Below are 72,089 nucleotides of genomic sequence, written 5' to 3' on the forward strand. Positions count from 1 at the left end.
ATGGGCAAGCCCCCTCCTGTCGCAATGGTGTGGGGCGTCAGAAGCTATTACCCCGTGACCAATTCGAAGGGGCTGAAGTTCGACACAGAGCTTTTTGGTTGTTAAGTTATAGCAGGACTGAGGTAAAAATTCCAACTTAATATGTCAAATCGGGCTACCAGTTTCCGAATTCGACCAAAAAAAGGTCATGACTTTCTGTATTGAAGACGATTAATTTTTGTTATTATATACAAGTGTAAATTTTTAATTACGATTTTTTTGAAACTAATTGTACGCTCTTGATGTAATGGAGAAGTCGCATTTTCCCTGTATAGCACGAGCGGATCCAGTTGAATAACTACGGGTTCCATAAATTCAGTAATTTTTTGTCTGGAATTTGTATTTGTATTGAAAAATTTATTAAATGTATAAAAATATATTTTAACTTAGAACCAAGTCCGTTCATCCTGTTAGAATTGTACATTAACTTAAAATTTTTATAGAAACCCATAAATCTAAAATTCTGGATCCGCCACGATCTGCTCTATAGTAATCTTCCATTGACCAATCTGAACAGTTTTGGATTAGGAGGAAATTAGGTTTATATCCACCTCCACTGTTTTCTGTACGTGTTGATATAAGTAGTAACCTATCTTTCAATTCAAAAATTCCATTGAATTTTACCACAATAGCTATGATAAATAGAATACCTATCATAATAAAACACACATTTCACACTAATGTTTATTAGCACAACCAACAATATTACACAAAGATAGCAGCCAGTCCACTGATTTTCACAGATGAAAAGTGGAACCATTTTACAATATTCTAGCATGTACACGCAATCTGGCTAGACTGCATGCACAACTAGCCATAGATTTAGAACTTTTATTTATTTAAAGCATGCAATATAATAGTATAATATTATTGCATGCAACGTACCAACTTATTGCATCCCATATTAATATATAGGTGCAGAGGGAAGTGAATTGAAAGGGCCACAGATGTATTTACTAGTTATAACATCCCATCTACATTTGTTGCAAACCCAACCATCATTGCAGTCTTCATCGTAGTTGCATCGTCTCGCACAAGTAACACCATTTAGATCATGAGGGTACAGTAATTGCATTCCTCTTAATTCTTCACCAATTTCTCTCACGGCGTTTACTTGAGGCCAAGTCATCAGATGAGCTGCATGCATGCAAAACATAAAGTATAATTAATGTCATACTCCTATATGTTAGATCTAACTTGTACTTTCAATATAGAAACGATCAAACGAAATGAGGGAAGGAGATAGTCATTAACCAGTAGCCATGAGAGTGACCAAAAGCAAAATCAATTTTGGTGAAGAAGAGACAGCCATTGTTTCAACTTTTTATTTTTTCTGAGAGGAAGGATACTTGTTTATTCTCAAACTTGCTCACTTAAATTTCTCTGCAAAGGGACGCTATTTATAGACAGACTTGACTCGCCTTTCTATACATATTTTAAACTATTTCGTTTCTTTATTCATAAATGTGTATGGTCCATATTTTATCCTCCCAGATCATAGTGATGTAGACTTCTTATATATTTCATAATAAAAGAAAATTCATCTATATGTGACAGCCTGCAATTACAAATGGACTTAAGTTATACCCTCTTTGTTCTAGATTATGTGAATCTTCTCGCTTTCAAGAGTCAGTTTGATTAATCTTTAAAGCTAAATTAGATTAGATTAATTCGATATTTCAAAGTTAAAATATAGCTAGATACTTAAAAATTATATGAAAAGCACTTTAAGTTACAATTTTTCTCATGTCAATTTGATGAAAAACGAATTTCAAATGTTGGTCTATGCTTACATGGTTTAAATCTCGAAATAGAAAAGGTTCATATAAACCAGAAAGGATGCATTAAAACTGCAATGATTCTTTTACATTATCACACTAGTTTAAGTTGTCAATTAAGTACTATTTCTATTAGATTAGTTACTATTTTTATTGGATTGTCAATTAATGCTCATCACGAATATTTACCTTTTATTACTTTATAAATTATTTATCTGATTATGTAAATAATTTTTTACACCATCAATATATATATAACTCAAATTCATTCTGTATTAGTTATTTTTCTCTGCTTCCCATGACTAAAAGCCTTTGACCCATCAAAAAAGTGCCATTGATATTCAAAGGTAAATGTTATAGAGCGGTGGTTGGACCGGTCATGTTGTATGGGACAGAGTATTGGCCGGTTAAGAACGCTCATATCCAGAAGATGGAAGTAGCAGAAATGAGGATGTTGAGGTGGATGTGCGGGCATAATAGGATGGATAAGATTAGGAATGAAGATATTTAGGAAAAAGGTGGGTGTGGCTCCTATGAATGACAAGATGCGGGAAGCGAGACTGATCAAATGGTTGGGGAAAGTGCGGAGGAGGAGCCTTGATGCTCCGGTGAGGAGGTGCGAGCGGTTGGCCTTTGCGGGTACGAGAAGAGGTAGAGTGCGGCTTAAGAAGTATTGCGGAGAGGTGATCAAGCTGGACATGGCGTGGCTGCAAATTTTCGGGGACATGTCCCTTGATAGGAAGGTGTGGAGGTCGAGCATTAGGGTTATAGATTAGGAGGTGTTGAGTTCGAGGGTGAGGCTAGTTTGATAGGGTTGGTCCTAAACTGCTAGTGGTTAATGTTGTGCACACTATCCTTCCGTTTTTCATAGCATCATGCCTTATTTCTGGTTTTGTTATTGCATTTCAATAATTTTCTAATTCTTATGATACTGTTATTATTTCTTTGGTTTGTGTTTGATGGTACTGTTATTGTATGTATTATTTTCTTCATAAAATCTGCCTCAGGATTCACTTTCCAGACAATTTTCCAACCTTTCTAAAAGAAAAACAACTTTTGTAGTTTATGAGTAAAAGTAAATATATTTCTCTTTCTGTGTAAACTAGAATAAACTTGTTTTCTTAATTCCCTTGTAATATTTAAAATATAAAAGCTCCAAGGGGGCTCGATTTTATTAAATAAGCCACCAAACTTAATTAATGATAGGACACCTAAAAGTTCGAATTTCTGAAAGAAAAATAGACAGAAGAGATAAGATTTATTTGTCTGCTTTCAGCAATAATTGTCAGAAACAGATAAATAATTACAAAGAAACAATATATGAGAAGACCTCATGATAAATCAGATCTTTAAAGTAATTAACAAAACGATGTTGAAACGTTTAATTAGAGCATTTATTTTGCGAGTAATAGTCAAGCATTAGCTATGTTTTATTTATAAATAATACCAAATTAAGAATAGGTCAAAGTTACATTACATACATAGAAAATAATGTTAATTGATTAAGGATGAACTAATTTGTAATACAAAAAGACAGGAGATATCTTATTACTAATTCTCATGACTTAATATGAATTGATATGAGTTGCTGCAGGAATATACATTAAATGCGAAAAGAACAAGTTGTATGGTAACAAGGATATTTTGGTATTTTATGTGTATCAAGATCATGCGCGAATGTTCTCTTTTATGTTTAGATTTTTTTTTTTTTTATCAAACACTGTCAGGAAAATTAGACGAATTAAAAAAATACGAAATACCCAACCCTAAAACCTAAACCCTATACAAACCCATCGAGTTTCTTGACGCATAATTCCCCTATTTGTATTTTTTTTTGTAACAATTCTTTTAAATATTTAGCATTAATGTAAAATCTTGCGATTTTTAAACTTATTTTTGTAAAACATCTTTGGTGAAAAATTCGTTTACAATTAAAATACGATTTTCAATAGTCGTCATCACTAAACAAATACAGTTAACTGGAACGTGGAAGAATGATATCCAGTTCTCAATAATTATTGATGGCAATCCCTAAAACAATAAAATTTTAAGTAGAAGCTGGGAATCAAACAACAAATTATTCCTTTTTATTTCCTCTAGACCGGGTTATCGGGTTGATATAAACACATAAGGGCCTAGTTGTATTAGGCAGGCCATGCACTATTCAGTTATATTTTCTCATGTTCTCTTTGTTACTATCTGATGAGAAAAATCTAGAAGTCCTAAGCGGCCATTAACAAATCCCTCCATTTTACTCGATTCTTCTACGGTTGACATACTTCATAGAATTCACTAAAAGGAAAACACTTTCTATCATAAGTTTCTTCATTAATTGCTACGGCTCTAACCTAAAATTTTTAATTCACGGTGAAAAGTAAATTCAGAGAGAACTAGCTTAGTTAAATTGCTTAGGAAATAGGTCATTGCTCACCGCCCAAAGAAATGATGACATTCGGAATGGATCGGTTATGATACATGTGTCGCGGTAAATATTCATTTGTATCACGTGTTTATATCAAACTAAATAATTTAATTTTAATAGTAAAAAATTCAAGTAAAAATATACATATATCTTGCATTTATTATTTTGATGTATTTATTCGGTCGATCAAGTTTTTACAGTTATATCACTTTCAACTAACTTCCACTTGGAAGTAAAGAGGAAACCTCAACGTGGATGTACACAATACGCACATGCCTACTTTTAGATTTACGCAAATCCAATATACTCCCTCTGTTTACATTGTCTTAGTTTGAATTGGCAAAAACTTTATTAATTGAAAAAAAGAATCAAGTCGGTATTACTTTCTCTCTCTAGAATGAGAGTTCCTCTCAGCTAAAGCTGAAAATGGGTAGGAAATCGAAGGCAGGAGGGAGAGGGCAAAGCAATCAGATGACCAGTTCAAATCAAAATCATGGAGGAAAAGGTATTCCTAGGACTGAGGACTCGAAGAAACAGAGGAATTTAAATGCAATTACAGGTATAATACCATTGGAGATGGAGCGATTAACAGTGACTACACCAGTAGTTACACCGATGAGGACACAAATTGAAATCATACAAGGGAATGGTGCAAGTAAACGATCCTGGGCGGATAAGGTGGAGGAAGAAGCAATAGTAAATGAGACACAAACACAAGAGTAGAGATCGTGGAGCAGAATAGTAGTTATTGTTCCATTAGATGAAGGTGAGGATCTGAAAAGAGAATCACCAAAAAATAGCAATGTGAAAATTACGGCAGAAGATATTCATGAGGAGGTAGAATTCTGGAAAACTGGAGTAGTATGCTATGTTTTGGGTTCAAATCCACCGCAAAGTGTTATGGAAGGATATTTTAACAGAATTTGGGGGAAATGGGGAATAGACTTAGTAGCACAAGTTCAAAGAGGTGTGTTTCTAGTCAGATTTCATACGGCTGAAAGTAGAATGAAAGTGGTAGAGAAAGGAGTCCAGATGTTCGATAGAAAGTCAGTTATTGTAAAGCCATGGCAGCAGAATATTGAATTGAAGAAGGAGATCATGGATAATATACCAGTGTGGATCAGACTTCCAGGTTTAAATGTGAAGCATTGGGGAAAACAAGTGTTGGCTAAGATAGCTGGAATGGTAGGGAATCCATTGAAGGCAGACAAGGCTACTACTATGAAGGAGAGAATGACCTATGCTAGAGTATTGGTAGAAGTACCAATCAATATGGCATTCCCTGATACAGTGATGTTTGAAAATGAACATGGTCAGATTGTAGAACAAGAGGTTGAATTTGAATGGAAATCGATGTTGTGCACAAAATGCAAAAACTATGGGCGTGAATTGAAGGAATGTAGAAAACATATTAGAGAGGAGCTGAGCAGTAAAGTACAGAAACAAAGAGAAGAAACAAAACATGGTGATAGAAAGGGTAGAAATGGAGAACAAACAGGCAACAACTGTGAGCACGTGATTTTTGCTCTATGAGAACTACTCCCAAAAATTTAAAATAAAAATGGTTTTGTGTGGTTCGTGATTTATTTGTATTTTTGTCTGTGCATGTTTATTTCTACTTTAATTAAGAAAAATACAAAAATATGTGTTGCATGTGCATTTAGGATTTAATTTTACAATTTAGGAATTAATTAAACAAACAAGTTTGTTTTACAAAATGGAAAAATCACAAAAAATATGTACCTTGCATTCTTGCATTTAATGTCTGAATTGTGTGATTTTATCTTTATTTGATGTTTAATTTCGTGTGATAGCTATTATTAAGAGTTAATGTTTTAGTTAAATTGTCAATTTTATAATTTAATTAGGATTTTTAGTTGAAAAGGAATTAAAAGAAAAAGAAGAAAAAGAAGAAAATAGTGAAAATTGGGCCAATTTCAATGCAAAAATCAGGCTCAAATCACCCATGAACCAGGTCCAGTTGGCCTGGCCAAAGACGTCTTAAAACGACGTCGTTTGGTCACTCTTAATCAAGGTTGTTGGATTAAATCGATCCAACAGCTGAGATTCAATCTCCCTTACCCATTCCCTGGCCCGACCCGTTCCCCAGTTCAAACCGACCTCCCCCCCCCCACTTAAACCAAACGACGTCGTATGGGTTAATTTCTTTGATCCTGGCCATTGATCTTAATTGATCTAACGGCCGGGATTAAATTCCCCACATGGTATATATTCCTAAATCTTACCCTGCCCCTTAAACCAAACCCCCCCTCACCTCTTCGTCTCTGAGCTTCAAAGACCAAACAGATCCCCGCCTCTTGCCATCGTGCACCGCCCACCGGAAATCGCCTCAGGGCAGTTCCGGTGGTCCAAACGACCCCATCTTTTCACCACTGATTTCCTTCGACCTCCCCATTCTGAATCCCTAACTCTTATCCCTCGAATCACAGCCGTGTGCTTCGAATATTAGATCGAAAATCAGGCCAGAACCCTATCTCGTCCAATAGCCTCCAATTTCACACCATAGCTTCCCCAAGACTTCCTCGTTCCAGTCCCACGCTCAGTTTGCTTTGAATCACCCCCGAGCTCCTCGAATCTTAAATCAAAGGAATCGACCCAAACCCTAATCCGTTCAAATTCCACCAAATTCACACCCTGTGATCTCCTGGACCTCTTCACCATGAATCCCTGATCGACTCTTTTCAAATCATCGTGGGGTAGCTCGGATTCCAGATCGAAGTTAGGTAGGCCAGGTTCCATGAATTTTAATCCAGAGACTGACTTTAGCCATGCTGTTTTCCTTCGAAAACACATGGTTAAAGTCCGTCTCGGCTTGAAAATGGGAAGAGCCTCGAGTTTTTTATCAAATTGTGATTCGGGTAAGTCTTTTACATCCAATTTGATTGTTCACTCTTGCAGTTCTGTTTGTTTACTTTGTCCTTTCCCCTTCTGTAAATTGCCATGAATTTCCCGTTTAAATCATGGTCAATAGTCTAAGGTCCGAACTTGGGTCAGTTTGCGAGTTGAATTTGTCAAGAACTAGTTTAATTTGTGTCTGTTTAGTTTGTTCAAGTTCAGGCTACCAATTATGTTGTCATTGTGATCCCTTAATCAGTAATGTTAGCCTGTGCAATAGACCTAATGCTTAGGAAATGGTTCATGATTGTTTGAGCCTAGACTCGTGTTATTAATCAGGTTTCATTTCATGACACTTGCTTTGCCTCATCTCTAATTGCAGTCACATGTTGATAGTAGTTGGGTTTAGCCAATTGTTGTGAATTAAAACTTATTCTATAGTGTGTGATTCCCTTTGTTTGCAATTCATGCTGTTGGTTACTTATCTAGTTGGTTATCAGGGAGTCTATTGGTTTTTCAAAATTTGAAGTTTTGTAATCTGTCCAGTTGAGTTAGTAGTCAGTTGTTAGGAATTTGATAGTTTGAATTGGTTATAGCTGTTTGGGGTTGTTACCAATTAAAGGGATTGGGTAGGACAGTAATTTCAGGGGCTTTAGGAGGGTAATTTGGGAATTGAAAAGTTTAAAAATGCCTAGTTTAAGTGGGCTGGCAGTAGGGTACTAAAGTACCATTAAACTAATGTAATTATTTAGTGTTAATGGGGAACAAAACATAATGGTGGGGGAAGGTTTAAAGGAAATGGATTAAGAAATAGGTGTCCATACCTATTTGAATTTAAATAAAGAAAAGACAAGAGTAGTGGGGAACAAATGAATTAAATGGAGGGAAAACATAATATAGTGGGGTTTGAGAGATGATAGGCAGAATTAGTTTAAAAATTCTGCCTAAAGTGCTTTTGAGAGTGGAGGGGGCAGGCCTACTTTGGGGGTTATATATAGAGTCATTTTTAGACAGAAGGGGAGTGGGTTTTTACACAGAGAGAGGGGCTGGTTTTTTGGAGCAGAAAATCAGTTCTCTTTAGGCTTTATTAGTCTGGTCTGGCTGTTTCTTTTGGGCAGACCTTAAGAGGAGAACATTCTGAAAACCTTGAGGGTATTGAACATTCTAAAAAACTAGAAGAGTCTTAAGAGTAATCCTAGTTCAACTAGTACTATTCCATTGAGACTGAAAAGAGCTCCAGCTTGACTGTGGAGTTGTATTTTCGAGTTTTCTCTTGATTACTGAATTCTAGGGGTGTTTCTGCTTGTGTTTTGACTGATATTTGTTGTTGTCAAGCTGTTTGGGGTCAGTTACTAGTTGTTTGTGTTGTTGTTGGTATTGCTGGGAATTTTAACTGGTTTTTCCTGAGTCGCTGTTGGTTATCTTTTGGTGCATTGCTGTTGTGAACTGCTGTTGTATTGCTGGTCGCATTCTGCTGCTGCTGATTTCTTCTTCTTCCTTTGCTTCTTATATTTCAAACATCCAGGTACATATCCTGGAACCTTCAAGCTTGTGGACATAAAATGAAATGTTGCTTGAGATGATTTCTGACTTCTCATGTCTTGTTTTAGTTCAAAAGTGTAGTGTAATTATGTTTATTTAAATTTCATATCACTTGTATAATTGGACTGTTTGAGGTCGTGTAGGATTGTTAACTCATTTGATTTGTGAGAAGAATTGAAACACCAGTTTTAATCTGGTTTACTCCTTAATTCGTGTTGTAGTTAAATCTGATATTGGGCTTATGATAGTTTAGCATGAGAGGTTTGTGATAGTTAGTAGTAAAAATCTGATTCTCAATTGTTAATGATATGGCTTGTAGTTAATTTTGAAATAATGGTAGACATGTAAGATTTTAACATTCTAGGTCATTTCAGTATATTAATCATAAGGACGGCATGAAAGTAATACCATTTGCCATGGTTATATAAAGTTGAACTACTTACTTTGTAAAAATCAAGTAATTGCTGATAGTCGCTATTAGGTTGGTGAACAGCCATGCCCGTCCGCGTACTTAGGTTCTGATTTTAAACGGACGGTGTTCATGACCCAATTATAATAGCTCTTAAACCATATAATTAACTAGGATTCCTCCTTTTATTTCAGAAACAAACTAAGTAGAACACTATAGATTACTTTAGGTTTGCCCTTTAAAGATAGTAAAATGAGATGAGCCTCGCTGAATAAACACATAAATGGTGGGGCCCTCGTTAAATGAATATATTAAATACTTAGACTTCGGGACGTTTAGCGAATTTCACGGCCTCGTCCAAAATAACAATGCATTAGTCTCTTTAGGTGCGTATCTTAATAACATTACCTCCCTAAACTCGGGTGTGCATTTATGTGACCCAAATCCAAATCTCAACGAAGTCGAAATGTGTCGCTAATCACGGGTACATTAATCGTGACGTGGTTCGAGATGCATTTCCACGACGTTGCAAATTTCTTTTAAAAATATGAGACGAGCCTCGGCAAACAAAAATACACAAGCTGCGGGGCCCTCTATACGTGTTAGTAAAATTACTTAGACTTCGGGATGGGCCGTTTAGCAAAATTTCACGGCCCTACCCAAAATAATGATACGCTAGTCGCTTTAGGCGCGTATTTAATAAATGTTATCTTCTTAAACTCGGGTGCACATTTATGTGACCCAAATCCAAATCTCAACAGAGTTGAAATGTGTCAATAAACACGGGTGCATTGATGTGACGTGGTTCGAGATATATTTTCACGATGTTGCAATTCTCGATAAATAATAATAATAATAATAATAAAAGTGGTACACAGTTAAAATTTGCACACTGGTTCAACATGTATTAAAACCAGATAAATAAGCCAAATATGACAGTTGAACGATCGTGCTAGAACCACGGAACTCGGGAATGCCTAACACCTTCTCCCGGGTTAACAGAATTCCTTACTCGGATTTCTGGTTCGCGGACTATAATACAGAGTCAATCTTTTCCTCTATTCGGGATTCAACCGGTGACTTGGGACACCATAAATCTCCCAAGTGGTGACTCTGAATTAAATAATAAATCTCGTTTCGATTGTCCTTTAATTGGAAAAACTCTCTCTGCGCCTTAGCGGGCGCAGGTGAAAAAGGAGTTGTGACAGCTCCGGCGACTCTGTTGGGGATCATAACGAACCTAGAATCTCTGGTTCAGGGTTTAGAATTCGAGCTTAGATAAATTGTTATATTTGGATTTATCTGATTTTTGTTACATGTTTGGGCCTAATGTGCTAAATGCTGGTTTTACCACTTTGATATTATCTGAACTGTATATAAACTGTGCTGAAACCCTTCTCTTCTTACCTTCGGGGATGTGCTTGCTGGTTGAGACTCCCTATTCTGTTAGTGTCATACCTGAAATAAGAAAGAGGTCGGACAAGTTACTAAGCCGGATGGCCTTTTGGTTCCCGGTACGTAGCCCCCTCCTCGACTCGAGTTGTCCGCTCGGGTACACAGTCTAGAATAGATACCCAGGGTATGAACCTAGAATAACTCAGCTACATGCCGGATCCCTAGTAGGAACGTTTGTTTGCATCACGTGCATTTGACTTTGGAGGCTCAACATAGGGGTTGGGTCTGTCTAGGACAGGTGTACCAAAAAATGAAAATGACCATCCTGATGCATCTTACTTGCTTCTACTTGTGCATTTACTTGCTTCGGACTTGCATGCTGACCGACTTTTTAAGGAAAACGAAATAGCGGTATGAGGGTTAAGGAGAGTTAATCGTCTGTTTTTGAAAAAAACCAATGTCCAAATAGTGTCGAAACTCTGCTGAATTTTTGAGAAAGTGGGAAAAAAAAGAAAAAAAATATAGTTTTATTTGCCAATGAAAAGAGTCTGGTTTTAAAAAGAAGTTTATTTTATCAACCCGAACTACGCTGGTTTGATTCTCATAGGGTTCGGGATACGTAGGCAACCCTCATCAGGTCCGACCTCCTCTTTTACAAAAATAACCAAAAATGTCAATTTTTTATTGTCAACATAAATAAGTCGGGTGATGTCGTTTTTGGCAAAAATAGCCGAATGTTCCCGAAAGGGACGCCATAAGGTTGACTTTACATAAACGGCCACTTTTAGTCATTTTTGGATTTTTGATCAGTTGACTCACCCAGCTTTAAAATCTTCATTCCCGAAGTACTGAAAAGCCGTGTGCGGAGCCGGATCTTCCTTTTAATCTATGAGAAATTAAAAATAGTCAATTTGTTTAGTCAAATAAATTTTATTTCTTAGTCACCTTAATAAATGTGCAGGATGAGCACGATGCAAAATGAACCTTTTTCAATAATGACTAAAATCCCTTTCAAGTTGCGGCTATGGTGGGATGATTTGGGTGGTGAAGGGCAAGATGAGGTCAAGAAATATCTAAAAGGTCTTACGGGTTTATTGGAAATCCAGCCTCGAGGGGATATATTATAAGAGCTTTGGTCACCTGCTGGGATCCGGCACACAATGTCTTCCACTTCTCCGATTTCGAACTCACTCCGACTTTGGAGGAAATAGCCGGGTACATCGGAAATGCTGAAGTTCCGTTGAGGCAAAAATACCTGGTTGCTCCAAGAGCTGTCACTGTGCATCGGTTTTTAGATTCGTTAAAGATACCCAGGACGGTCCATAACCCAGATTTGGCCGTAGGTTTTTGTAATTCGCGCTTCATATACAACAGATATGGTCATGTCGGAGGATTCAACAACCCGGGTAACAAGTTATGCAGAAAAAGTAACCGCGAGAAATGGGACGAGCATAGACGAGTGTCTTTTATGATAACCTTTTTGGGCCTTTTGGTATTTCCAAGGAAAGACGGAAACATTGATCTGAAAATAGCCGGGGTCGTCAGTACCTTGCTCATTCAAGATGAAAGCACTCTTGTGCCTATGATAGTATCTGATATCTTCCGAGCTCTCACAGCCTGCAAAGCCAGAGGGAACTTTTTCGAGGGATGTAACTTGTTGCTACAAATATGGATAACTGAGCATCTCTGCCACCGTTCCCAGCTCTTGAGTTATGGTTCCTCGAAGAAAACTTGCATAGAAGAGTTCTACACCAGAATCAAGGGGGTCGGTCTACCCGAGGGAGTTACGGCGTGGACATCATTCTTTCGAACCCTCACCGCTAGCCAAATCCAGTGGACACTAGGATGGTTGCCTGTGGATGAAATCATATATATGTCAGCCATTGGACCCCATTTTCTTTTGATGGGACTCCGGAGTATTCAGCCCTATGCCCCGTATCGAGTCTTGAGACAGTTGGGGAGATGCCAAATAGTTTCGAAAGATGAAGATCTTAGTGGCCAAGTAGTCGAGATCGGGCCCAACGGACAGTTTCCTGAAGCAGCAGTCCGACAAATTTGGAGCGAGTGTCAATACTTAACACCCAATACATGTGTACGCGATCGGTCCAAGGGTGAAGTTTCGACGGGATACCTTGCTTGGTTTGGGAAAGAAATCGAGTTTGGGAGACCGGCCAAAAAGCCCCATCTCCAGGAGTTCGTCCAGGCGTCGCAAGAACAGTGGGATTGGTTGGCTAAAGAAGAGAGTTACAGGACAGAAATAGGCAGGCTGAGGCAACAGATTAGAGACCTGGAATTTGAAAATAGTCTGCAAGTTGATACCGACTGGGAAGAAAAGAGCAAATTGGCCCAAGAAAACGAAGCGCTGAAAGCCCAAATCCGACAGATGAGGAGAGATACTGACAAATAACAAAGGAGTCGGTCGGATGAGCGGTTAATAAAAGGGTTAAAAAAAGGAAATCGGTGAGTGCCGGGATGATTTGAAGAAATCTGAGGATACCATAGCACAACTCCAGGCACAATGGGAAAAAGAACGAAAGAGCGCACACAGTACTTATAGTAGGTAAGGAAAGATTATGAAAAGACCATTGTCAGTCTAAAAAGGAAGGTGACCACCCTAGAGAGCAAAGCGGCTCAACAAGCCAAGGCTTTTGAAACCGAGAGTAAACACTGCTGTAATCTAATGACCTCGATGGAAGATGAAATACAGCAGTTACGAAAACAACATCTGCATGATTCTTGGGTTTTGAAGGCTAGAGGGGATTAGATAGAACGCCTACTCCTAGAGAAAGACCGAACCAGGAACAAGATTCTGACTATTGCTCGTGCTATCACCAAGAAATGTCGGGAGTGTGAAAAGATGACCCGTACTACCTTCTTCTCGGCGGTGATGATATTTGTGAAGAAAATCATGCATGAATTGGAGCAGCTGGAAAGGAACCTTACACCTAAACCTGCGACAAGGCCGAATGACGCCCTGCGGGCACCCAAATTTAAAACCTTAATGTGTTCATAGTTTGAATCTGCATTTTCTTTCTCTTAGAGTCTGTTGTCTATTAGAGTCTGTCTTTATTTCGCATCAGAGTATGTCAGTAGTTATTGAGTTCGTACTTGGTTTGGTTTCGAGTCTGTTATTTTCCTTTCTAAGAAGCGTCTAGTTTGTAATAGAATGTTTATTAATGAAAAATCGAAAATTTCCAAAAATTATCTTTTTGCTTTTCGCACTTATAGGGCAGAACTACGCCCGGTCTGATTCATGCGAGGATATGATACGTAGGCAATCCACATAAGATTCGACCACCACTAAAAAGAAAAAGAGAAAAGGCAAAGTGAAGGAAGGAAAAGAAAGAAATAAAAAGAGAGATAAAGAAAGTTTCAGAAACACTTAAACGAGGCGCAAACAAAGTAAGCCGGAATAACGCATGCAGTCAAAGCAAAGACATGTTAGAAATGGTTAAACTGCCTAGGAACATTGCATCCCCCAACGTGAAATTGCAATATGTGTTAAAACTCTAACGCTAACAAGTTTGTTGTTTATCCAGAAATTTCGAACCAGTTAGTTTGTTAGAACGTTCTGGCAGATTACCATTACCAAACAAGATCCAAAGGGTCCGTACTAAAAAGCATGACTAGTTCAGACCAAAGTGTCGAGGATGAAAGGACGGAGAATCAAATGTTGAAAGAGGAAATGGATAAGATGAGACAGGAGATGAAAGAAATGCAGTTGGCCTTAGCCAGGGTGCAAAAAGTGCCTAACCCTCCCGTTATTCCCACTCTCCCACCAGGACACACGTCGGAATACCCTCCCCCCGGCCCTTCGACAAGCTTCCCCAATCACCAATACTATCAGGGAAGAAATGCCTATGATCCCCAAGCTTCACAACCCAATCAGAACCCTCCCCCACCAAATGTTCCTATTTTCGTGGCAACTCCACCAGCCACGCTGCAAAGATCATCCAGCGAGCCGTTGTTTCAAGCTCACGATAACCAATATTACCCCCTGAACCAACCTTCAAAGCACCCGAGCCTCATACTTATAATACTCACTTCGAGATTCCGGTAGAGACTAAAAAGCCGGCTAAGAGCCTAGAGCAAGACGAAGTGCTTTGAAAGTTTAAAAGCCTGGAGTAGTCCTTCAGGAATATCCATGGGTTAGGCAACCAAGTCAGTGTGGCCTACAAAGATCTGTGCCCATTCCCAGACATTCAATTGTCGGCAGGGTTCAAGATGCCAAAGTTTGATCTATACGAGGGGCACGGTGATCCAATGGCACATCTGCGAGGGTTTTGCAGCAAGATGAGAGGAGCAGGTGATAAAGATGAGTTGCTAATAGCTTACTTTGGTCAAAGTCTAAGTGGGTCTGCACTGGAATGGTACACAAGACAGGATCCGAGTAGGTGGTACACCTGGGACGATTTAGCACAAGCATTTGCAGGTCACTTTTAGTACAACCTTGAGATCGTCTCTGACCGTCTCACATTGCTGAAACTTGAGAAGAAGCCGGGAGAGAGCTTTAGAGAATTTGGGTTCCGGTGGAGAGAACAGGCAGCAAGAGTTGATCCTCTGATGAGAGAGGGGAAATGGTGGACTACTTTCTGCAGACTCTAGAGCCAACTTACTTTGGTCACCTGGTGACGTCAGTTGGAAAATCTTTCAATTAAGTAGTAAAAATGGGAGGTATGATTGAAGAGGGACTTAAGTCCAACAAAATCCTGAGCTATTCAGCGATTAAAGCAACCACTCAGGCCATCCATAGCGGCACGGGAGGTGCGCTCGGAAAGAAGAAAAGGGAAGATGTCGCAATAATTGAGGCAGGTACTTGGTCCAGATCCAGAGGTCCCCTCTCACTACCAACCTAGACCCCATCACTCAAATTACCCACACATTCCATACGGCCCTCCACAGCCCTACTACCCACCACAAGAGCCACATTTCTCTGTCCATCATGCCAAAACTTACACCTATCCTCCGGTTCGCCCGCAATGGCGTGCACTGGCTCCCCAAAATACATATCCACCTCCACAAAATATATATCCACCTCCACAAAACACATATCCACCACCAAGGGCCTACAGGAATCCTTCGGGACCAGGTTTCCGTGGGAATCAGACTTTCAGGAATGAAAAGGTGCAGAGGCAGAGAACATTCACTCCGCTGGGAGAAACCTATACTATTCTGTTCCACAAATTGAGGCAGTTAGGCCTATTGAGTCCTGTGGAGTCCAAATTGCCAAATCCCCTTCCCAAAAATCTGGACCACTCAGTAAGATGTGAATATCGTTCGGGGGCTCCTGGGCATGATACTGAGAAGTGTTGGAAGTTGAAGACTGCCGTACAAGATCTTATTGACACAAATAGGATCGAGGTCCAGAAGCCAGAGGCACCTAACATTAACCAGAACCCGTTGTCGGCACACCATGAAGCCCACATGATCGAACTAGTGCACGAAGGAGGGAAGCTCAAGAAGCCCTTGCAAACGGTAATGATGATCCATGCCAGTCCGAAAGAAAAGTCGATCAGTGGAGAGGCGGTAGTACAGTCGGAAAGGGAAGAAGGCAAGCCAGTGGTGGTGATGGGGAAGAGTTCGTCTGATGTGGCCAAGAATCCAGAGCCGTCAAAATAACGGTGCAAGGGATATCGAGCAAGCCAATAGCCGTGAAGGGGGCATGCATATGACCAGTTGTTATCAGGCCAGTAATGCAGTTGCCGATAATCAGCGAGAAAGTTGTGCCATGGAGCTACAGTCAGGTAATGGTAATGCATAAGGGGAAGGAAGTTGTGGAAGAAATATGTGAGGCACAGGAGTTAACTCGTTCGGGAAGGTGTTTTGCCCCCGCAGAGTTAAGAAGGGCCAATCCAGCAGTGACAAAGAATCCAGTTACCAAGGAAGAGGCGGAAGAATTTTTAAAGAAAATGAAGGCGCAAGATTACTCCATTGTGGAGCAGTTGAGGAAGACCCCGGCACAGATCTCATTGTTATCGTTGTTGATCCATTCAGCTGAGCATCGCCAGGTATTGATGAAAATTCTGAATGAAGCTCATGTTCCGGATAAGATCTCTGTGAATCATCTGGAGAAAATAGCAAACAAGATTTTTGAGGTCAACATGGTCACTTTTTCAGACAACGAGTTGCCCATTGAGGGTACAGAACATAATAGAGCCCTTTATCTGACCGTGAAGTGCGAAGACTCGGTAGTCACTCGAGTACTGATCGATAATGGGTTCAGTGCCAATATCTGTCCTTTGGCCACATTGAACAAACTGAAGGTCGATGGTGATAGGATTCACAAGAACAGCATCTATGTTCGAGGGTTTGATGGTAGTGGTACAGACAGAGTGGGTGACCTCATACTTGAATTAACAATTGGTCCAGTCGAGTTCACCATGGAGTTTCAAGTGTTAGACGTGGCAGTGTCATATAATCTTCTGTTGGGGCGACCCTGGATCCACGCCGCCAAAGCAGTGCCTTCTACATTACATCAGATGGTCAAATTCGAGTGGGATAGGCAAGAGATCATAGTACATGGGGAAGACAATGCAAGCACCGTAAGTGATGTCATCGTGCCCTTCATAGAGACGGATGATGATAAGGGACCGTGGGTTTACCAGGTTTTCGATATGATTTCAGTGGATAAAATTTCTGAAGGGGAGGACCTTCCACTTCCTAGGATCGCAGTTGCAACTGTCATGGTAGCCTCGGAGATGTTGAAGAACGGGTTTGTGCCAGGCAAAGGTTTAGGGGCTGACCTTCAGGGTATTGTTCAGCCAGTTTCTTTGCCCAAAAATCTGGATACCTTTGGGTTGGGGTTCAAGCCTACAGTGGGAGATGTGAGATGGGCCCGCAAGTTGAAGAAAAGAGTCTGGGTCCTTCCCAAGCCAATCCCGCGCCTATCTAGATCATTTGTCAGAGTAGGTATCAGAAAGTTGTCGGTTCCAAAAGTTCTCGGACCACTGATTGGGCCAGATGGAGATTTGAATGAGGGCTTTGAAAGGCTGTTCGCCGATGTCAACATTATAGAAGCTGGAGAAGGGTCCAGTAGGTTAGATGTACAATTTGCGGGGCCTAGGGCAAATATCAACAATTGGATGGCTACTCCCCTTCCTACCCGGAGGGAGTCTTGGTAGTGGGCTCTGATTTTTCTTTCTTATTTTTTGAATTATTCCAGGGTTGTAATCCAGTTTTGTTTTGTATTTGGCAAAGTGTGAAACTCTGTTATCCCGTATTTTAATAAAGTGAAAGCGTTTTTCTTCTTATTTTGTTCTAATTTTGTTTTCTTCTTTTCTCTTTCTGAACAGTTTTCTTTATATTGGTTCTAATGACATGACATGCACAACGGATCTTCAACCTAGTCTTAAAAATCAATCTGATTTCGAACTAATCGTACAAGAGGTCGATTATGATGATGAATCGGAATACGATGAGGGCGAAGCCTTCGAAGAGATAAACAGAGAGTTAAGCTAGTTTGAAGAGAAACCCAAGCCCAACTTAAATGACACAGAAGCCATCAACTTAGGGGATGCAGATGATATCAGGGAAACTACAATAAGCATCCACATTGCACCGAATATCAGGGAAGAACTAATCAAAGCACTTATTGAGTTCAAAGACATTTTTGCATGGTCGTATGATGACATGCCGGGGTTAAGCACGGATTTAGTGGTTCAAAAATTGCCCATTAACCCGGCATGCCCTCCCGTCAAGCAGAAATTGAGAAAGTTCAAAACAGACATGAGTGTGAAGATTAAAGAGGAAGCAACCAAGCAGCTGCAAGCAAAGGTTATTCGGGTCACTCGATATCCTGATTGGTTGGCTAATGTGGTGCCAGTACCGAAGAAAGATGGGAAGATCAGGGTGTGTGTGGATTACCGCAATCTGAACAGGGCAAGCCCAAAAGATAACTTTCCATTACCCAACATCCATATCTTGATTGATAATTGTGCCGGACGTGAGATCGGATTTTTTGTGGATCGCTATGCTGGGTATCATCAGATTCTGATGGATGAAGAAAATGCGGAAAACGGCTTTCATTATGCCGTGGGGGACTTATTGCTACCGGGTAATGCTATTTGGTTTGAAGAATGCTGGAGCAACGTACATGAGAGAAATGACTACTGTGTTTCATGACACGATACACAAAGAGATTGAGGTATACATGGACGATGTGATCATAAAATCCAAGCATCGGGAGGACCACGTAGTAGACCTAAGGAAGTGTTTCCAAAGACTTCGAAGGTACGATATTAAGCTCAACCCGGCCAAATGTGCACTTGGTGTTCCATCTGGAAAGCTGTTGGGATTCATCATCAGTCAGCGAGGCATTGAGTTGGACCCGTCAAAAATCAAATCCATCCAAGATTTGCCACCGCCGAAGAACAAGACAGAAGTAATGAGTCTGTTGGGAAGGTTGAATTATATTAGCAGGTTTATTGCACAACTCACAGCAACTTGTGAGCCCATTTTTCGGCTACTGAATAAAGATGTTGCGGTAGAATAGACGACAGAATGTCAGGAAGCATTTGACCAAATCAAAGGATATTTATCAAATCCACCTGTGTTGGTTCCACCTGAGCCGGGAAGACCGTTAATTCTTTATCTAATGGTCCTGGAGAATTCGTTTGGTTGTGTACTGGGGAAACACGACATTACAGGAAGGAAGGAGCAAGCCATCTATTATCTCAGCAAGAAGTTTACAGTATATGAGGTTAAGTACACTCAACTTGAGAAGACATGTTGCGCCCTAACTTGGGTGGCCCAAAAGTTGAAGCATTATCTGTCATCCTATACTACTTACCTCATTTCACGCCTGAACCCATTGAAGTACATTTTCCAGAAGCCTATGCCCACAGGGAGATTGTCAAAATGGCAAATATTGCTCACGGAGTTCGACATCGTCTATGTGACGAGGACGGCTATGAAATCCCAAGCATTGGCCGATCACTTGGATAAGAATCTTGTTGATGAAGAATACGAGCCATTGAGGACGTATTTTCCTGATGAAGAAGTGATGCATGTAGATGAGTTGGAATTATCTGAGGAACCAGGTTGGAAGCTCTTCTTTGATGGAGCCGCAAATGCGAAAGGAGTTGGAATAGGAGCGGTACTTATTTCTGAAATAGGACATCATTATCCTGTTACGGCTCAACTGCATTTCTATTGTACCAACAACATGGCTGAGTATGAGGCATGCATTTTGGGTCTACGGCTAGCTGCAGACATGGATATCCAGGACGTCTTGGTCTTGGGAAACTCGGACCTCCTAGTGCATCAAATTCAGGGTGAATGGGAAACAAGGGATTTGAAACTCATACCATATCGACAATGCTTGCTTGATCTGAGTAAACGATTTCGATTAGTGAAGTTCAGACACATCCCAAGAGTTCATAATGAGGTTGCCGATGCTTTGGCCACTTTAGCATCGATGTTGCACCACTCAGACAAAATTAATGTTGACCCATTGCATATCCAGGTTCGTGATCAGCATGCTTATTGCAACATAATAGAGGAAGAAATGGATGGCGAGCCATGGTTTTATGATGTCAAGGAATACCTCAGGATGGGGATATACCCGGAGCAGGCCATCGGAGATCAAAAGAGAGCCATTCGGCGACTAGCAAATGGATTTTTCCTCAGTGGAGGAGTGTTGTACAAAAGAACACCAGATTTGGGATTGCTGAGATGTATAGATACTAGTCAAGCCACGACAGTTATGACAGAGGTACATGCTGGAGTTTGCGGGCCACATATAAGCGGATATGTATTGGCAAAGAAGATTCTCCGAGCAGGGTACTATTGGCTTACTATGGAGCGTGATTGTATCAGTTTCGTGCGGAAATGCCATCAGTGTCAGATACACGGAGATCTGATTCATTCTCCGCCGACTGAATTGCATACAATGTCAGCACCATGGCCATTTGTTGCCTGGGGCATGGATGTCATTGGACCTATTGAGTCGGCAGCTACCAACGGTCATAGGTTCATTCTGGTGACCATCGATTATTTCACTAAGTGGGTTGAAGCTAATACTTTCAAGTCGGTAACCAAGAAGGCAGTGGTAGATTTTGTTCATTCCCATATCATCTGTAGATTTGAGATCCCAAAAGTGATCATCACGGATAATGGTTCTAATCTTAACAATTTGATGAAAGAGGTATGTCAGCAGTTTAAGATTACACATCGCAATTCCACCCCATATCGTCCCAAGGCGAATGGAGCAGTTGAGGCAGCCAACAAAAACATAAAGAAGATACTTCGGAAGATGGTAGAAGGTTCAAGACAATGGCATGAAAAGATACCATTTGCATTGTTGGGTTACCGCACTACTGTTCGTACTTCAGTAGGTGCAACTCCTTATTTGTTGGTATACGGAACTAAAGCAGTGATACCGGTAGAGGTTGAAATCCCGTCCCTCCGGATTGTCGCTGAGGCTGGGATTGATGACGATTAATGGGTTAAAGCCCGGTTGGAGCAGTTGAGCTTGATTGATGAAAAGAGATTGGCAGCAGTATGTCATGGCTAGTTGTATCAAAAGAGAATGGCAAGAGCCTACAACAAGAAGGTGTGCCCCAGAAAATTTGAAGTGGGGCAGCAGGTGTTGAAACGAATCCTGCCACATCAGGCCGAAGCAAAAGGCAAGTTCGCCCCGAATTGGCAAGGGTCATTCATTGTAACCAGAGTGTTGTCCAATGGCGCTCTGTGTTTAACATATATCGAAGGGAAATGCGTCGACATGGCTATCAATTCTGACGCAGTTAAGAGATATTATGTATGATTTCTTTTGATTGTAATTGTTGTTTTTTTGTACTTGGCATTTATCGGAGAATGAAATGACGGAGGCAATTCTTTCTTCTATCCAAACACTTTAACCTTTGCTTCCCCTTTTGAGCCTTATTTATTCTTTCATACCCCTCTTTTGGAATCAGTAATGAAAAGGAAAGAAAAAGAGAAGAGAAAAATAATGATAATAAAGACAAAAGAAACGTCACAAGAAAAACAAAGGAGTTGGGAACTACGTTTGACCTGATTCCTCAAAGAAGGATACGTAGGCGCCTCACGGCTCGGTCATAGTATAACAAAAATAAAAAATCCCCAAGCAAGAAAAACTGGGGCAGAAGTTTGTGTTGTAATTTTGGGAAGAAAGTTCGATTCCAAGAGTTGTAATGTTTTACCCATCAAAATAATTTTGGAACCCTTTTGATATCCCTTTTGTTTTAGCCATACACAGAAACCCATATTGATGTCCAAAAAAAAAACCCGATCAGTATCCGAGAAGTGACAAGTCATGCAAACGGAAGTCGGGAATAACACTCTGATCCCCAGCAGAGAAGAGGATCATAAACTGGAAATGAATTGATAGCCGAAAGAATCCCAAGCAGAGAGAGTCATATCGGTAACACTCTAATCCCCAGCTGAAAAAAATAAAATAAAATGAGAGAGTCTTATCGGTGAAAACCTCCACAGGCACCATAAGGCGACGGAAGTTGAGAAAAATAAAATGAGAGAGTCTTATCGGTGAAAACCTCCACAGGAACCATAAGGGGAGGGAAGTTGAGAAATAGAATGAGAGAGTCTTATCGGTGAAAACCTTCACAGGCACCATAAGGCGACGGGAGTTAAGAGAAATGAGAGTGTCTTATTAGTGAAAACCCCTCGAAGGGCACTATGAGGCGACAAGACAAGATTGGCGGAAAGGATCCGCGTTTGGCAAAGAGTTGAGTGCCTGTTTATCCCCAGCAAGATGAGGCCGTCCGAAAGATTGATAGATACAAATAGTGTGGGTTGATTAATCCGGAATGCACGACCTGATCGTTGGGATCGGTTATATCATTCAGATAAGTTTTTTTCTTTCTTTTTCCCCAGCATTTGTTTAGAAAGACTTCTTCTTTTTCTATCTTTTGAAATTATCATTTTTTCATTTCTTGGTTTAAAGACTTTACCTCCCAAGCAGTTTGTTTTTGAAAAGGATTTTCAGAGCTTATTACCAGTTGCCCAGATTGTGCAAAAACACAATGTGAATAGGACAGGCCAAAGATAAGGCAAAAAAATGAAAAGAAGTTTGTCGCAAGACCAAATGATGAATGGGTCTAGATTCCAAGAGGACAGAATTTCCAGGGGAAGTGGGAGAAAAATAGAGGAAAAACAACAGTTGAAAAGTTATGGATCAAATTCCAAGAGGATCCCCAACATATTTGCGAGATGTAGGAACAACTCCAACAGATTATCGACCAAGTTCCGCGATGGTCAAAAACACAAAATGGGTAAGGAAGGGAGAAGAAAAACCATCCCCGGCAGGAATATCATCCCCAGCAAGTTTTGTAATAAAACGCAAAGCAGGGAAAGGAAAAAGGGGAAAAACCATCCCCAGCAGGAGTGGCACGAACATTCGCCACGTTTTAAACTAACAAAATTTTTCTTTGATTTGAAGCAAGGACAGGAAATGTTATGGATGATGAAAAGACGTCATGATAACAAGAAAGATTGTCAAACTGGAACAGAAAGTTTTCTTTCATTTTGAAAATTTTCTGGAAGTCCGGTACCCACTTGGGGAAGAAGCAAGATAACACAAGTTTTGGGGAAAATGGTATCCCCAGCAGTCTTAGGAAGAAGGCCAAACAAGTCTTAAGGGAAGCAGTTCTAGTGGAAGGAAAACACCAGGTTTAAGGGAAGTAGTCTTTGAAGAAGGAAAATAACCTATTTTGAATAAAACACCGGTGTTATCCCCAGCAGTTTTTAGAGGAATGAAACACCAGTTTTGAGGGAAGCAGTTTTGAAAGAAGATGATTCAAGTCAAAGGAGTCAGGAGCCCGCCTGTAGAACGGAGGTTCACATATTTTAAGTTAAAGGAGCCAGGAGCCCGCCTAAAGAACGGAGGTGTTAAAATTTTAAGGTTCGTTGAAGTCAGGAGCCCGCCTGGAGAATGTAGGTGTTATATTTTTTGAGTTGTGGTCAAAATCAGGAGTCTGCCTGAAAAAATGGAGGTGTTACAATTTTAAGAAGTTGCTGAAGTCAGGAGCTCGCCTGAAGAATGGAGGTGTTACATTTTAAGAAGTTGTTGACGTCAGGAGCCCGCTTGAAAAATGGAGGTGTTATAATTTTAAGAAGTCGTTGAAGTTAGGAGCCCGCCTGAAAAACGGAGATATTATCTTTAAATTGTTTATCGAAGTCAGGAGCCCGCCTGGAGAATGGAGGTATTACGTTTTGAGTCGTAGTTGAGGTCAGGAGCCCACCTGTAGAATGAAGGTTGTTATATTTTAAAGTTAAAGGAGTCAGGAGCCCGCCTGTAGAATGGAGGTTGTCATATTTTAAGTTGAAGGAGTCAGGAGCCCGCTTGTAGAATGGAGGTGTTTATTTTAAAAGTTGATGTTGAAGTCAGGAGCCCGCCTGTAAAACGGAAGTTGTTATAATTTTAAGTTAAAGGAGTCAGGAGCCCGCCTGTAGAATGGAGGTTGTTAATTTTAAGTCGAAGAAGTCAGGAGCCCGCCTGTAGAATGGAGGTTGTTATATTTTAAAGTTAAAGGGGTCAGTAGCCCGCCTGTAGAACGGAGGTTGTCATATTTTAAGTTGAAGGAGTCAGGAGCCCTCCTGTAGAATGGAGGTGTTTATTTTAAAAGTTGTTGTTGAAGTCAGGAGCCCGCCTGTAAAATGGAGGTTGTTATAATTTTAAGTTAAAGGAGTCAGGAGCCCGCCTGTAGAATGGATGTTTTTATATTTTAAAGTTAAAGGAGTCAGAAGCCCGCCTGTAGAACGGAGGTTGTCATATTTTAAGTTGAAGGAGTCAGGAGCCCGCCTGTAGAAAGGAGGTGTTTATTTTAAAAGTTGTGGTTGAAGTCAGGAGCCCGCCTGTTAGAACGGAGGTTGTCATATTTGAAGTTGAAGAAGTCAGGAGCCCGCCTGCAGAACAGAGGAATAAATTTTAAGGTCAAATCAGAGGTCAGTAATGTGGAGGGTTACAACAAAATACCCCCAGCATGATTCCCATCGCAGAAGTCAGAAAAAAGACTACAAGAACAAGTCGGAGATAGATAAGATTTTGTAATTCCTAGTTTAAGTCTAGCTTCTTGTTTTCTTTTAGCACGGTGTAATAAGGAGGTCGAAAAGCAGTAGTAACAGCATGCAACAGCAGTAACAGCAACATTGCAGTCCCGTGGTAGTCCCAGCTACCAAAACTTCCCGAACTACATTAACCTGATTCCCTTCTAACCCGGGATATGTAGGAAACCTTTGAAGCAAAGGTTCGGTTGAATCTTTTCAAAAATGCTTCACACGGAGTATTCCGACGGGCAAAAATCGCTCGTATCTGCTCACTTTATCTTTGCACGAAAACTCTTTGTGTTTTCGGACAAAGAGGGCAGCTGTGAGCACGTGATTTTTGCTCTATGAGAACTACTCCCAAAAATTCAAAATTTAATGGTTTTGTGCGGTTCGTGATTTATTTGTATTTTTGTCTGTGCATGTTTATTTCTACTTTAATTAAGAAAAATACAAAAATATGTGTTGCATGTGCATTTAGGATTTAATTTTACAATTTAGGAATTAATTAAACAAACAAGTTTGTTTTACAAAATGGAGAAATCACAAAAAATATGTACCTTGCATTCTTGCATTTAATGTCTGAATTGTGTGATTTTATCTTTATTTGATATTTAATTTCGTGTGATAGCTATTATTAAGAGTTAATGTTTTAGTTAAATTGTCAATTTTATAATTTAATTAGGATTTTTAGTTGAAAAGGAATTAAAAGAAAATGAAAGAAAAAGAAGAAAAGAGTGAAAATTGGGCCAATTTCAATGCAAAAATCAGGCCCAAATCACCTATGAACCAGGTCCAGTTGGCCTAGCCAGAGACGTCTTAAAACGACGTCGTTTGGTCACTCTTAATCAAGGTCATTGGATTAAATCGATCCAACGGCTGAGATTCAATCTCCCTTACCCATTCCCTGGCCCGACCCGTTCCCCGGTTCAAACCGACCCCCCTTAAACCAAACGACGTCGTATGGGTTAATTTCTTTGATCCTGGCCGTTGATCTTAATTGATCTAACGGCCGGGATTAAATTCCCCACATGGTATATATTCCTAAATCCTACCCCGCCCCCTAAACCAAACCCCCCACCTCTTCGTCTCTAAGCTTCAGAGACCAAATAGATCCCCCGCCTCTTGCCATCATGCACCGCCCACCGAAAATTGCCTCACGGCGGTTCCGGTGGTCCAAACGACCCTATCTTTTCACCACTGATTCCCCTCGACCTCCCCATTCCGAATCCCTAACTCTTATCCCTCGAATCCTAACTGTGTGCTTCGAATATTAGATCGAAAATCAGGCTGGAACCCTATCTCGTCCAATAGCCTCCAATTTCACACCACAGCTTCCCCAAGACTTCCTCGTTCTAGTCCCACGCTCAGTTTACTTTGAATCACCCCCGAGCTCCTCGAATCTTAAATACAAGGAATCGACCCAAACCCTAATCCGTTCAAATGCTACCAAATTCATACCTTGTGATCTCCTGGACCTCCTTACCATGAATCCCTGATCGACTCTTTTCAAATCATCGTGGGGTAGCTCGGATTCCAGATCGAAGTTAGGCAGGCCAGGTTCCATGAATTTTGAGCCAGCGACTGACTTTAGCCATGCTGTTTTCTTTCGAAAACACATGGTTAAAGTCCGTCTCGGATTGAAAATGGGAAGAGCCTCGAGTTTTTTTATCGAATTGTAATTCGGGTAAGTCTTTTACATCCAATTTGATTGTTCACTCTTGCAGTTCCGTTTGTTTACTTTGTCCTTTCCCCTTCTATAAATTGCCATGAATTTCCCGTTTAAATCATGGTCAGTAGTCTAAGGTCCAAACTTGGGTCAGTTTGCGAGTTGAATTTGTCAAGAACTGGTTTAATTTGTGTCTGTTTAGTTTGTTCAAGTTCAGGCTACCAATTATGTTGTCATTGTGATCCCTTAATCAGTAATGTTAGCCTGTGCAATAGACCTAATGCTTAGGAAATGGTTCATGATTGTCTGAGCCTAGACTCGTGTTATTAATAAGGTTTCATTTCATGACACTTGCTTTGCCTCATCTCTAATTGCAGTCACATGTTGATTGTAGTTGGGTTTAGCCAATTGTTGTGAATTAAAACTTATTCTATAGTGTGTGATTCCCTTTGTTTGCAATTCATGCTGTTGATTACTTGTCTAGTTGGTTATCAGGGAGTCTATTGGTTTTTCAAAATCTGAAGTTTTGTAATCTGTCCAGTTGAGTTAGTAGTCAGTTGTTAGGAATTTGATAGTTTGAATTGGTTATAGCTGTTTGGGGTTGTTACCAATTAAAGGGATTGGGTAGGACAGTAATTTCAGGGGCTTTAGGAGGGTAATTTGGGAATTGAAAAGTTTAAAAATGGCTAGTTTAAGTGGGCTGATAGTAGGGTACTAAAGTATCATTAAACTAATGCAATTGTTTAGTGTTAATGGGGAACAAAACACAATGGTGGGGGGAAGGTTTAAAGGAAATGGATTAAGAAATAGGTGTCCATACCTATTTGAATTTAAATAAAGAAAAGACAAGAGTAGTGGGGAACAAATGAATTAAATGGAGGGAAAACATAATATAGTGGGGTTTGAGAAACGAAGAAAAGAACTAAGTAGAACACTATAGATTACTTTAGGTCTTAAACCATATAATTATAGCTCTTAAACGATATAATTAACTAGGACTCCTCCTTTTATTTCAGAAACGAACTAAGTAGAACACTATAGATTACTTTAGGTTTGCCCTTTAAAGATAGTAAAATGAGATGAGCCTCGCTGAATAAACACATAAATGGTGGGGCCCTCGTTAAATGAATATATTAAATACTTAGACTCTGAGACGAGACGTTTAGCGAATTTCACGGCCTCGTCCAAAATAACAACGCATTAGTCTCTTTAGGTGCGTATCTTAATAACATTACCTCCCTAAACTCGGGTGTGCATTTATGTGACCCAAATCCAAATCTCAACGAAGTCGAAATGTGTCCCTAATCACGAGTACATTAATCGTGACATGGTTCGAGATGCATTTCCATGACGTTGCAAATTCCTTTTAAAAATATGAGACGAGCCTCGACAAACAAAAATACACAAGCTGCGGGGCCCTTTATACGTGTTGGTAAAATTACTTAGACTTCGGGATAAGCTGTTTAGCAAAATTTCACGGCCCTACCCAAAATAATGATACGCTAGTCGCTTTAGGCGCGTATTTAATAAATGTTATCTTCTTAAACTCGGGTGCACATTTATGTGACCCAAATCCAAATCTCAACAGAGTTGGAATGTGTCAATAACCACGGGTGCATTGATGTGACGTGGTTCGAGATATATTTTCACGATGTTGCAATTCTCGGTAAAAAATAATAATAATAAAAGCGGTACACAGTTAAAATTTGCACATTGGTTCAACATGTATTAAAACCAGATAAATAAGCCGAATATGACAGTTGAGCGATCGTGCTAGAACCACGGAACTCGCAAATGCCTAACACCTTCTCCCGGGTTAACAGAATTCCTTACTCGGATTTCTGGTTCGTGGACTGTAATACAGAGTCAATCTTTTCCTCGATTCGAGATTCAACCGGTGAATTGGGACACCATAAATCTCCCAAGTGGCGACTCTGAATTAAATAATAAATCCCGTTTTGATTGTCCTTTAATTGGAAAAACTCCCTCTGCGCCTTTGTGGGCGCAAGTGAAAAAGGAGTTGTGACAACAACAATAAGGAAGAAGGGAAATAAATCACTGAAGAAAAGTTTCAACAAAGAGCAGGGAAGCAAGTAATGATGAGACAAAGACAGGAAAAGTATCACTACAGAAGAGGTTATGAAAAAAGAGGAATAGTGATAAGGGAACCACTGATTGACACTGAGAATTCATTTGCTGCTTTGGGAGATCAAAACAACAAAAATAATGGGATAGCCAAATCTTTCTGCCATTGGGAAGGTGAAGCTGATAGGGGTCCTGAACAAGGAAAGGGTGGGGGAAACCCCAACCCAAATGGATAGTACTGGATTTTGGAATTCCAGAGGTCTAAATAAGCCAGACAAACAGAAAGAAATGAATATGTTTGTCCATAATTTGAAGGTTGGCTTGTTTGGATTTCTTGAAACAAGGATAAAAAGAGCTAAGGGACTGAATGCTTCTTTTTATCTTTGTCAAGGGTGGTCATTTGTTACAAATTTAGATAAATATCCTGGGGGTAGGATTTGGTTGTTGTGGAAACCACATTTGTATGATGTTGATATAAGGGTAGTTACAAAACAAATGATACATTGCAAAGTAAAACACAAGAGGAGCAGAATGAGGTTTAATATGACTATGGTATATGGCTTTAATGAACAAGCTGCTAGAAGGAAATTATGGGAAGACATCAATCAAATAGGGGCCAAAATGGATGAACCATGGGCTGTAATGGGTGACTTTAATTGTATTCTAAATAGAGAGGAGAGAATAGGGAGTAGAGTCACTATGGCTGAAACAAGGGATTTTAGGCAGTGTATTGAAGCCTGTGGGTTGAAGGATTTAAGATCCTCAGGGGCATTCATCATGTGGAACAACAAACAAGGGGGGGATAGCAGGGTGTATAACAGAATAGACAAAGTATTGGTAAATACTGAATGGATAATAGAATTACCACCACCAGAGGTACACTTCATGCATGAAGGTATCTATGATCATTGTCCAATAACTATTAATTGGGAAGGGCGAACGTAAAGAGGAAGAAGCAGTTTAGATATTTCAATATGTGGAGTATATTACCAGAATTCCAAATAAAGGTACAGGAAGTTTGGAAGAAGGAGATACATGGCACAAAGATGTATCAGCTGATAGGGAAACTAAACAGAACAAAGAGTGTATTATTGAAATTAAACAAGGAAAAATTTTCAAATGTAGAAAGAAGGGCAGAAGCAGCAATGGAGCAACTGACAGAATGCCAAAGGAAGATACAAAATGATCCTAGAAATGTGGAACTAATTGAAGAGGAGGTTTGACTGATGAAAGAAAGTATTAAATGGGAGACTACAAAAGAACAATTCTTGAGGCAGAAAAGTAAAGTGCAATGGATTAAGCAGGGGGATCAAAATACAAAATATTCCTATAGTGTGATAAAAGCTAGAAGAAATTCCAATAGGATATTTTCTATTAAAAATGCAGAAGGAAATGAGAAAACTGAGGTTAAAGGATAACAAAGGCATTCATTGACTTCTATTCAAAGCTACTGGGGGAAAGCAAAGGAAATAGAGCATGTATGTAACAGTCTAGTAAAGAAAGGACCAGTTCTACAACAGAAGCAAAGAGAACATTTGGAAGCTGTGGTTACGGAAAAGGAGATTAAAGAAGCATTATAGGCAATAGGGGGAGATAAATCTCCAGGACCTGATGGATATAGAGCTTAATTTTTCAAAGACTGTTGGCCAGTGGTTCAACAATATGTGGTTGGAAGTGTGAAAGAGTTCTTTGATACTACAAAAATGCTAAAAAGTATTAATATAACTACTTTAACACTGATTCCTAAAAATAACCATGCAGATAATGTAGGAGATTACATGCTAATTGCTTGCTGTAATACTGTATACAATATCATCTTGAAGGTGCTATGTAATAGGCTAAAAGGTGTGCTACCAACTATAATATCGGAAAATCAGAGTGCTTTTGTGGAAGGCAGTCATGACCTGGTAAAGCTGTATAACAGGAAGAAATTAACAAGAAGCTGCCTGATAAAGATAGATCTTAAGAAGGCATATGATACTGTGGAGTAGGGGTTTGTGGAAGAAATGCTCTATGCTTTGAACTTCCCTGTAAAGTTCATCAAATGGACAATGAAGTGCATGACAACTACTCAGTACTCAATTGCTCTGAATGGTGGGTTGTATGGATGTATTGAGCGGAAAAGGGGCCTAAGACATGGTGATACTATTTCACCACTCATCTTTGTAATATGCATGGAGTACTTCACTAGACTTATGCAATGGGTAGCTACACAGGAGGGGTTTGCATTCCACACAAAGTGTAAAGGGTTAAAGCTAAACCACCCTTGCTTTGCAGATGATGTATTGATATTCTGTAAAGGGGAGTATCAAAGTATTATGCTAATGTTGAGGGGATTACAAACTTTCTCTAATACTTCTGGGTTAAGTACTAATGATAGAAAATCAAATGTATACAGTGCAAATATGGATAGGCAGTGCTTGGAGAACATATGTGAAATAACAGGTTACAAAAAAGGGACTATGCCATTCATGTACCTAGGAGTTCCTATAGTTTCAAGGAAACTAAAGGCAATTGATTGTGAAATATTGGTGGAGAAGCTAAGTACAAGAATACACTCATGGGGCTCAAAGAATCTATCGTATGCAGGGAGAGTGCAATTGATCAATTCTGTTGATCAATATTCATTCATATTGGGCAACAATTTTCATACTCCCCAAGAAGGTCCTCAAAGACATTATAGCCATTTGCAGGAATTACTTGTGGGATAGATATATATATTAAATAAGGTACCACTTGTGGCTTGGGACCTTGTGTGTAGGCCAAAAAATAAAGGAGGGGTGGGTATAAGGGAATGTATAAAATGGAATGAAGCTGCGGTGGCAAAATATGTGTGGAATATAGCAAACAAAGAAGACAACTTGTGGGTGAAATGGATCAACCACATCTATCCGAAGGGAGAAGATTGGTGGCAGCATAGGCCCTCAAAAGATAGTTGTTGGTACTGGAGAAAAATTTGTGACATCCGTGACATATATGTAACTGGATACATAGGAAATGGCTGGCAATCTAGGACAAGGAAGTACACAATCAAGAGTGGCTATAATTGGAGAAGAGGAAGGCTAGATCAATGGCCTTGGTGCAGAGGAGTGTGGAATAAAATGAATGTTCCTAAACACAGCTTCAGCCGTTGGCTTGTGATGAGGAAGAAACTGCTGACAAAAGATAGAACACTGAAAATGAAAATAACTGAAGATAGTGACTGCATGCTATGCGTAGGAAACACAGAATCCATTGAACATTTGTTCTTTGAATGCACATGCTCAAGATTGTGCTTGGTTGAAGTGTTAAAATGGCTTGGGATAAATATACAGAACATGGAAGTGATGGGGATATGGAGAAGGATGACTAGAATTGCAAAAGGGAAAATTGGAAGATCATTTACGAAGGCAGTTCTGGCAGCAGTCATATATCATATATGGAAAGCCAGGAATGAAACTATATGGAGGAAAAGAGTGCCTTGACCACAAGTAGTGTTAGAACAGATTCAACATGCATGAAAATACAGATGCTTAGAGATAATACAGAAGAAGAAGAGTAAGGGAAATATGAGCTGGTTTGAAAAGTTATATAGATAGGAACAGAAATATTTTGTATAGGGAAATGATAGATTGAAATATAGTGAAGGTATGGAATATTAGAAGGATAGGAGAAGTGAAATTGTATATGTGTGTTTTTGGGATGATTAAATAAAGATTTTATTTTCTACCAAAAAAAAATCTTTATTAATAAAGAAGGATTTTTTTTTTTTGCGATATGTAGTATTAAATAAATCATAGGATTTGTGTGGTTGTAAATCTTTTGAAACTTGTGATCTAAAACTTGTCATAACATTTGTGCGGCTATAAATATTTTTTATTAAGAAAATATTGAAAGTGTCAATCTTCTTGAAACAGACTAATAATGTGAAGACCCAAAAGGTCATCACTTGTTTTTAAAATGAATTCTGTGTTTCGAGGCCTTAAAAACCTCTTTCAGCATTACCTCGATTTGCATGCCCAGTCCGGGCGCGTAGCCGGAAAGCTATTATGTAAAAATCTGTGAAAATATTAAAATTTTGACTTAAAATACATTTAAGTTGATTTCGGTCAATATTTTGGGTAAACGGACCCGGACCCGTGAAAAAATATAGGACTTGGGCGTATGCCTGGAATAGAATTCTGAGGTCCCAAGACAAGAAATGAATTTTCAAAAAAAATTATTTTCTCGAAATTTCTATGAGTTTTGGAAAAGAAATGCATTTAGAATTTAATGGTATCAGGCTCGTATTCTGGTTCTGGAGCCTGGTACAGGTCTTATATGTGAAATAAGATAAGTCTGTGAAATTTGGTAAGAAACGGATGTCATTTGACGTGATTCGGACCTTAAATGCAAAATTTGATATATTAAGAAGTTTTGAGAAATTCCATTGATTTTGAGGTTTAATTCCATGTTCATGATGTTATTTTGGCAATATGATCGCCCGGACAAGTTCATATGGTGTTATTGAGTTAGTACGTATGTTTGGTTTGGAGCTCGAGGGCTCGAGTGAGTTTTGTATGTGTTTCAGAAGGTTTCAAACTCATAAAAAATTGCAGGTTTTTCAGTTCTGGTGTTCTGGTATTTTCTTCTTCGCATTCGCGGGAGGACCCTCGCGAACGCAATGAGTTATTCATGCTGAAGGAAATTTTCTTCTACGCGAACGCGAGACCCAGGTCGCGAACGCGAGACCCAGGTCGCGAACGTGAAGCTTTGGGGGTCTTCCCTTCACGAATGCGGGCCTAGTATCGCGAACGCGAAGGCTTATGAGCCTGGGGAGGGGTATTATACCTACGCGAATGCGACCACCTGGATGCGAACGCGAAGGCTCAAGGAGTTAGTGCTCCACGAACGCGAGCCCATTTCCGCGAACGCGAAGGTCTCTCAGGCCTAGCTTATCGCGAACGCATAGATCAAATTCGCCAGTCATTTTTAAGTTCAAAAATAGAATGCATTACGGGAATTTCACTATTTTTCATAAACTTCATCTTCTTCACACCTCTTGGGCGATTTTTGAAGAGGAACTTCACCATAGCTTCATAGGTATGTAATCCTAAGCTCGTTTTCTTCCATTTTTATCAACACCCACTAGATTTCTAGGCCTAAAACATGAGATTAAAGGTAGAAAATTAGGAATTTGGGTAGAGTTAGGGCTTTTTGATTATTTGGGAATTTGACCTCGTTTTGGGGTCGGATTTCAAAATAAATTATATATTCGGGCTGGTGGGTGAATGGGTGATCGGGTTTTGGTCCGAACCTAGTGTTTTGACCAAGCGGGCCTGGGGTCGATTTTTGACTTTTTGGGAAGAATGATTAGAAAGCTATAATTAAGCATTGAAATTGGATTGTTTAGCGTTTATTGATGTTATTAGGTCGATTATGTCTAGATACAGTTGATTTGGAGCCAAATTTAAAAGCAAAAACAGTGTTTGACGTTTGAGTTGGCCGTGGAAGTTCGAGGTAAATGTTTGGTCTAACCTTAGCTTGACAGATTAGGAGTTGTGTCCTATTTGCTACTTGTTTCTTGTTGAGTACGACGTATAGTCGTGGTGACGAGTATCTATACGTTGGTGTCGAGCATGACCGTGAGTCTTGAATTGTAATTTATTGTGTTCTTAAATAATACTACAGATGTTTAAGTTGATGACTCTCTGTATTGAGCAAGGATTGCGATTATTCTCGTGAAAATTACTTATGACTGAGTATTGGTTGTTAGCTGAGGTAGTTAGATGTTGGAACAAGGTTGGTTATAGTTGTTTCTCCCTTGCCGGGATGTTGTTACTTACACTGTCGATTCCCTTGCCAGGATAGTGTAGTTCTTTATTGATCCCTTGTCGGGACTCTTGCTATGACTGTTGTTGATTGTATATGTGGATCGGGTTGCACACCGCAACAATGATATATTTGGATCGGGTTGCACGCCGCAACAATATTATATGTGGATCGGGTTGCACGCCACAACAATGATAAATGATATGGATCGGGTTGCGCACCGCAACAGTTTTGGTATATATATTAGGATCGGGTTGCGTGCCGCAACAATTGCTGATACAAAGTGTTTATAGATTGGATACAAATTTTTTATTGTTTTGTTGTGAAATCTATGTTGTTCTTATACTGTTACTCTTGATTTACTATTGATATTGGTATACCCCGCAACATGTACCCCTCTCCCATCTTTACTTGTTTATTTCTATTTTATTTTCCGATATATGCTATATAACTGCACAAGTTATTTGGTAGTCTGGTCCTAGCCTCGTCACTACTTCGCCGAGGTTAGGCTAGGCACTTACCAGCACATGGGGTCGGATTGTGCTGATACTACACTCTGCACTATGTGCAGATCCCGGAGCAGCTCTTGGACCATAACATTCGGGTGGCTGCATTCAGTCCAGCTAGAGATCCCGAGGTAGTCCTGCAGGCGTCCGCAGGCCCGCCGTTCTCTTCTATCTTATTATATGTTCTGCTTTCACTTGTATACGAGACAGATTGTATTCCCTTTTTCAGACACTTGTATGTAGTACTCATATACAGTCCGTGATATTGTGACTCCAGATTCCGAGTAGAGGCGTATATTGGCATTGTAGTACTGGCTTTGATTATTTTTATCTGTTTAAGTCTTCAACTTGTTCTATTTATCGTTAATATTCAATGTTGATTACATGTTAATCTAAATTGTTAAAAAGGACTAAAAGTTGAAAGAGTTAGTGAATCTTTGTTGCGCGGCTTGCCTAGCTTCCACGAGAAAGCGTCATCACGACTCTCGAGGGTGGAAATTCTGGTTTGTGACAAATAAGGAAAGAAGGAATACGTAATTTTTTGCCACAACTATTTTTGGTAATATGACAGGCAAATAGGAATGCACTACTAGAAATTAGGTGATTTCCGTCCAAGGCTTTCCGAACGAATTTGGTCGGAAAAATTTCCAACTGAAATCGGTCGGAAATAAGAGTATTTGGTCGCAAAAGTCAAGAAAAATTGACTGCCAGCAAAAGAATAAAATTTTCGACCGATTTCGGTCAGAAATTGGTCAAATATTTGGTCATACTTGTATATTATGCACAAAAATAATTATTGATTAAAAATTTACAAAATTTCCAATCGAATTCGGTTGAAAATTGGTCAAATATTTGGTCATACTTGTATATAATGTACAAAAATAATTATTTATTAAAATTTTACCAAATTTCTGACCGAATTCGATCGGAAATTGGTCAAATATTTGGTCATACTTGTATATAACGACAAATAATTATTTATTAATTTTTTTCCAAATTTCCGACCGAATTCGGTCCGCAAAGTTTGAATTTTTTGTTTCCCGCACAAGACAAAAATTATATATATTTAATTAACCAACCAAAATAATTATAATTCAATATTTCCGACCAAATTCGGTCGGAGAAACGTTTTTATACAAATTAAATATAAATTTAATAATATCTGTGTGTGTAAATAATAAATAGGTTTTAAATAAACAATATTTAATACTTATATCAACAAAAAAAATAAAATTTCTGACCGATTTCGGTCGGAAATTGGTCAAATATTTGTATGTACAAAAATAATTATTTATTAAAAATTTACCAAATTTCTGACCGATTTCCGTCGGAAATTGGTCAAATATTTGGTCATACTTATATATAATGTACAAAATTAATTGTTTACTAAAATTTTGAATTTTTTGTCTCTCTCCCAAGACCAAAATTATATATAACCAGCCAAAATAATTATAATACAATATTTCCGACCAAATTCGGTCGGAAAAATGCTTTTGTACAAATTAAAATATAAATTTAATAATATTTTTGTGTGTAAATAATAAAGAGGTTTTAAATAAATAATATTTAATACTTATATATATATATATATATATATATATTCGTGTGTGTGTATTTTAAAATTATTTTTATTTGGACACTATGTCCTATATCTATGTATGCGTGTGTGTATATATATATGAAAAAGAAAGTAAAGTTACATAATAATTTGAATTTTGTTCTTACAATACCGATGGACTTCCGTAGGTAATTTAAATATATAATCTTATAGATAATTATTTTGTATTTTTTATTACACAATACTGAAGGAGGCTGTCGATAAGTCCCTCGATAAGTATTTACTTAATTATCTTAGTAGTTGATTAGCCTATTTTTTGAAATTTATACTAAATGGAGGTAATACACTACTTAAAAATATATTAGTGGTAATTAGCTTCATAATTTATAATTACACAAGCTAAAAGTGAATTTGTAGTATCCTTAACTACATATATTAACATATACATTAATAATTACACACTAAGAAGAAGTGTATTAGTCGTTTCCATAAAAAATATTAATGATGGTTTATCTTATAAATTGATAATTACTGTAAGTAGAAATGTATTAACGGTGTCCTTAAGTAGCGTTAACAATTAATGAACTAATTAATGAACTAGTGGTATCCTTGTATAAGTAACGTTAGTGATTGATTAGCCGATACATTGATAATTATACACTAAATTGAAGTGTATTAATGATATTTGTGAGAAATATTTGTGATTGTTTATCTTTAGTTTGATAATTAAAGTAAGTGGAGGTTTATTAGTGGTATCGTTAAGTAATATTAGTGGTATCTTGAAGTAACGCTAGTGATTCATTAGCCTATACATTGATAATTATACTATTTAAGTATGTATTAGTATAGTCTTAAACTCTATTATTGAATCATTAGCTTATGCATTAAGAATTACACTAAGTAGGAGTGTATTAGTAATATCAGTAATGTCATGACCCTAAATCCGGACCAGGTCGTGATGATGCCTTTCGTGAAGACAAGGCCAGTCGACACTTCCCATTTCAGTATTTAACAGTCAAACAGTAAGAAACAGTCTAAAACATGATAAAATAATCCAAGGTTTAAGAAGATGATAATATAATATGCGGAATACAACCCAACACAGCCTGATACAGGGGTGTCACTAGTCATGAGCATCTAAACAATCTGGAATACTCAGAGAAATCTACAGAGTTTAATACAGTAATTAAGAACATGGAGAATAAGATAGGGAAGAAGCTCCGGGCTGCGAACGCCGACAGCTACCTAGAGACTCCTCGGATCCGCCTGAGATGAAAAGATCAGCACTCGGGAGCGGGACCAGATGCGCCTGAATCTGCACACGAGGTGCAGGGAATAAAGTGAGTACTCCAACTCAGTGAGTAATAATCATAAATAAGGACTGAAAGCAGGAAATCACATAAAGCACATTTGCCGAATATAATGAAGCAGTAAAATCAGTGATTAGCTTATATATTGAAAATTACACTAAGTAGAAGTGTATTAGTAATACCAGTAAGAAAAATTAGTGATTGATTAGCCTATACACTGAAAATTCTACTAAGTAGAAGTGTATTAGCAGTATTCTTAAGAAATATTACTCATTGATTAGTTTATAAAATGATAACTACACTAAGTAGAAGTGCATTAGTGATATCCTTAAGTAATATTGGAATAATTACATATAATATTACACATAAATTATACAATAAGAAGAATTATAGGTTAGGTTTTGTAAAATATTAGTTTGATTTTCATTGATTCATAGTAATTTGTTAGCTAGAATTTAATTAATTATCAATTTGATATATTAATATTTGTGTGTGTAAATAATAAATAGCTTTTAAATAAACAATATTTAATACTTATTTGATATATATATATATATATATATGTGTGTGTGTGTGTGTGTGTATTTTAAAATTACCTTTATATGAACACTATGTCCTATATTTATGTATGTGTGTGTATATATATATAGAGATAGACATCTTAATATATCTAATGTTATATCGAATATAGCTTATATACTATACACTTAGTATATATATATACATATATATATATATAGAGAGAGAGAGAGAGAGAGGGAGAGAGAGAGAGAGAGAGAGATCTTAATATAGCAAATGTTATATCGAATATAGCTTATATACTATAGACATCTAGTGTCGCGCATTCTTAGTTCGTATTTTCATCTTTAGCAAAGAATTTAAAGGCGTATACTGTTCTTTGGCCCGATCGAACCTATTTAAAATTACATTCTTATCTTTCGTCTATCTCGAGTTGCCCTGTTCCTCTTGCAGCTAAAGTAGCTCACCCAAAGGCTTATAGTATTCCTTTTCATCCTCTTTATTTATCACTTCTTAATATTGAGGTTGTTGTGATTTTATTGTGGATGGAAAAAATTGACAATTATAAAGAATAGGGCAGTAGTAGCCCTTAGATATTTAAGTTTTATAATTAAATACACATAATTTTTGTTTTGTCATTTTATTTGAGATAATTTAAATTTTGAAAGATGTAAATAATACTAACAAAACTAAGCACTTAGATTTTCGTTATTTTCATCATACCAATTAAAGTATTGTTGCACTTATCTAATATAGGGATTTTAGCAATTTTATTGATGCGAAAAATATTTTTGTTATTAAAAAAAATTTAATTTTCTCAACTAAATTGTTTGGTTTTGTTGCCTAAAATTTCTTTCTTTTTGGCTCCAAAAGCAGACGCGGTAATTTCTCCCTCCTATTTCCAAAAATTTCCCAAATACACCTTAACCCAGCTAGTTGGGACTCCAAGGATTCTCAAATACCCTAGTTTGCTACAGCTGTCTCTCTCTCCTAATACACCTTAACCCAGCTACTTGGGACTCCTCTCCACGCCTTCGATGCCTTAACGGCGGGGATATACCGGAAGTATCGCGCGCCGACCAACTGATAGCTCCTCGGAATGCAAAGCGACGGAATGGACCAGATTTTTCCAGAGCGTCAAACCCTAACTGTCTGTCTTAATTTTACCAAAAACTGTAGTCATCTGATAGTGCAATCCCTTTTTCTATTCTTCTGATTTGCATTTTTCCGGCTAGATTTTGCGGCATTTAACAGATTTGAGAGTACAACTATACAATCGGAGGTATCTATCTCCGTAATCTGGAATTGTTCGTTATAATATTTTGTTTATTATTTTTGACTGAGAATACCCAGGCTCATCTAATTTTTTTTACTTCTTTCAGACATTTCATTTTCGAATTTTTGAGATTCTTCAAGGTATGTGTCTTATTTTCTTTCGAAATTTTTTTGTCATTTTATTTTTCTGGAAATGAGATTTTTATTTTTGATGTTACTGTTTAAATCTGAAAATAGGTATAATCTAGTTATTTGTTCACTCTGAGAAAGGTTGAATTTAACATTGTACGTTTGCCTTTTACTTCTCCAGCTACTTATAAAAATTAGCTTGACTGTATGTTGAAGGTGTTTGAATGTGTGTTGAAGGCGAGATATTTTCCTTTTCTCTAGAATTTAAAGGTGCTATTTTTCATTTGACTTACTCTCCCCAGAGGCGGATGTAGTGTACTACCACGGGTTCAACTGAATCCATAATTTTCGACGTGGATTAAAATTTGTATGTAAAAATTCATTAAAATTGCAAAAATAGTATATATGAACCCATCTTTAAAAATATAATGGTTTTCAATGTTAAAAACCTTAAAATCGAACCCATAGAATTTAAATCCCGGATCCGCCTCTGACTCTCCCCGTTCATTCATGTGGTCGTGTTCAAGGATAACAATATTAATTCATCTAGCTTGGGTAGCCTAATTTTGTATCTCGTATCTGTTGCTTCCAGTAGCCTTCTCAATTAGTAAGAGTTAAAGTATTGGCTATTAGAAACTCAACCTCTGTTCATAGTAATGGTTCCTCTAGATGTGAGTGTATAAAGTAAATGTAAAAGCATTATACTGTTGCATCAGTTTTCAAATACATGATCCACTAAAATGATTGCACAACTTTTACCTATTTCTTAGATTAATGGTAAGTGCAAGTCCAATAATCAAACTGTAACCTCTGTTGCAAATTTATGTATATTTGCTTTTACATTACGTAATGATATCTTTCAGTGGTGAAGCCAAAGCTAAGGCTAGGATTTCACTTGAGGTATGTGTTTAATGCGTTGGACTTACTTATTTTACATTCTGTTTTGAGTATCAAGAAGTTCGTATGCATTGTTTCAGATTTGTGAGGTAGAATCATGAAAAAAGTTGAAGCCCATAACTTCGTCACTGATTTTTGCTTTTCTGCTACAAATTGCTAACAAATAAAATCATATTCTCTTTATTGGTTAGTTATAAACGAGGGGATGCCTAGATGGGATGGGTTTAATGTAAGCAAATCCGTCAGTAAATTGAAGGTGGACATGATGAAGATAAAGAAACTCACTCATATGAAATAGATCCTGCTCAGGTAGTAATTTAATGCTTTGCAACAACTAGATTGCTTGATCTCTTTTTACTCTCTTTTGGGTTGAGATAACAGTCTGGTGTCTGATATTGCGTTAAAATAAGTTGCAGGACTTCCATTATCAATTTTGGTTCTTAATTGGTCTATTACTGTCTGCTACATAGAAAACACAATACGAAGAATACATAGGTTAATGAAGTTGAAAATGTATGAAACTGGTAGAGTATATTTGGTCTCCTCAATTATAGGTTGCGCTCGGGTATTTCAAACCATGTCTCTGTTCTGTTGATTTTTCGGCTTTGGTCCTCGAGCAATTTCTTTCCATGTTTACTGTTGGCCCATTACTGACGTCTACATAAAAGACCGAAGACGTAGAATACATAGGTTAATGATGTAGAATACATACATCTTACTAATTAATATATATTTTATGATTAACGTTTCATTTTTTTTTTTCTGAATTGTGATATCAAAAAGTATGACAAATTATGACTCCTGTTTCACAGGTACATAAATGTGGAAATTCTTCGGGGATAAATTTATTAGACAAAGTGACTACACTACAATTATTCTTGTAGTCCGATTAGACTTTCATTTCGGCTAGACTTTATTTTATTTATATATTTTAATTTATGGAGTTTGTAATGAGAATATCTCAAATATAGTATTAACTTTTAGAATTATATGATCATGGATGATATCTTTTAGGACTGTTTTAGTTGTTTTAAGTTCTAGTTGGTAGTATTTTGTTATTGAAAACCATTTGGAAATCACTTTTTTTTTTTTGCCTAGAAATTCATAATTTTTGACTAAATTCGGTTGGAAATAAAATAAAAATAATAATAATAATATTTTCTGATTGATTTTGGTCGAAAATTTGAAAATTAAAAAAATATATTTAATAATTTCCGACCGATTTCGGTTGTAAAATAATGTTTGACTAGCAGTCAACACATTGAATTTTCCAACTGATTTCGGTTGGAAATTTTCGGCCAATTGTTTTTTGTCCAATTAAAAACGGTCGGAATTTGATCGGAAATTATCAATTTCTGACCGATTTCGATTGGCAATTGTGAACAAAAATCATCTGATTTCTAGTAGTGACGGAGGGATTGTTTTGATTTTCTTTTTAGGACTTTTTTTTTCTGGTTTCATACTATTTGTATTGGTAGAGATTTCATGGAAGCTGCCTAGTGTATATCCAGATTTTGATGCAAAGAATGTCTCAATACAAGGTCAGGACAGTGACATACGCAGAATTTTATATAAATAATGTTATAATTTAGAAAAATGAACAAATAAATGTATTTACTATAATAGTAAGTGGTACTATCATTTTCTATACGTACCCTAATATTTTTATTTTCTTCTAAATATTTTATAAAAAATTTCAATCAAACTATGTCTCGTAACACTACATGGTATAAGGTGCATACGCCCTGGGACTGAGCCAGAGACCACCAGATATTCTTTTGGGATGGTTGCAGAGTTGAAGATAAAAATATTTGGATTTTCTTTTGGTGAGAGAGAGAGTTAGAAAAGAAGAGACAAGAAAATATAATGGTGCATTTTTTGGCGTATTACTCTCGTGTTGGAAAAAATGAACGCAGAATGCATATTTTTTGAGGTTCTTATGCATACACTTGTATTAGTCCGGTTCAATGATTCCATTTCTTTCTTTCACGAGCTGTTCCTCTTTGTCGTCTTCCTTTTAAAGGGGTCATCATAAATTTGTCCAACACCTGTTGTTTTCTATCATAAATGTCGTCTACCTTCCCTGACCCAATTGTGGTTCTTTTAGACTCAAAATATATAAATAAGTAGGAAAAAAGGTGACATTTTTATGTATAGCGCCACAATACTTGGCGCTATACAGTAATGTTAACTGTGCCGTTATTGTATAGCGCCAAGTATTGTGGCGCTATACTGAAAAAACTGACACGCCCAGGTATAGCGCTACAATACCTGGCGCTATACATAAGTTTTATATATAGCGCCTGGTATTTTGGCGCTATACTCCTTTTTTCTGGCTCCACCAACAATTCCTGACTTCAATAATTCAAAAATATATAGTGCCAACTTTTTATATATATAAATTTTTTTTTCCCGGCTAGCCATTTTCTATATAAAGAGGTTAGGATTGTATAAAAATTCATTCAATTTTTTTTTTAACTTTTGTTGAAACGTTTATTGTTGTTAAATTCTCCAATATTTTTTCATTATGTCTGAAGAGCGTAGAATAAGAGTTTCATTATATTGGAGGGGGGGGGGTGAGGTTGTGATGGAGAATAACTTTGTGGGCTATAGTTTACCTGCTCAGGGTCATGTTAAATTGCCACTTACAATAGAGTACGATAAATTGATATCGTTGTTATGCAAAAAAATGAGTGTGAGGAAACGTTCAGTGATACTTAAAGTAACTGGAAGATATCTGTATTCCGTCACTCCGCAAGGGGTTGCTTTTTACTCGGAGTTTAACATCGACAATGATGAAACTTTGAGTGATTTTATGAGAACTCCGGACGAATGCCGGGAATTTCTTGTAATCACAATGTTGGAGATGTACGTGAAGGTTGAAGTCGTTCCAAAAAACGAGGTTGTGCGTAGTAGAGATAACCCCTAGTCATCGGGTGGTTATTCTGGAGCAGTTTTTGCCGGACAGGTTCCGGATGAAAGAGTTTTCCTTGATTTAAACTTATCACCGCCGGCGAATGAGCAACGAGAAAATAATTTATACCCTGCTTTCCATAATTCACAAGACGAGTGGTAAACTTCAATTTTCATTTGTGTTAATTATGTATATTTTTGGCGTATTGAATTTGTATTAATGCTCATATATTTAATAGGGGGTACCGGCCGGATATGAACTTTACAAGTGGCCCATCCGGTAGTCATCATCTAATTGAAAACGTCTATCATGAAATTTCATCACATTACGACTTGTAAGTGAAGTGATATAGCCATATGGAAAGCATTTATTAATTAAGTAGCTTATATTTTTGTTGGTTGTGCAGTGAAAACGAGCAAGTTGAACCACCCGTACTCACCCAATTGACCAAACACGACGTATTACAACGGGATCTGGCAGATGCACAGAGTGAGGAACAGAACAGTGATTACGATAACAATGCCGATGAATCCGGAGACGAGACACCTTTTTTTCGTGAGGATGGTGATGAGCAGGATGAGGAGGAAGTACCTTATTTGAAGAGAGACCCCCCTAGACAAAGAGTGTACGAGTCTGAAGTGCCATTTTATTCAAGGGAGATTCCTTACATTGATAATTTGCCAACCGTGCCGGATGGTGGCAGACGATGGGGAATTCTTACTACAAACGTGTCAAAGTCCTTCAACGGGTTATTGAAGTCGGCAAGAGGATTGCCCGTCACAGCCATGGTGCGGATGTCGTTCAAGCACATGGCGGAGAGGTTTGTTGAACGGTCTGTAGCTGCAACGGAATTGATGGAGAGAGGTGTTGAATTTATGCCAGTGCCGATGCAGAGATTTGAGAAATACAGACGGCGAGTACATTGGCATTCATTTTTGCAGTATGATAACGAAAGAGGTGTTTGAAGTTCGCATCGCTATCCATAATAATCGGGGTAATAATGTACATACCCTAAATGAATCAGCAAAGTTATGCTCCTGTGGGAAATGGTCAATCTACCACATGCCTTGCTCACATGCCATCAAGTGCTTTCAACGTGTTGGTTATGCGGAGACCAACTATGTTGATCAACAATATAGTGTTTCCAAGTACCTAAACACATATAGTGGTCAGTTGCAGCCAGTGGGTGCTGAGCATTATTGGCCTTCAGAACCATTTAAAATGGTGTGTAACAAGTCCTATTTGCGTAAAAGACAGGTGCAGAAGAGAACGCGTATACGGAACCAAATGGATGTTAGTGACATCGTTTATGCACGCAAATGTGGTATATGCTCGCAAACAGGACACGACCATCGTAAATGTCCTTCAGCTAGTTTGGGTGGCAAAACTAATCAAGCTCGTGGTGGGTATTCTTCTAGTGTACCTAACTACCCATGAGTTGATGTTGTAATAATTAGTTGTTATGTCTATGTTGCAAGATTTATGAAATAAAATTACGCTTGTTAACTATGATTTGTACTTTCCCATTTTACCTATTTAAATAATAATTTAATAAAATTATCTGTATATTTATTACGTGTGTTGTCTTGTCGAACTAAAAAAGCTGTCCAGCTGATATAAAGTTGTCTTGTCAACATCATGATATTTAACACACAGAGTATAACGCCATTAGATAGTACGTTATGTGTGTGTTGTCTTGGCGAACTGAAAAAGCTGACCAGCTGACATAAAGTTGTCTTGTCAACATCATGATATTTAACACGCAAAGTATAACGCCATTAGATAGTACGTTATGTGTGTGTTGTCTTGCCGAACTGAAAAAGCTGACCAGCTGACATAAAGTTGTCTTGTCAACATCATGATATTTAACACGCAAAGTATTGCACCATTAGATAGTATGTTATTTGTGTGTTGTCTCGCCTATAAATAACGGGCTCATTGTAGTTATTTTGTATGCTCAAAATTTACTAATAGCAAATATTTTATTAAAAGTAAGGTTTTTTTTTTTACTAAAACCAAATATTTCACAAATGGCTCAACCTCTTCGTCCACCAAAGTGCTGTCACACCTCCTTTTTACCTATACCATACGTGAAATCAAAATATCGACACGAGCCCTTGAGAGAGTGAATGCAAACAGACCACTGAACTCCCAGTTTTGATTTTTTAAAAATCAATGTGATTCACAGTTGTTTTAACACTCAAGAACCCAGGTGAAAATCAATACCAAACTAGCACGTTATTGCAATTGTTAAACCAAGGCCCAGATTACTATGCATAAACTAATTTGAATCATGTGATATATAGAACCAATTTCTAACTAAATAAAAAAACATTGATGCATGCTCAGGCTTAAAATAAAAGATCCATACTCAAATTTAAATTTATGCTGAGCATATACTGATGCACTAATGGATGATCATTCAATTCTAAGGACCTATACAACTGGCAACAGTACCAGGCACTCAACATGATATTTTATGCACATTTAAAGCCTCATAATGAACTATCAAACCAATATCACTACAACAATCCAGATTCAGAGCAGACAAAACGAAATACAAAGGAACTAAACTAAGCTAACAATTTTGAAAGTGCAGAATAGTTAAATAGACTACTGCATTAATACAAATCTCTATTCACATGAATCAGTCTTCATACCCATCCATTTTTCATACATTTGAAAGTGGGATGAGTACCTGAAATTGAAGGAAACAAGTAAACAATGGAAGATCAGCAATTGGTATTTCAGCAAAAATTAACAGCAACAATAGAACAACCCAGATTCAGTGATGAGAACACAAAATCAGTTCCAAATCCAATGGAACAGTAAATTCCCAGTTCAAACCCAAAAATGCAATTCAACCAAGCTGAAACTAGTCTCCAACACCTATTCAACTCGATAAATGCCAAGATCTGCCCTCACTAACTAAACCTCAAGCCATTCAAAGCCCGGACCAAGAATGAAACAAAAATTGATTCAGAGATGAAAATTTTCAAAGTATAGAGCTCAATTTCAATGAAACAGTAGCAGCTTTTTGTATTTTCTGGATTTCAGCTCTAAAAAAAAATCTCTCTTGAGCTGCAAGTAACTTATGCCTTTATAGGCAAGCCACTAGGGCAGCTTTAATAAATTCACAATTGCATTTCAATCCTTCAGAAATTTTCGTTTTTGCTTAGGTATCCTTCTTTTAAAATTCAGGACTTCAGAATAACCCCAACCCCCAGCTTCCTAGAAACTTCCTAATGCAGTTACACCCAGATTCCCTAAGCTAGTTACCCAAAATACCCCTTGAACCCCTGTTAATTAACCAGAGAAACCAAACGGGTATGGGTCAAGTTGACCTAGTGTTTCAATTCGAAATCTGGGCTAATCCCCTTCCCTTTGGACCCAAGTCCAATTCGAGAATTCAAACAATATTATCTAGAGGGAAAAAAATAAATAGAGGGCAATAGAGTCAAATAGACTTTTGGATCAAATGTTCTCAATACAGCCCAAAACTTAAAAAGAAGGAAATTAAACAAAAATAATCTAACGAATCCAAATAAACTAAAGGAAAAATAGCAATTAACCCTTAAACTAAACTAAAAGGAACACATGCAAAGACGATTTTGAGAAAAAGGAAGGAAAGAAGAAAAATAGAAGAAGATATTAACAAAAACAATGGAAAAGAGAAAGTCGGGAATACCTACCAAAACTAAACGGACAACCGCCTTGAACTAAGCTTCAATGAATCCTCGATTTTGCAACCGAGATAGACCTTAATCGTGTGTTCTCGACTGAGAACACATGACTAAAATCAATTTCGACCTCAAATCCTTAAAGCCTCGCCGATTTGGATTTTTGGAATTTAGGGTTCATATCTTTGAAGTAAGATTCGAACAGTTCTGGGGAGATTTGAAGGAAGCGGAGTGGGGATTTGGAATGAGGGGGGCTTGGGGGTTATGGAGTGTTAATTTGGGGTTGAACAGAGGTGGCGCCGCCACTGGAGAGAATAAGGGCAGTGCTAGGGTTTCGATCTTTGATCTGAAATTCGGAAAAATCCAGTGGTCTTTTGAAAAAAATGGTGGCAGGACATGAAAGAGGGGACGATGGGGGTTGTCTGGTCAAAATTTGGATGAATTTGGGAGTGCTCCGCCGCTGTGAGGCGATTTCTGGACGGCGGAGCCACGGTGGAAAGGGGTGGTCATTTCAGAGAGAGGATTAGGCTTTGGGTTCAAGAGAAGGGGGGGGGGTCTGCAGATTCGGACACTTTTATACGGGGGCATGGCCAGTTCTGGTCCGTTGGATCAGGCACGATCAACGGCTCAGATCAAAGCTTAACAAAACGACGCCGTTTGGTTTGGGGGGAGGGGAAACCGGACCGGGTTGGACACGGGTTTGGGCTGGGTAAAGGGTATTTTGGACGGGTGTGGATTTGGGCTTGGGGTAAATTTGGCCCAGGGCTGAATTTGCTCTTATTCCCCTTTCCTTTTCATTTTCCATTTTTCATTTTTCTTCTAATTTCTTTTTAAATTGAGATTAAAAATTAAACATAAAACCTAAATTAATTCCTAATCAAATTAAGTCAACTAACTCTAAATAATAATTATCATAACTAATTAAATACTAAATTATAGAAAACCTCCAAAATTCGAGACTAAAAATAAAAAAAAATGCAAAAATAAGTTATTTTTTGTGATTTTTCCATTTTTATAAAACAATTAATTTGCTAATTTATCCCAAAGTGTAGAATTAAATCCCAAATGAAAATGCAACATATTTTTTGTATTTTCATTAATTAAACGAAAACGAAATGCACAGACAAATGCAAACAATTAACAGAAAACGCCACAAAATTGCAAATAATGAACAGATATTATTTTGTTTGTTTGAATACTCCGTGGGAAGAATTTTTAAAAGATTTGACCGCACCCTGCTTCCGAGGTTTCATACATATCCTTGGCTAAAGAGGAATCATGTCAGTGTAGTTCAGGAATGCCTGGTAGCTGGGACTACCATGCAATTGAGATTTCACTCTACTGCTGCTGCTGCTTACTGAACGCCTTATTATACCATGTTGAAAATAAAAGAAGCTGGACTAGACTATGATCTATGCTTTACAAAATCCTATCTAGATCTTCAAACTTGATCTTGTGTTTCTTGGTGACTTGTTGTCTTGTATTCTCTTGGTAAAATTCCTTCGTTGCCGCCTTGAATTGTAAACTGAGATGTTTCCCTTTCTCCAGGTGGATTCCTGACTGCTGAACTTGATATGTATTCCCATGCTATCCAGGCGGGCTCCTGACTTCAAAACGTGAATGTATTCCCATGCTATCCAGGCGGGCTCCTGACTTCAGCAAAATAGACAAAAACAAAGAAAATTTTTGCCCCAGTTTGGGTATATAGGCCCACGTGCAAGTGTAAAACGAACCACATTGTCGAATATCAATAAGAATTTTGAAAATCAAAATTTAAATTGTACTCCCTTGTTCTCCAGGCGGGTTCCTGACTGCTAAACTTGAAAATATTCCCTGCTTTCCAAGCGGGTCCCTGACTGCTGCATTTGAAAGTATTCGCTGCTTTCCAGGCGGGCTCCTGACTTCAAAATAGACAAAACACAGAATTTGAAAGCTAAAATCTAAATTGTGCTCCCTTGTTCTTTAGGCAGGCTCCTGACTGCTGAACTTGAAAGTATTCCCTGCTCTCTAGGCGGGCTCCTGACTGTTGGCTTGAAATGTATTCCCTGCTCTCCAGGCGGGCTCCTGACTTCAAAATAGACAAAACAAAGAAATTTTTTTTGCCCCAGTTTGGTGACTGGGCATAGATGTGAGTATAAAACTAAATCATATTACCAAGTATTACTAAGAACTGAAAGCTAGATCCCATTATTCAGGAGGTCGTTTAAAAATTCTTAACTAAACGACAATTTTTAAAATCTAAGTTATGTCTTCTACAGGTGTGATTTCTGCTAAATCTTGTTATCTTAGAGGGTCTTAAACTACTCCCCATTATCCAGGAGGGTCCTGAAAATCAAAAGTCAAGTTTTATCTTAAGAGTGATAATTTTCATGGCTGAATTATACTACCCTACAACAGAACTTACGCTAAATGTTATTATCTAATCGAAATCTTAAAGCTAAGTCCCATTATTCAGGAGGGTCCTGGAAACTCCTAATTGAATCCTATTTCGAACATGCAAACTTCTAAGCTAACTTATATTCTTTTGGGATATATTTATGCTAGATTATGCTATTTCTGAACTTTAAACTAGGTCCCATTTTCCAGGAGGGTCCTGAAAATCAAAAATCAAACCTGTTTGGTGACTGCCTTTCTCCACGGAGGATTTCTCCGAAACAAACGAGTTTTCTGCCCCTGTTTCAATCAAAGAAAATTTTATCAGTTTAAAGTGGTGGTTAGCTGATGGCATTCTTGCTGAAGATCTTTCCACTGCATTGTTTTGTTCTGAATGGCTTTCCCGAACTGGCCCTGAACCGCTTTGACTTTCTGACTGACTTTCAAATCCCATGACCTTTGATGAACCGAGTGTTCTATACCCATGTTGTTGTTTCACACCTCTGACCCCTTTTATCTGAACCTTTGCATCTCCCATGACATTACCAAATCATTCCACCGGTGAAACTTCGGGTGATCCCCTGTATCCCACCTTACATCATGCTGTCTTTAGTATGCTCTGACCACTTTGTGATTTGCAATTTTGGAAGTTGGTAGTGAGCTTTGAAATTCTTTTCCACTTACTTGGGACAAGACTGACATTAAAACATCTTAGACAAATAAACCCAAAAGAAAATGAAATGCAATGACTTTGCGGGTTAAAGATAAGAAGAATCCAAAACCACATGACTGCTACAAAGGGAAAAGAAACAGAAACTTATCTGAGTGGACAACTGGTACCAATGATCATGACATGCATTTCGGATTAATCGGCCCAATCTGTCCAACCAATCAACTTTCAGTTGCCGTACTTTGTCGCCTCAGAATTTCCATGACCTGATTACTTTACCCAAACCTTGACCTTGTTCATCCTGCGGTGCCTTGAAACAGTTTTCCACCAACAAACCCTTCTCACTTGTTGACTTTTCAACTCACTTTTGCCTCAAGGTGCCCGTGAGGGTTTTCACCAATAAGACTCTCTCATTTTAATTTCTCTCAACTCCCGTTGCCTTACGGTGCCTGTGGAGGTTTTCACCAATAAGACTCTCTCATTTTATTTCTCTCAACTCCCGTCGCCTTACGGTACCTGTGAAGGTTTTCACCAATAAGACTCTCATTTTATTTTCCTGCTTGAATCAGAGTGTTGCTCCTGACATGAATTACCTTTACTTGCTCGACTTGGCATTTCTCAAGGACTGATCAGAAGGTCTTTCTTTGGACCGTAATGTGGGATTTTGGACAGGGTTAGAAAGAAAGGGCATAGAAGGCTCAATACAATTCAAATGGGTTAAAGTTACAACTTTTGGAATCAGATTTCTCACAACAACCACTACTTCTGCCCCAGTTTCTTGCTTGGGGCTTTTTGGATTTTTATTTTGATGAGACCGAACTGTGAGGCTGCCTACGTATCCCTTTTTTTTCTTTGCTTTTCTCTCTCTCTTTTTTTTTCTTTTATTGTTTTTCTTCTTCTTTTCTCTTTTTTTTCATTCTTTTCTTTCTCTTTCTTCTCTCCTTTTCATTTTTCTTCTCCGTTTCTTATCTTTCACGTCTGCGTTTCTGATATTCACTACTAATTCTGAAAGAGGGGTATGAAAGAAAATAAATAAGGCTCAAAATGGGTGACGAGGGATAAAGTGTTTAGATAGCAGAATAAAATGCCTTCGTCATTTCAATCTTCAAAATATGCCAAATACAAACAAATACAATCAAACAAAGAAATCATACATAGTATCTCTTGGCTGCATCAGAATTGATAGCCATTTCTACACATTTACCTTCTACATCTGTCAAATATAACGCGCCATTGGACAACACTCTAGTTACAACAAATGGCCCCTGCCAGTTTGGGGCCAACTTTCCTTTTGCTTCAGCCTGATGAGGCAAGATACGTCTCAACACTAACTGACCCACTTCAAACTTCCGTGGACGTACCTTTTTGTTATATGCTCTTGCCATTCTCTGTTGGTACAATTGACCGTGACATACTGCTGCCAATCTCTTTTCATCAATCAGACTTAATTGCTCTAAGCGGGTTTTGACCCATTCAACGTCATCCATTTATGCCTCAGCGACAATCCGAAGGGATGGGATTTCAATTTCTGCGGGTATTACTGCCTCCGTGCCATACACCAACAAATAAGGAGTGGCCCCTACTGAAGTTCAAACGGTAGTGCGATAGCCCAAAAATGCGAAAGGTAACTTCTCATGCCATTGTCTGGACCCTTCCATCATTTTTCGAAGTATCTTCTTTATGTTCTTATTGACTGCCTCGACTGCTCCATTCGCTTTAGGGCGATATAGGGTGGAATTGAGATGTATAATCTTAAACTGATGACAGGTCTCCGTCATCAGATGACTGTTGAGATTAGCACCATTATCCGTGATGATTACCTTCGGAATCCCAAACCGACAAATGATATTTGAATGCACAAAATCGACTACTGCTTTCTTGGTCACAGATTTGAAATTTTTCGCTTCAACCCACTTGGTGAAATAATCAATGGCTACCAGAATAAACATGTGTCCGTTTGATGCTGCTGGCTTGATTGGCCCAATGACATCCATGCCCCAAGCAACAAAGGGCCATGGTGCCGACATTGTATGCAATTCAGATGGAGGGGAATGAATCAAATCTCCGTGCACCTGGCATTGATGACACTTGCGCACAAAACTGATGCAATCTCGCTCCATAGTGAGCCAGTAATAACCTACTCGGAGAATCTTCTTTGCCAGAACGTATCTACTCATATGCGGTCCACAAATCCGGAGTGTACTTCAATCATGATAACTGTGGTTTGTCTGGCATCTATGCATCTTAGCAATCCAAGATCTTAAGTTCTTTTGTATAACACCCCTCCACTGAAGAAAAATCCACTTGCCAATCGTCGAATTGTTCTTTTCTGATCACCTGTGGCCTGTACCGGATATACCCCCATCCTGATGTATTCTTTGATATCATGGAACCATGCCTCCCCATCAAGTTCTTCTTCCACCATATTACAGTAAGCATGCTGATCAAGGACCTGAATCTGTAAAGGGTCCACATAAGCCTTATCTGGATGATGTAACATTGATGCCAGAGTAGCCAAAGCATCGGCGACTTCATTATGTATTCTTGGGATATGCCTGAACTCTATTGACTGAAACCATTGACAAAGGTCATGCAAACATTGTTTGTACGGTATGAGTTTCAAATCCCTTTTTTCCCATTCTCCCTAAATCTGGTGCACCAGAAGGTCCGAGTCACCCAAGACCAAGACTTCTTGGACACCCATATCCACAGCTAACCTCAAACCCAGAATGCATGCCTCGTACTCAGCCATGTTATCAGTACAGTAAAAACGAAGCTGAGCCATAACAGGGTAGTGCTGCCCTTTTTCAGAAATAAGTACCGCTCTATCCGCACGCCCTTCATGTTTGCAGCCCCATCAAAGAAAAGTTTCCATTCCGGCTTCTCGACTTGTTCCAACTCATCAATGTGCATCACCTCTTCATCTGGGAAATAAGTTTTCAAAGGTTCATAATCTTCATCAACCGGGTTCTCATCCAAATGGTCCGCCAAGGCCTGTGCTTTCATTGTAGTTCGAGTCACGTAGACAATGTCAAACTCTATGAGCAGGATCTGCCACTTTGCAAGCCTCCCTGTGGGCATAGGCTTCTGAAAGATATACTTCAATGGATCCAAGCGAGATATGAGGTAGGTAGTATAAGATGACAAATAATGTTTCAGCTTCTGTGCCACCCAAGTTAGGGCGCACCATGTCCTCTCAAGATGAGTATACTTAATCTCGTACGACGTGAATTTCTTTCTGAGGTAATAGATGGCCTACTCCTTCCTGCCAGTGATATCATGTTGACCCAATACACAGCTGAATGTATTGTCTAAAACCGTCAAATATAGAATCAAAGGTCGCCCTGGTTCTGGCGGGACCAACATGGGTGGATTTGAAAAATACCCCTTTATCTTATCAAATGCCTCCTGACATTCATCTGTCCATTTGACCGCAACGTCTTTCTTTAACAGTTTGAAGATAGGATCACAAGTTGTCGTGAGCTGAGCGATGAACCTGTTGATATAATTCGATCTCCCCAACAAACTCATCACCTCGTTCTTATTCCTCGGAAGTGGCAATTCCTGGATGGCCTTGACTTTCGATGGACCCAGTTCAATGCCCCGACGACTGACTACGAACCCCAACAACTTTCCAGACGGCACCCAAAAGCACACTTTGCAGGATTAAGCTTGAGATTGTACCTGCGAAGCCTTTGGAAGAACTTCCTCAGATCCTTGACATGGTCAGACTGCTTTCTAGACTTCACGATCACATCATCCACGTACACCTCGATTTCCTGGTGTATCATATCATGGAATATTGTTGTCATTTCCCTCATATAGGTTGCCCCAGCATTCTTCAAGCCAAATGGCATGACCCGATAGCAGTATGTTCCCCATGGCGTGATGAATGCCGTCTTTTCTGCATCTTCCTCGTCCATTAAGATCTGATGATAACCCACGTAACAATCCACAAAAGAACCAATCTCATGTTTAGCGCAATTATCAATCAAGATATGGATGTTCGGCAACGAGAAATTGTCTTTTGGACTAGCCTTGTTGAGATCCCGATAATGAACACACACCCTGGTCTTGCAATCCTTCTTCGGCACAGGCACAACATTGGCTAACCGGGTGGGATACCGGGTGACCCGAATGACTTTGGCATCGAACTGCTTGGTGACCTCTTCTTTGATCTTTACACTCATATCCGTTTTGAACTTTCTCAGTTTCTGTTTGATAGGAGGGAATGCCGGGTCAGTGGGCAACTTGTGAACCACTAAATCAGTGCTTAGACCCGGCATGTCGTCATAGGACCATGCAAAAACATCGTTGTATTCGAACAGTGCTTTAATTATCTCCTCCATGAGTTGAGGTTCTAGATGGACACTTATTTTAGTTTCACGGACATTATCTTGGTCCCCTAGATTAACTGCTTCTGTATCGTTCAAATTAGGTTTGGGCTTTTCCTCAAAATGACTTAGTTCTTTACTAATTTCTTCATAAGCCTCACCATCATCAAATTCCAACTAGTCATCACACTCAATTTCTTGTATTATTATTTCAGAGTTAGATTGGCTTTTAAAACTGGGCCGAAGATTCCTCATGCATGTCATGTCATTGATATCAGCATAAAAAGAACTGTACAAAAGAAGAAAACAAAAATAAAATTAGAAGAAATGAAGGAAAAGGAACAATTGCATTGCATTGAATTTAAAGATAATAGGGTTTTAACACATCCAGCTGAACGAAACATAATATCTGAATTACAGACCCTGGAATAATCCATACAACTAAAAGAAAATCAAAACCCACTACCAAGACTCCCTTCGGGTAGGAAGAAGAGTAACTTCCTAGTTGTTGACTTTTGCATGTGGTCCCACGAATTGCACATCTGCCTTGCTGGACCCTTCCCCAGCCTCAACCATGTTAACCTCGGCGAATAACCTTTCTAACCCCTTCTCCAAGTCTCCATCGACACCAATCAGTGATCCAGGAACCTTTGACAACAATTGCTTTCTGATCCCGGCCTGGCGAATGATCTGGACAGGCACGAGATTGGCCTTGGCAATGCCCATGATTTCTGTTTCATTTTGCGGGCTTGTCTCACATCTGCAACTGTAGGCTTGAACCCCAGACCAAAAGTATCCGGATTCTTTGGAAGAGAAACTGGCTGCACAATACCTTGCAGAGATGCACCCAAATCCTTGCCCGGTACAAAACCATTTTTCAATATTTCAACGGCTACCATGACTGATGCAGCAGCTACTTTTGGAGTTGGAACACACTTCCCTTCTGGAACTTTCTCTACCGATACTGTGTCAAAAACTTGATAAACCCATGGCCCCTTGTCGTCTTCAACCTCTATGAGCGGAACAATGACATCATTGGGCACACACAAATTTTCCTCGCCGTGTACGACAATTTCCTGTCGATCCCATACAAACTTGACAATTTGATACAAAGTAGATGGGACCGCTTTGGCAGCATGAATCCAAGGTCATCCCAACAGCAGATTATAAGAAACAGCCACATCGAGTACCTGGAATTCCATAGTAAATTCAACTGGCCCTATTGTGAGCTCAAGCACTATGTCCCCGACTGAATCTTTCCCTCCACCGTCTAATCCCCGAACGCAAATACTGTTCTTGTGAATTCTTTCATCCTCCACTTTCAGCTTGTTCAATGTGGAGAGAGGACAAATGTTCGTGCTAGACCCATTGTCAACCAGTACTCGAGTAACCACGGAATCTTCGCATTTCACCGTTAGATAGAGGGCTCTATTGTGCTCGATACCCTCCACGGGCAACTCATCATCAGAAAAAGTGACTCTCTTTACCTCAAATATCTTTCTAGCTATCGTTTTCAAGTGGTTTACTGAGATTTTGTCAGGAACATGGGCTTCGTTCAAGATTTTCATCAAAGCCCGACGGTGTTCGTCTGAATGGATCAATAATGACAAGAGCGAGATCTGAGCTAGTGTCTTCCTTAACTGCTCCACAATAGAATAGTCTTGCACTTTCATCTTTCTCAAAAATTCTTCTACTTCTTCCTCAGTCACTGCTTTCTTCACCAACACTGGATTATCTTTTGAGGTCTTACTTTTCTCAACTCTTCGGGGGAAAAGCATCTCCCCGATCGAGTCAAACCATGAGTCTCACACACTTCTTCTTTAACCTCTTTCCCTTTGTAAGTCACGGTCAATCGTTCATAATTCCATGGGACTGCCTTGCTGTTGACTATCAGTAATTGAGTTACCGGTTTGATAACGACAGGATCTTTGGGGGCGCCCTTCACAATTACCACAGGCTTGTTCGTAACTCCTGGCACAATCACTTTTTCTCTTTCATGTTTTCCTGCAACATCACTTGAGGACTCCTTCTTGACCTCCACAGATGGCTCATTATTTGCCTTGTTCGATTTGATCACAGACTTCTCACTTGTTGACTTTTCAAATGACCTGGCTTCACTAGCCCGAATCATTATGACGGTTTGCGAAGGCATCTTAGGCTCCCCTCCCTTATGCACTATCTCAATCATATTTGTTTCATGATGGGCTGGCAAGGGATTCTGATTGATATTGGGCGCCTCTAGAGCTTGGACCTCAATTCGATTGGTGTCAATGAGTTCTTGAATGGCTTTTTCAATTTCCAACATTTCTCTGTGTCATGTCCCGGGCCCCCTGAACAATACTCACAACTCACCGAGTGGTCAAGATTTCTGGGAGGGGGATTCGGCAATTTAGCCTCGATCGGATTCAACATACCCAACTGTCTTAGTCTTTGGAATAGACTAGCATATGATTCTCCTAATGGAGTGAAAGTCTTTTGCTTATGCAACCTCTCATTCTTAAAGGCTTGGTTGGGTCAAAAACCCATTTCAGGAGGATTTCTGTAGGCTTTTGGGGGTGGATAGTTATTTTATGGAGCTTGGTACAGACTTTGTGGAGCTGGCGCACGCCATTGTGAGTGAGCGGGAGGTTGGGTATAGGTTTGTGCATGATGGACAGACAAATGGGGATCTGGCGGTGGGTAATAGTGTTGCGGCGGGTTATATGAAGTGTGGGGGTAAGTTTGGTGGTAGGGTCGAGGCGGGTTGTAGTAACGTGGAAGGTTCCTGAGTCCAACCCAAGTTCATGACTCAATTGTCGCAACATCCTCCTCCTTCTTCTTCCCGAGCACACCCCCAGTACCGTTTTGAATGGCCCGAGTGGTCGCTTTGATCGCTGAATAACTCATGATCTTGTTGGACTTGAGTCCCGCTTCAACCATTCTTCCCATTTTTACGACTTCAATAAAGGACTAACCTACTGCTGACACCAAGTGACCGAAATAAGTGGGTTCCAAAGCCTGCAAGAAATAATCAACCATCTCGCTTTCTTTCATCGGAGGGTCAACCCTCGCTGCTTGCTCTCTCCAACGGAATCCATATTCCCTGAAGCTCTCGCCGGGCTTCTTCTCAAGCTTTGTCAACGACAGACGGTTTGGGATAAATTCGAGGTTGTACTGAAAATGGCAGGCAAAGGCTTGGGCCAAATCGTCCCATGTGTACCACCTGTTGTGATCTTGTCTGGTATACCATTCTAAGGCCGATCCACTTAAACTTTGGCTGAAATATGCCATCAGCAATTCATCTCTTCCACCTGCTCCTCTCATTTTGCTACAAAATCCTCTTAAGTGTGCTACTGGGTCACCATGCCCATCGTACAGATCAAACTTGGGCATTTTGAACCCCGCTGGCAACTGAACATCTGGGAACAAACATAAATCCTTATAGGCCATACTTACTTGACCTCCCAACCCCCTCATATCTCGGAACAACTGTTCTAAGCTTTTGGCCTTTCTAATCATCTCTTCATGCTCGGGATTTTTGGGTGATTTCTCGGTCTCTGCCGGGAGATCAAGATGAGGGGTGTAAGGATATGGTTCTGGAACTTTGAAGGTGGGTTCAGGGAGATAGTACTGGTTGTCGTGAGTTTGGAACAGGGGTTCACTAGAAGTTCTGTGTAATGTAGCAGGTGGAGGTGCCACAAAAATAGGTGTAATTAGTGGGGGGGGGGGTGTAGGGGACTTGTTTGGGTGGTGGAGCTTGAGAAGTATGGTAAGTGGCGCCATGACATTGTTGGTAGAGGGGAAATGTTGGAGGTGAGTTCACAGTGGGATGCTCCGGAGGTTGGGCTGATGGTGGGATGTAAGCAGGGTTGGCGGGATAAACTGGTGGTGGATGCCCCTTGGCCCAGGCTTGGTACATTTCAGCCATCTGTTGCTTTAGCTTATACATTTCTTCCCTCATCGCATTAACGTCCAATTCTTCCACTTCTTTCGATGGGTCGACAATACTTATTTCCGGTTCCTAGTTGGCCATATTCAGCCTGTCTTTTGATCGGGTGTTGTATGAGTGTGTTGCCAGAATGACAATTAACTAACCACCTGCTTGAAATCAATACATCAACAACAACCTTGTTAGCGATTAGGCTTTAACAGATTGGCGACCGCATATTGGGCGTGAATGCACCTAAAGAGTTAACCGTCTCTATTATGTATTTGATCGGTTGCATGCGTCATCCCGGCCTTTTTTACTTTCGATTGCAAACTTCCCCCTTTTCTTTATTTTTCTTTTCCTTCCTTTCATTCTCTCTTTGTTTTTATTCTCTCTTGATTTTTATTTTCTCTCTTTTCTCTCTTGTTTTTCCGCTCTCTCTCTTTTCGTTTTTTACTCGGTTACGGTCGAATCCTATGGAGATTGCCTACGTATCATGACCCCGCATGAATCAGACCAAGCGTAGTTCTTGGAGATAAGTGTGAAATAAAATATTTTTTGGGATTTTCAGTTTTCATAAAAAAACAAATGCTTCTATTACAAAACTAAAAAATATCAAATTCTAAAAGACTAACAGATTTCGATGCAATGATGAAATACAGACTCCGAAAATAGACGTCATACTCCAACAGAAGAAAATACAGACTCGAAAACAATTTGACGGACTCTAGCAGAAAGAAAATACAAACTCAACATGACTGACAGACACTAACAAAAGGGAAATGCAGACTCAAACGGAAAATTCATGAATACATCAATGCTCCTGGTGCCCGCGGGACATCATTTGGTCTCGTCGCGGGCCTGTATGCAAGCTCCCTTTGAAGTCCATCCAAGTCGTTCATTATCTGTTTAACAAATGTCATTACTGCTACAAAGAATGTAGTGCGAGTCATATCCTCACAGATCTGGCACTTCATAACGATATAGTCAGCGATGTTTCTAATTCTCTCTCTTATGACGCCTTTTTCTTGTAAAAAACGCCCAATCTGCTGGGCCCTGGCTTCCAAAGTTTGCTCAGCCGCATGATTTTGCTCCTGAAGTTGTTGCAAATCTATTTCTAATTGCGCCAATGCTGTATAACAATGTTCCCTTTCAACTTTGAAGTCTTTTGCCTGTTTGATCATTTTGTTTGCCATGGCGATGACCCTTTTCTTTAACCCTGCGACCTCATCGTCGTACCTTTCTCTCAACTGCTTAACCAGGCGTACTCGTTCATCTGCGTTTTTAGCCAATTGCTTTCGAGCCTTGGCTACTTCACTTTCTGCTTTGTTCAAATCAAAACTATAGTCATTTAATTTCTGCCTCAGGTTAGCTATGAGTTTTTCATCTCTGTCGCTTCGGGCTGGATTTTCTGCCGCTACTTTCATTTTCTGAATTAGAGCTCGAAGGGCCTCATTTTCTTTAGCTAGCTTTTTCTTTTCTCCTTCATCCGTCGTGACTTGCAAGCTATTCTCGAATTGAAGTTCTCTGACTTGCTTTTCCAATTTGCTTATGGTAGCCCTGTACTCGTTTTCTTTGGTCAGCCAGTCCCATTGCACTTGTGCTCCATCGGTGAATTGCTGGACATGGGGTCTCTTTGCGGGCCTGTCGGGTTCATGTTGAACTCGAGATCTTTTACGATACCAAGCAGTATAACTAGGCTCCACCTCGCCTCTGGATAGGTCTCGTACTTGACTATTAGGCCCTAAGAATCTGCACTGATGCTAAATCCGGCGCACTTTCTCTTCTGGGAAGGAAGCTTTTGGATTTAACTCAATGACTTGCCGACTCAAATATTCATTGTGTGGGATGGTCTGGTATCAGCCTAACTAACGTAAGACTCTGTGTAGAGCATAAGGCTGGATACTCCGAAGACACATCAACAGCAAAAAACACACCTCAACCGACATATAGATTACTTCGTTGACTGAGAACCACCCGAATGTCCATTCGATCTTATTTGCGGTCACAGATCTCAAATGAGCATGCCATGCTTCCGTACCATCCGGAAACTCATAATCCTCTACTCACTTTTTATGCTTTTCAATGCATTCAAGGCCAGTCATACCGTAATTCAAGTATCCGGGACGGTGGCAAAGGTGTTCCTCCATCCATATTTGTAACAGCATATTGCACCCTTCAAAGAACTTTGCTCCTTCTCGACAGAGAGTGAGAGCTCGGTAAATTTCTGCCAAGATCAGCGGCACTATAGTCCCATTTGCCTTTTTCATCATAAAGTCGGCTATCCCTACTAGCCCCATCTCTATGTTCCCGTCTTTTCTCGGGCAAACCAAGATACCCAGGAACGCCACTATGAAAGCTAATCCTCTCCGAGCTTCCCACTTGTCTTGATTTCCAGCGTGAGTAAGACCAGTATCTGGCGTTTCGAAGCAACGGGGATTCCCGTAACGTCGATACAGAAAGTAGAAGGTACAAAATCCTTTGGCCAGATTTCCGTCTTGGATGTCCTGACTGATGCTTAACAAGTCCAAAAATTTGTGAGGGGTCACTGTTCTTGGTGCTACCGGGTATTGACTTCTGAGATTCCCTTCAAAACCAGGATAGCCTGCTATCTCTTCTAGCATAGGAGTTAACTCAAAATCTGCAAAGTGGATCACATTATGTGCTGGATCTCAAAACGGTATCAAGGCCTCAATCACGTCTTTTCTTGGCTAGACCTTCAAAAGCCCAATAAGACCGCCCAATGCTTTTGTCACAGCTTTCCTGTTGTCGCCCCCCAAATCATGCCACCACATATGTAGCTCCAAAGGGATCTCTTCACGGACTGAGAAAGGTTCATTTTAATTTGTGCTCATCCTGCACATTTATTAAGGTGATTTTAATTAAAAGAAAACCATAACTCGTTTTGACTTAAGAGAAATGACCATTTTTCAAAATTTTCACAAAACATCTGACCTTGCCAACACGACCTTTCAGCACTTCGAAAACGAAAATTTTAAGGCTGTGTCAGCTAACCAGCCAAAACCTTTAAAAGTGACCAAAAGTGGCTGTTCTGTAAAAACAGCCTTCCGGCGCCCTTTTAGGGACATTCGGCTATTTCTAACAAGAATGGCATCACCCTAATTATTTTCAAATTAATGTAAAATTTTGTTCTTTTGGCTACTTTCGCAAAAAGGGAAGTTGGACTCGATGGGGGTTGCCTACGTATCTCACACCCTGTGAGAATCAAACTGGCGTAGTTCGGGCGAATAAAGCAAACTATTTTTGAAAACAAGACTCTTTTTTATTACTTTATTGGCAAATAAAACTATTTTTTGAAAACAAAAACTTTTTCTTTTCTTTTTTCTCTCTTTTTTTTCTCAAAAATTTGGCAGAGTTTCGACAATATTTAGACATTGGTTTTTTTTCCAGAACAGGCGATTGACTCTCATACTGCTATTTCTCTTTCCTCAACTTTTCCCAATATTCATGAGCCGGTCAACATGCAAGTCCGAAGCAAATAAATGCACAAATAGCAAGGAGGATGCATCAAGATGGTCTTTTTGTTTCGGGTTCACCTGTCCTAGACAGACCCAACCCTTGTGTTGAGTCTCCAAAGTCAAAATGCACATGATGCAAACAAACCTTCCAACGAGGGATCCAGCATGAGGTATTGTTATACTAGGTTTAAACCTGGGTTTATTTGTTCTAGACCTGGCTTATCCGAGCGAACAGCTCGAGCCGAGGGGGGCAGCATACCGGGAATACAGAAGCTTCACCGGCTTTGCAACTTGTTCGAACCTCGTTCTAAATTTTGAATATGACTCTAACAGAAAAGAAGTCACACAAAGTGCACACTTCTTCATGATATAGAAGACTCAGAGAGATTTCACAATAGTTTATATACAGTTCACGGAATATCCAAGCGGTAAAAGCAATCAACTAGCACATTAGGCTAAAATCATTTAACAAAATCAGATAATGGATAAAGCCAACTATAACAATTATTCTAAGCTTGAATTCTTGAACCATGAACTAGAAATTCTGGGTTCTTCCCCAGCAGAGTCGCCAGAGCTGTCACACCTTCTTTTTACCTACACCCGAGAAGGGTGTATATAGGGAGTTTTTCCAATTAAAGGACAATCGAAACAGGATTTATTTTATTAAAATTCCGAGTCGCCACTTGGGAGATTTATGGTGTCCCAAGCCACCGGTTGAATCCCGGATCGAGGAAAACTTGACTTTGTTTAACAGTCCGCGAACCAAAAATTTGAGTAAAGAATTCTGTTAACCCGGGAGAAGGTCTTAGGCATTCTCGAATTTCGGAATTCTAGCACGGTCACTGAACTGTCATATTCGGCTTAATTATCTAATTTTAACCAATTATGAACTTATGTGCTGATTTTAGCTTTTTAACCGCTTTTACTTGTTTAAAGAAGATTGAACGTCATTAAAAATGTGCCTTTGGATTGTGCCACATGAAATGCACCCGCAATCCGGAACACATTTTATTCAACGTTTTAGGAATTGGATTTGGGTCTCATGAAATGCGCACCCGAGTTTACGGAGATAATATTATTAAAATACGCGCCTAAGGCAACTATGCATTTTACTTTGCGAGGGCCATGAAAATTTGCTAAATGGCGCGTCTCGAATTCTGAGTATTTTAAGGAAAAATAACTAAATGAGGGCCAAGCATTTGGGATTTTATTTGGCTTGGCACGCCTCATTTTATTTTAAAGGATGTCCTAAATAAAATTAACAGAGTCACGAACTATTAACGTCTATTACAGTTTAATTCCTATTCTAACTAAGGGCTTAAATAATACTAGCCATAACTAAAGTTCTAATTAATTAGCTGAAAGACTATTCATCATATGGGCAAATGAACCAGTTGATTTTAAGAAAAAGGTCTACAACTGAGATTCAAATTGGGCTAGACGTGGGGCCCAACAGCCTGCTGTGGCTAAAAGAAAACCCGGTCCATGTCTATTCATACGGATTCGCGGACCAACACCATGGGATGGCCCAAAACGTTGAGAGCCAAATTTGAAACGACTTGAGTTTGAATCACAATTCGTACATACCATACGTGAAATCAAAATATCGACACGAGCCCTTGAGAGAGTGAATGCAAACAAACCACTGAACTCCCAGTTTTGATTTTTTAAAAATCAGTGTGATTCACAGTTGTTTTAACACTCAAGAACCTGGGTGGAAATCAATACCAAACTAGCACGTTATTGCAATTTTTAAACCAAGGCCCAGATCACTATGCATAAACTAATTTGAATCATGTGATATATAGAAGCAATTTCTAACTAAATAAAAAAAACATTGATGCATGCTCAGGCTTAAAATAAAAGATCCATGCTCAAATTTAAATTAATGCTGAGCATATACTGATGCACTAATGGATGATCATTCAGTTCTAAGGACCTATACAAGCTGAAACCAGTCTCCAACACCTACACAACTCGATAAATGCCAAGATCTACCCTCACTAACTAAACCTCAAGCCATTCAAAACCCGGACCAAGAATGAAACAAAAATTGATTCAGAGATGAAAATTTTCAAAGTATAGAGCTCAATTTCAATGGAACAGTAGCAGCTTTTTTTGTATTTTCTGGATTTCAGCTCTAAAAAAAATAATCTCTCTTGAGCTGCAAGTAACTTATGCCTTTATAGGCAAGCCACTAGGGCAACTTTAATAAATTCACAATTGCATTTCAATCCTTCAGAAATTTTCGTTTTTGCCTAGGTATCCTTCTTTTAAAATTCAGAACTTTAGAATAACCCCAACCCCCAGCTTCCTAGAAGCTTCCTAATGCAGTTACACCCAGATTCCCTAAGCTAGTTACCCAAAATACCCCTTGAACCCCTGTTAATTAACCAGAGAAACCAAACAGGTATGGGTTAAGTTGCCCTAGTGTTTCAATTCGAAATCTGGGCTAATCCCCTTCCCTTTGGACCCAAGTCCAATTCGAGAATTCAAACAAAATTATCTAGAGGGAAAAAAAAAAAATAGACGGGCAATGGAGTCAAATAGACTTTTGGACCAAATGTTCTCAATACGGCCCAAAACTTAAAAATAAGGAAATTAAACAAAACTAATCTAACGAATCCAAATAAACTAAAGGAAAGATAGCAAATAACACTTAAACTAAACTAAAAGGAACACATGCAAAGACGATTTTGAGAAAATGGAAGGAAAGAAGAAAAATAGAAGAAGATATTAACAAAAACAATGGAAAAGAGAAAGACGGGAATACCTACCAAAACTAAATGGACAACCGCCTTGAACTAAACTTCAATGAATCCTCGATTTTTCAACCGAGATAGACCTTAATCATGTGTTCTCGACTGAGAACAAACGACTAAAATCAATTTTGACCTCAAATCCTTAAAGCCTCGCCGATTTGGATTTTTGGAATTTAGGGTTCATATCTTTAAAGTAAGATTCGAACAGTTCTGGGGAGATTTGAAGGAAGATGAGTGGGGATTTTGGAATGAGGGGGCTTGGGGGTTATGGGGTGTTAATTTGGGGTTGAACAGAGGTGGCGCCACCACCGGAGAGAATAAGGGCAGCGCTAGGGTTTCGATCTTTGATCTGAAATTCAGAAAAATCCAGTGGTCTTTTGAAAAAAATGGTGGTAGGACATGAAAGAGGGGACGATGGGGGTTGTCTGGTCGAAATTTGGATGAATTTGGGAGTGCTCCGCCGCCGTGAGGCAATTTCCGGACGACGGAGCCACGGTGGAAAGGGGTGATGATTTCAGAGAGAGGATTAGGCTTTGGGTTCAGGAGATGGGGGGGGGGGTCTGTAGATTCGGACACTTTTATACGGGGGCAGGGTCAGTTCTGGTCCGTTGGATTAGGAACGATCAACGACTCAGTTCAAAGCTTAACAAAATGACGCCATTTGGTTGGGGGGGAGGGGAAACCAGACCGGGTTGGACACGGGTTTGGGCTGGGTAAAGGGTATTTTGGATGGGTGTGGATTTAGGCTTGGGGTAAATTTGGCCCAGGGCTAAATTTGCTCTTATTCCCCTTTCTTTTTTCATTTTCCATTTTTCATTTTTCTTCTAATTTATTTTTAAATTGAGATTAAAAATTAAACATAAAATCTAAATTAATTCCTAATCAAATTAAGTCAACTAACTCTAAATAATAATTACCATAACTAATTAAATATTAAATTAAAGAAAACCTCCAAAATTCGAGACTAAAAATAAAAAAAATGCAAAAATAAGTTATTTTTTGTGATTTTTCCGTTTTTATAAAACAATTAATGTGCTAATTTATCCCAAAGTGTAGAACTAAATCCCAAATGCAAATGCAACATATTTTTTTTTGTATTTTCATTAATTAAACGAAAACAAAATGCACAGACAAATGCAAACAATTAACATAAAACGCCACAAAAATTGCAAATAATGAAAAGAAATTATTTTATTTTGAATTTATGGGAGTAATTCATATAGGGCAAAAATCACATGCTCACAAGTGCAACTGTGGAAAAGCATGCTTGATGCAAAATTGTTGAACGATGGTGAAGTTGGACGCCGCTACTGGCACTGTATGAACCAGTTTTACAAGGTTCCCAGCGAACCTATTTGTGATTTTGAGGAATGGGTTGATGAACCATGTTATCAGGAATGTTACAAAGAACAACTGCAGTTTCTTCATAATATATGTTTAAGACAACGGGAACATGAAAAAGAAAGCAATAGAATTATTGCAGACTTGAGGGAGAACCTGAAGGAGGTGGGAGAAGAAAAATGGAAAATACAATGGAATTGTGAAGCACAAAAGGAATGTAAAAAATATATAAACTGGAACTTGCGGAGGTGAAGGCGAAACTGAAAGAGGTAGAAGAAGAAAAAGAACAACTGGAAGAACAATTTAAATGGTTGGAGCGGAGAATAAATAGCAACTGGGTCTAAACATTGGCATGTATGTCTTTAGTGTATTTTTCATATTTCATGTATTTTTATTATGTTGGCCTGCTATGTTTGTGTTTGTGCTGTAGTAATGTTTTCCTTGTTTGTTTTACTAAATTTTATTTTAATTGAAGTAGAAGTTAAGTTTTAGTGCTTGTGTTGTACTAAATTTTATTTTAATTGAAGTGGAAGTTAAATTTAAGTGCTTGTGTTGTAATAAATTTTATTTTAATATTTTAATTGAAGTGGAAGTTAAATTTAAGTACTTATGTTGTAGTAAATTTTATTTTAATTGAAGTGGAAGTTAAGTTTAAGTGCTTGTGTTGTACTAAATTTTATTTTAATTGAAGTGAAATTTAAGTTTAAGTGCTTGTGTTGTTCTAAATTTTATTTTATGAAACTATCAAACGAATGGAGAACTAAAAATAGTAATAGGCATATTCAATTAAATATTGTTGTTAATGTATACAAAAATATTATTTATACCATGTCAATGTGTCCCGCATCCGGTATGTCTCAATGCAGCCGCTTGCCTGAGGCGCATCCCTTCCCGCCCGGGTACGCTATCGGGATCATCATCATCAAGTCGTCTCCTTATAGCCGGATGCGGCGCAGGATGACATGTATCGGTGGTGCTGTCAGCTCCAATAGAAGGCTACATAATAATATGAAACTTTGTATAGAAAACTACATAACAATTCACAACAATTTATATTGTCTTACCATCATCGTCTCTAGATCCTGAATGTAGTCATCTGTCGCTGCATCGCATGAAGCCTTAAAAAGGAAATTAATAAAGTTAAAGAAAATAAATAAGTTACAGTTAAAACAAATTCAAATTCAATACTAATAAACTCATACCTGCGCATGTGATGTGGAGCCATAACTCAGTCGGCGCCCACTATAAAAATCTCGGGTCGGTCGATCCTCAACAGTGGTAGACGGGCCTGGGAAGTATCTACCCCAATCCACTCCTTGAATATCCGAGCCTGTGATCATTAATTGACCCAATGGGGTCACCTGCGATGGCACTGGAGTGCGATAAATTCCAAGGATGTAAGACGGCATGTCCGTCTCATGTATGCCACCTGCCATATCAGCAGCAACATCATCAGCACGAGCCTCAATGCCCCTTGCTTGGGACCACCTCCTCTTCGCCCACGACCACATTGTCCGACACCACCAGCTCGTGGGATACCACGACCTCGATGGTACTGCGCTGGGTCCATATAATCAGCCTCGTGTGCCAAACGCTGATCCGATCGGGCTCACTGTAGTGTTTGGGCAGCTACATCCATGAATCGACGACTATACTCCTGTATGGCCACATGATCGTGGACATAACTCTGTATCTACTGCCCTATATGATAGATGGTATGCAATCCAATCGCCTGCACAAAGTAAAAAATATAAACTACATATTTGGCACTAAATTATAGGTATATAACTAATAATAACAAAAAACATACCAGGGCCTCATGTCTCCCGGCGTATGGGACGTACCGACCATGTGCCTGATGAACTGGGTTCCCGATAAAAAGTTGGGAAACAGTGCGGTACCATGCCATATAACGTTGAATAGGAAAGTGCTGCGGAGGTGGGGTCAAGTCCCCTCGCCTGTCCCAAGTACCCAACTACTCATTAAGCCATGCCATAAATGTGTCGTCCGCCCTGGACCGATCTTCCCTCTCATAATGTAAAGCATGCCATGCAGGCGGAGTCGGTATAGGCTGCGGTAGGCCAAACTGACGAAATACCCGCTCGGAGGCATGGTGCTCGACAATATCGAGGCATGTGAGCGGGACAGAAGCCCTCCAAATATGTCGGCCGAACGTGCAATACGTTGGCAGGGTACCTATAACCTCATTGCTGTACGACGTCCAGATGAACTATTAAATAAGAACACAAACCGTTAGTATGCACAACACTAAGTTAATCTATAACAAGTAAGTTTAGTTAGATATTCTCCTGTGCGTCCTCCAGCAGATCCAACACATCCCTGCAGAGGGGGAGATTATGATGGGCATCATACTCTCGTGCAAGAGTACGATGCATTACCCACCTATAGGCTAGAGGGAGTTGCGAAATTTCTACATTAGCCGGTAGTTGTGGTAGAGGTGGCTGAAACTGCAGAAATCGCTCCCAGACCCAAACCTAACATACAAAGTTGACGTAAAGTATAAGATTAACTATAACTAGGTAGAATTGTAACTAATGGACATATTATTTGAATATGTTGTCACCTGTAGAAGCGGCAGAAAGCCACCAATGGACATATTATTTGAATACAGCTGTAGATGGCTGTATCCTCAACCGGGCAATATGGTGCAGAAAACGGAGGCTCACTAGGTTCCCCGAAGTGTTCGGGAACAAGACCCCCCAAATAGAAGGAGCAACAACAGCCTCGTATATCGCTGTACATCCACCTCCGCTGACTCGTCGGTGATAGTATGGTGGATCTGCACCAGGTGGTCTCTAATGGGGACCAGCTATATACGACTGGACCCAGATGCTACCTCCTCGTCCTCAGGCATGAAACCCGTGAGCATGTGCAACATATCCCAATATGCCTACCGCGAATAATATCTCATAGTCGTAGGTAGTAAAACTGGCAAGCCATCAGCGGACAGGCCATATAAAATCTCAGCGTCCTGGAGTGTGATGGTGGCCTCGCCGATGGGCAAATGGAAAGTGTGCGTATCCGGTCGCCACCGCTCAATCAAGGCCGTGATCAAAGCATAGTCGAGCTATATCCAGCCAATCCTAATAATCCTATATAATCCCATCTCCTCCAGGTAATGGACCACGTGGGGATGTAGAACGCGAGGAGGACTCAAAAAATCCCACAATAGATCCACTCTCCTAGCCCGGAAAGTTGCGTAAGCAACTGTCCGTCCCATATATACTCGGATCTATGCTGGGGCTTTAGGGATAATAGATCCAACGTCCGAGGGCCGGGATGTATAGTCACGTCCATGTCGTCAACTGTAAATTCATATTTTTAATAACTTAATTGTACAAATTTTATATATATATATATGGGTTCAGGGCTCGATATTTTGAGGACCAGTGACACCAAACTAACATTAATAATTATGTGTTTTTATTATAATTTAAATTCATATTTTTTAATAACTTAATTGTACAAATTATATATATATATATATATATATATATATATATATATATATATATGGGTTCATGGCTCGATATTTTGAGGACCAGTGACACCAAACTATCATTAATAATTATGTGTTTTTATTATAATTTAAATTCATATTTTTAATAACTTAATTGTACAAATTACTAATTATGTGTGTTGATACAATTATTAACTTAATTGTACAAAGTTTGCATTTTCAACAACCAGTATAAGATACTTAAACAAAAGGAATTCTAAGCTAAAATACTACACATTACTACGCTACAAGGCTCTAAATTTTACTACGCTAAAAGGGTGTACGTTTTACTACGCTAAAAAGGTCTAGATTTTACTACGCTAAAAAATAATCTAAACTAAACATAAACAACAAATAAATTTAATTGCAAATAAAACAGAAAACGGAATGAAAATACATATATATATAAATCAGGATATTAACAGACAAATTTATTTTACAAATTTTTTTTTTTAGAAAACACTAATATTAAATCCAGATAAATTTAACATGCTAGTTTCAAAAAAAAAATACAAACCGAAATAGAACACATACAAATCAAATAATATGCATTATTATAAATGTTTCAACTTAAAATAAATCGAAATACCTCGATTTAGAATTTTCAAAAAGCAAAAAGATTGAAATTTTGACTCCGGAAGTGTGAATCATCAATAACACGAAGCTCTACTCGAATGTGGGACCTACGTTCTTCAAGTTTTATGTGTCGGGGGGACCCAAAATTTTTTTTTAAAAAAAAGGAGGGCATAAGCGGGTATGGGTTGGGGGACCAAGAAGAGAGGAGAGGTTAAAAAAATGGAGGATTAATCGATGAAGAAGATGGAAGGGATTTAAAAAATGTATGTATAGCGCCAAGTATTATGGCACTATACCTATGCCGTGTCAGCTTTTACAGTATAGCGCCACAATACCTGGCGCTATATATTAACAGTGCCGTTACTGTTAATGTATAGCGCCAGGTATTATGGTGCTTTATATAAAATGTAACTTTGCCAGGTATTCCGGACTCACCTTCCCTCTATGTTTTTACATGCAGACAAACAATGGAGAAGCTAGAAAAAAAATTGTTGTTTATATGTAATGACACGATCGCTCGTTTTGAGCAAATGCATTCTGTTCAGCTATTTAAAGTGTTGAGTAGTTTCGTGTAATGTGATGATCTAATAGGTCATCTTTAATTTTAACCTTCATTTCTGTGTTGCGAGACCTCGAATAGCTCCATTCACCCTTCCTCGATGTCATGACCCAAAATTCACTAGTCGTGATGGTACCTAACCCAACTCGCTAGATAAGCCAACTTCTAACTATTTATTTTCAATAATATTAATTAAACAATTAAACATAGGAGTTATCTGAATCTTACACAATTCCCAATGACTGGTAGTACAAATTATGAGCTTCTAAGAATAGAGTTTACAAAGTTGATATGAAGTAAATACATCTTCTGTTTGAAAAGTACATAAACAGAGTTTTATAAACCTACGACTACCATGAACAAGAGGTAGCCACAACTGGAACACAGGTACATCTTTCAATTCAGCTCCCATCGAACACAACAACATCGACATCCGAAATCTGCATGCAATGTGCAAGAAATGTAGTATGAGTACAACCAACCCCATGTACTCAATAAGTAACAAACCTAAACTTAGGTTGAAAGTAGTGACGAGCTGGAACATGGTCGGTTCCAACACCAGAAGCCAACAATAATTCATAACAATGTAGAGCATATAAATAAGGAAGTAACTCACAGATAAGATGCTCAACTTTCTCACAGTTTTCTGAAAATAGTTCCGCTTCTCAAGAATATCAGTGAAAACTCAAATTCATTACCGAAAACGTCATGAAATATGAGATAGTTCGAAAAACTGTATTTCTTTTTCGAAAATCCTTTTCACAATAAATAAGATGTTTCATTTGCTCTCCAGATAGCAAGTGTGAGATACCTCTCAATGATCACATATCAGTGTGTGCCAAATGTAATGAATGACGTGATACCATACATTATAAGGAAAATGCGTTTCTATGCATGTATGTCATATATGCATGCCAATGCCATGTATCTCAGAGATGAATTATGTACTCACACTCTCAGAGTACTCAACCTCACTGTTCATACTTTTCACTCATCATACTCAACCACTCGGTACTGTATATGGCCCACACAGCCCATAAAAATTCATTCTGGACATATACAATACTGACTATAAGTCGCCCAGTACCAAGGAAACAAGCCAAATCCAGCCTCATGGAGAAGATCCATCTCCAGGTATCAAGTACTTTAGACAATCCATGTCCAGGAAAATCCATCCCTCCATAATATATATATGCTCAACCACTCGGTACTGTATATGGCTCTTGCGGCCTAGGGAAGATATATCCCAGAATATATACATCACTGACCATTAGTCTCCAGTACCGAGGAAAACAGGCCAATCCAGACTCAAGGAGAAGATCCATCTCCATACCAAGGGAAGATCCATCCCTGAATATAATCAACCTCGCCCACTAGGGGTGTGCAGACTCTGTAGGGGATCCTTCGACCCAAGCGCTATAACAAGCCAATCATGGCATAAATCAATCAGGCCCTTGGGGTTACTCATAAATCAATAAAACATATTGCGGCGTGTAGCTCGATCCCACAACTGCCACTCATAATCAGGCTCTCGGTTTCACTCAGTCATCAATCTCTTCAGTCTCACTCACGGGCTCACATATCATGAAAACTAACCCGGAATAATGATATGATGTATCAATAAGCAACAACGGAGACTGAGAGATAATATGAATGCATGAATGTGACTGAGTACGAAATATCAATGAAATCAATGAGATGACAGCAAGAAACGACCACTATATATCCCAACAATATCAGCATAAAGCCTAACCATGATCTAGCATGATGTAC

General features: G+C 39.0%; 1 protein-coding gene and 1 long non-coding RNA gene across 2 annotated transcripts; one reads left to right on the plus strand and one right to left on the minus strand.

Annotated features, from left to right (window-relative positions):
- Window positions 1-757: 757 nt before the first annotated feature.
- Window positions 758-1,386, minus strand: LOC138881987 (uncharacterized). Its single transcript, XR_011403418.1, has 2 exons — window positions 1,294-1,386; window positions 758-1,176 (listed from the first exon to the last, which is right to left on the minus strand). It is a non-coding gene; the product is annotated as an uncharacterized lncRNA (long non-coding RNA).
- A 27,119-nt stretch (window positions 1,387-28,505) lies between these two features.
- LOC138881964 (uncharacterized) lies at window positions 28,506-30,928 on the plus strand. The gene is made up of 4 exons (XM_070162265.1): window positions 28,506-29,112; window positions 29,211-29,434; window positions 30,041-30,124; window positions 30,209-30,928. The coding sequence occupies exons 1-4, from the start codon at window positions 28,506-28,508 to the stop codon at window positions 30,926-30,928; spliced, it is 1,635 nt and encodes a 544-aa protein (XP_070018366.1).
- Window positions 30,929-72,089: the final 41,161 nt, after the last annotated feature.

Source organism: Nicotiana sylvestris, chromosome 11 (assembly GCF_000393655.2).
Source record: "Nicotiana sylvestris chromosome 11, ASM39365v2, whole genome shotgun sequence".
In the NCBI taxonomy this organism is placed as follows: domain Eukaryota; kingdom Viridiplantae; phylum Streptophyta; class Magnoliopsida; order Solanales; family Solanaceae; genus Nicotiana; species Nicotiana sylvestris.

Excerpts from the sequence above, each read along its gene's own strand:
- LOC138881964 (XM_070162265.1), top strand. The coding sequence starts at position 28,506 with ATGAATATGTTTGTCCATAATTTGAAGGTTGGCTTGTTTGGATTTCTT. Across the intron at positions 29,113-29,210 it reads GGTACACTTCATGCATGAAG|AATTCCAAATAAAGGTACAG; the intron begins GTATCTATGATC and ends GTATATTACCAG. Across the intron at positions 29,435-30,040 it reads TGGAACTAATTGAAGAGGAG|GTGCTATGTAATAGGCTAAA; the intron begins GTTTGACTGATG and ends ATCATCTTGAAG.